General features: G+C 40.2%; 2 protein-coding genes across 2 annotated transcripts; one reads left to right on the forward strand and one right to left on the reverse strand.

Annotated features, from left to right (window-relative positions):
- Positions 1–10,038: 10,038 nt before the first annotated feature.
- On the reverse strand, positions 10,039–10,899 carry LOC134216959 (protein G12-like). Its single transcript, XM_062695718.1, has 3 exons — positions 10,513–10,899; positions 10,290–10,456; positions 10,039–10,228 (listed from the first exon to the last, which is right to left on the reverse strand). Exons 1-3 carry the CDS (start codon positions 10,859–10,861, stop codon positions 10,121–10,123), a joined length of 624 nt encoding a protein of 207 aa, XP_062551702.1. The 5' UTR covers positions 10,862–10,899; the 3' UTR covers positions 10,039–10,120.
- Positions 10,900–11,741: 842 nt separating this feature from the next.
- Positions 11,742–29,550, forward strand: LOC134209978 (uncharacterized). The gene is made up of 6 exons (XM_062685996.1): positions 11,742–12,127; positions 12,185–12,351; positions 12,412–12,507; positions 28,537–28,921; positions 28,979–29,145; positions 29,206–29,550. The coding sequence occupies exons 1-6, from the start codon at positions 11,779–11,781 to the stop codon at positions 29,305–29,307; spliced, it is 1,266 nt and encodes a 421-aa protein (XP_062541980.1). The 5' UTR covers positions 11,742–11,778; the 3' UTR covers positions 29,308–29,550.
- Positions 29,551–72,089: the final 42,539 nt, after the last annotated feature.

Raw genomic sequence — 72,089 nt, forward strand, 5'->3', positions numbered from 1 at the left:
CCATGCCAGACTGCTAATGTTAGAATAAAAAATAGACTATGAACAAACACCGTATTTTTCCCCTGATGAAACCACAATCCCCGTGTCAAAACGTCCGATAAATATACATTAGAGTGGCTCAAATTAGTATGGAAAAAACTTTTCTCATTTTTTTTGATGGACCGCCCTCTTATTCGGTTCTATTTGATGCCCTGATGCTCTGGACAAAATGGTCAACGTTGGAACTTGTTGGAAGTTTATATGGAAAAATGTATGCAGAAACATTCAAAAACAGTGATTTGCAGTTTAACGGCACAACTTACGATGAAGAACTATGATACTCATTCAGTTCTCATGGAATTTAATACAGAATGTTATGCAAAAAACCGCTTTTCCGGCTATGTTATTAGCATTTCTCTGAAGTGGGGTTTGAGCTAATTTCGTTTCTTTTACCTTTGAAAAGAAATAAAGTCACCCCTACAACATTCCAGTAAAATGCTAATATCTTTGGCTAATAAACTCTAATCTTCTCGCGCTAACTCTTAGCATAACATTCTGTATTTAATTCTACAAGAACTGAATGAGTATCATTGTTCCTGATCGTAAATTGTGCCTTCTATATAAACTTCCAACGAGGTTAGCACCGCCCAAACGTTGACCGATTTGGCTGAAATTTTGTCCAGAGCATCAGGGCATCAAATAGAACCGAATAAGCAGGCGGCCCATCAAAAAATTTGAAAAAGTGTTTTTTGAGCCACCCTAATATACATCTTGTTTCAATAATGCAAGACTGCGTAGCCGTCCTTAAAATCAAAATATACAGTCGATTTCTCAATAGTTCATTGCATATAACAGAACTAAATAAAAATTCATGAATACCTATTAGTGCTTTTAGGTCCCTGCTTAGCCGTGCGGTAAAACGCGCGGCTACAAAGCAAGACCATGCTGAGGGTGACTGGGTTCGATTCGCGGTGCCGGTTTAGGCAATTTTCGGTTTGGAAATTTGTCTAGATTTCCCTGGGCATACAAGTATCATCGTGTTAGCCTCATGATATACGAATACAAAATGTTAACTTGGCTAAGAAACCTTGCAGTTAATAACTGTGGAAGTGCTTAATGAACACTAAGCTGTGAGGCGGCTCTGTCCCAGTGGGGATGTAATGCCAATAAGAAGAAGAAGAAGAAGAACCTATTAGTGCTAGGACATAATTTCCATTTAAGTTCGAAAAACTTCGAAACCAAATCCACAATCAGCAGTAACTTACCAACTGAGGTCGCCGCTGAGATTTTAGCGTCAGCGTGCCGCCGTTTAAAATTTGTTGCGCCGCTGATGTACACAGAAGTTTTCGTGGAAATTCCGAAGATTCAATGGAGTTTCTGTAGAGTTTCCGATTGATATAACCACCACATCTTTTTTTTTTTTTGTACAAGGGAGAATGCATTTACACAATAACCCAGTACACGTGCATTGTAGTTGCCAAACTACCACACGGAAGTGTACTGGAGTGTCGGACTCGACCATACCGGTAATACCGACTAAACTCCCTTGGGCTCCACCATCGTTTCCCCCAGGAACTACCTCGCAGTACTAATTCTGGGGGGATGGCAGTACTAAGCGTACTCGCTCATTATCGCTCACACAGGCACTCGTCCCACGCAAGACTGACTTGGGTGCTCGCACACCATTCACTCCATTTGAGTCTTACTTGGATGCTCTCCCGGGCGCTCCGCTGCCATGCCTCGAGGTGTCAATAGCGATAACTGCCTGGGCCTACAGATATTACGCTACGACACTCCTGCCTCAGCACGAGCAGATCAATCACACCACTGCCGAAGCAGACCACACGCTACCCTGCCGAAGCAGGGACACTCCCCATTAGACTGGCCCAGGAAACAAAAAGTTGTGTAATTCCACGGGGCACCCCCCAGGATTGTGTCTTTGGGTGAGAAAATCAATCTCTGAAAATTTCAGCTCAATCGCTTGTTGCATTAGCTGGCGCATTTGATTTGAAGTTTGTATGGGGATTTCAGCCAAAATGTATAGGAAAATACACCTCCGTCACTCATTCGATCTGGAAATTGGTTCTGATTGCTCGATTGACCTCAGAATTGCAAAAACGGCAGTTGGTATGCTACAGAACAATTTCACAGAACATTGTATCATGATTAAATGAACTTCTATATAGGTTTCGGCTGATGCGAATCGATCAAAAAACCCAAAAATACACAAATCAGCTCCTAATAAATCAGCCGAAAATTATATAAAAGTTCATTTAATCATCATGCAATGTTCTGTGAAATTGTTCTGTAGCATACCAACTGCCGTTTTTGCAATTCTGAGGTCAATCGAGCAATCAGAACCAATTTCCAGATCGAATGAGTGACGGAGGTGTATTTTCCTATACATTTTGGTTGAAATCCCCATACAAACTTCAAATCAAATGCGCCAGCTTATGCAACAAGCGATTGAGCTGAAATTTTCAGAGATTGATTTTCTCACCCAAAGACACAATTCTGAGGGGTGCCCCGTGGAATTCGACAACATTTTTTTCTCCCCATAGTAATCTGGGCCAGTCTACTCCCCATGCACCACATGTGCACAACTGTAGGTGTGTGGGTACAACCCACTGCTACCCTGCCGCCGAAGCAGCTTCTCCAAAGACCATTCGCTCCATGTGACCCTTTTTCGGGTCCTTACTCTAACACTCCACTGCAATGCCTCGAGGTGTCGATGGGTACCTCGACTCCTACCTCAGCATGTGCAGTCCATACTCAGACTTCTGCTGCGCTTCGAGGTGACAATAGCGGCGACACGCTATGACACTCTTGCCTCAGCACAACCAGATCACTCACTCCCTGCCGAAGCAGCTCACGCGCTACCCTACCGAAGTAGGGACACTCCCCAACTCACTCTAACACTCCACTGCCATGCCTCGAGGTGTCGATAGCGGTATGTAGGGACAAATCAACGATACTACGCTACGACACTCCTACCTTAGCATGTGCATGCCATACTTAGACTTCTGCTGCGCTTCGAGGTGACAATAGCGGTGACGCGCTATGACACTCCTGCCTCAGCACAACAGATCACTCACTCCCTGCCGAAGCAGCTCACGCGCTACCCTACCGAAGTAGGGACACTCCTCATGCCAATTGGCACTCCCTGGGCTTGTGCTTTGAAGCGGCTCACAGTCGCTTTGATAGAGTCTGATTACGGGCACTTGTGGTTTTTGGGAGGGATTTTAGCAGAGCCCACTGCTAAATCCCACCACGCCCTAGGCAGTTCTCCCTGACTCGCAGACAGCTGGGGAGGGGTCGTCAAGCCTTTGGACATGGTCCATGCTGTCCCTGCTGTCCCTGCTGCCCCACCCACCACATCTTTGGATATACAACAGTAAACCACATGTGGCGAATGTGAAAATCAAGCATCCAAGGTTGGTTGGGATTCTGATTGCTTTTTCCGCAAAGTGGACCAGTAAGTGCTATACTTGTGCTATACTCCCTCCAAGACTCGTGGCTTCTTTTGAGCAAAATTAATATCAATTAGTCGATTTCGAAAACATGCGCGGTGCACCACGAGCCCGAAAGTTGTTTGAAGAAATATGTAATTTGGCCGAAGCACAATTGGCCGAAAATTTCATTTGGTCAGAAGGGACATACGGCCGAAAATGTCATTCAGCCGAACAGTTCCTTTGGCTGAAAAAGTCGGTTGGCTTATTTGGCCGAAATGGTCGTTTAGCCGGAAAGGTAACTTTGGCCGGAAATGCAATTTGGCCGACTGGTTGTTTGGCAGAAAAGACATTGTTACAATTCCGACTAAACTACTTTTTCTGCTCAACAACTTTTCTAGCCAAATTCCCTGTTTGGACGAATGTGCCCCTTCATGTGTATGTCGTTTTCGTGCCAAATGACATTTTTATCCAAATCAATAGCAACCTAATAAAAGTTTCGGGTAAATGGATTTCGGCTAGATGACTTTCGACATAATACCTTTCATACAGTGCTGAAACTGAAGTCGATTATATAGTATAAGTAAGCAAATGATTCTACGATTGCATCACTACTATATGCGTTATGGTTCTCTTAATTCGTGTTCTTGAAAACTGACTGAAAAAAGCACGAGGTTTCCAAGATGGCCGATTTGTGACTTTGTTATATAACCACCTTAACGTGCTATCGCCCTTGTGGCATTTGAACAAATGACTATCCGCCAAATGACTTTGGCGAAAGGGAACGAAGGAAAGAGACGTTTGGGCGGAGGCAACATGGTCGAAAAGTGTTTGGCCGAATTTATCAATCGGCCGCAATCTATCTGGTCGAATTTGCCGCTTAGCCGAAATGGACATACCAATCAAAGAAACGTACATGCTGCCGAACCAGCGGGCTGCAGGGGCTATGTCCCTCCCCAGGCCATCTCCGAGTTGTGGTGCCTGTCTAGGATGTGGTGGTTTTTGACAGTGGGCCCTGTTAAACTTCTATAAAAAGCTGCATGTATTCGCTAGTAGGCTCCGCCAAAGCGACCGTGTGCCGCTCAAAGCGCACAAGCCCAAGTCCTGGTGTTAGGTGGGATGCTAAACAGCCCTGACACGAGGGTCCGCGACGTTAGGCATAAGTACGTTAGGCATAAGGACGTTTGGCATAAGTACGTTAGGCATAATGGACGTTTGGCATAACGGACGTTAGGCATAATGTACGTTAGGCATAATGGACGTTTGGCATAATTTTGCCTTCTTTATGTCATAGGCTGTTCTTTGGGTCATTTTATGCCTAACGTCCATTATGCCTAACGTACATTATGCCTAACGGGGTATACCCCTGACACGACGGCCCTCCTACGAGACAGGAGGTTTGCGCAGGCCCAATAAGCAGCCTTTAAAAACAACCATTACAAGCAACATAGAAGATAATGCGACTCGATACAATCTGCAACGACCTAGGCGACGAATAAAGGATCACGATTGGAAGCTTGGAACATGGAACTGCAAGTCGCTAGGTTTCGCAGGTTGCGACAGGCTGATCTACGATGAATTACATACCCGCAACTTCGACGTCGTGGCGCTCCAGGAGATTTGCTGGACAGCACAGAAAGTGTGGAAAAGCGGGCATCGAGCGGCTACCTTCTACCAATGCTGTGTCACCACCAACGAGCTGGGAACCGGCTTCATAGTGCTGGGAAAGATGCGCCAACGCGTGATTGGGTGGCAGCCAATCAACGCAAGGATGTGCAAGCTGAGGATAAAAGGCCGATTCTTCAACTATAGCATCATCAACGTGCACATCCCACACGAAGGGAGACCCGACGACGAGAAAGAAGCGTTCTATGCACAGCTGGAGCAGACATACGGTGGGATGTCAAAATCGTCATCGGTGACATGAACGCTCAGGTAGGAAGGGAGGATATGTATAGACCGGTCATTGGACCGAATAGTCTACATACCGTATCAAACGACAACGGCCAACGATGCATAAACTTTGCAGCCTTTAGCGGAATGGTAGTCTGAGGCACTTTCTTCCCCCGCAATAATATCCACAAGGCCACATGTAAATCACCTACTCAAGTAACGGAAAACCAAATCGACCACGTTCTAATCGAGCGTAAATTCTTCTCCGACATCACGAACGTACGCACTTACCGCAGTGCGAATATTGGATCCGACCACTACCTCGTAGCAGTATGTCTGCGCTCAAAACTCTCGACGGTGTACAACACGCGTCGGAGTCGTCCGCCGCGGCTAAACATTGGGCGGCTACAAGACGGTAGACTAGTCCAAGACTACGCGCAGAAGCTGGAAGTGGCACTCCCAACGGAAGAGCAGCTAGGCGCAGTGTCTCTTGAAGATGGCTGGAGAGATATTCGATCATTAGCTGCACGCTGCACTAGGTACGGTGCCCCCGGATCAGAGAAAGGACTGGTATGACGGCGAATGTGAGCAGTTAGTTTAGGAGAAGAATGCAGCATGGGCGAGATTGCTGCAACACCGCACGAGGGCGAACGAAGCACGATACAAACGAACGCGGAACAGCCAAACTCGATTTTTTGGAGGAAAAAGCGCCGGCAGAAAAATCGAGACCGTGAAAAGACGGAGCAACTGTACCGCGCTAATAACGCACGAAAGTTCTATGAGAAGTTAAACCGTTCACGTAAGGGACACGTGCCACAGCCCGATATGTGTAAGGCCATAAACGGGATTCTTCTTGTGGCTGACAACGGTGGTGGTATGGAAAGCACGCGCGCAGGACATGCAACTTCCGGCTCCGAATCTCCAGGAAATCCATGAGGAGATCGGCCGGCTGAAAAACAACAAAGCCCCTGGAGTTGACCAACTACCAGGAGAGCTGTTTAAACACGGTGGTGAAGCACTGGCTAAAGCGCTGCACTGGATAATTACCAAGGTTTGGGAGGATGAGGTTTTGCCGCTGTGTGTGTGCTGCGGTGTGTTCCATCTACAAAAGAGCGGTATGCTGGATAGTAGCAAATACCACGCAATCACATTGCTGAACGCCGCCTACAAGGTACTCTTTCAAATTTTATGCCGTCGACTAACACCAATTGCAACAGGGTCCTTGGGGCAGTACCAGGCGGGATTTATGGGTGAACGCTCTACCACAGACCAGGTATTCGCCGTACGTCAGGTATTGCAGAAATGCCGCGAATACAACGTGCCCACAAATCATCTACTTCAAAGCCGTGTATGATACAATCGATCGGGACCAGCTATAGCAGCTAATGCACGAAAACGGATTACCGGATAAACTGATACGGTTGATCAAGGCGACGACGGATCGGGTAATGTGCGTAGTTCGAGTTTCAGGGGCATTATAGAGCCCCTTCGAAACGCGCAGTTGGTTACGGCAAGATGATGTTCTTTTGTGTCTGCTATTCAACATCGCTTTGGAGGGAGTAAGGATTGACACGAATGGTACGATTCGCACAAAGTCCTTCCAGTTATTTGGTTTCGTCAACGACATAGATATCATTGCACGTAACTTTGAGATGATGGAGGAAGTCTACATCAGACTGAAAAGCGAAGCTACACGGATTGGACTAGTCATCAACACGTCGAAGACGAAGTACATGATAGGAAGAGGCTCAAGAGACGTCAATATGAGCCACCTACAACGAGTTTCTATAGGTGGTGACGAAATCGACGTGGTTGAAGAATTCATGTACTTGGGCTCACTGGTGACCGTCGAAAACGATACCAGCAGAGAAATTCGGAGACGCATCATGGCAGGAAATCGTACGTACTTTGGACTCCGCAAAACGCTCCGATCGCTGCCGTACCAAACTGACAATCTACAAAACGCTTATTAGACCGGTAGTTATTTACGGAAACGAGACCTGGATGACGCTCGTGGAGGACCAACGCGCACTGGGAGTTTTCGAAAGGAAAGTGCTGCGTACCATTTATGGTGGGGTGCGATCCGACGGGAACAAGAAGGTGAGGTGGATCGATCAGATGGAGGACGATTTGCGGACCCTCCGCAGACTGCGTGATTGGCGAAGTGCAGCCTTGGACCGAGCTGTATGGAGAAAACTTTTATGCACAGGCCACTCCGGCCTTAGTCTGGTAAAAAATAAGTAAACATGCGGCCGAAAATATCGTTCGACCAAACTGGTCATTAGGTCGAAAAAGTCGTTTGGATAAATAGGAAACTTGACTGAAAGTACCGTTTGGCGTAATGTTTTTTTGACTTCTGTAGGTTATGACTAGGTTATTATTATTTTGTCTTTATTGAGGAGACTTGCAGCAGTCGGCTGGCTCGCTTCTGATCTGGCACAAAAGTTATTTGATCAAAAATGTAATTTAGCCAAACTGGTCGACATTTTTGCCCGGTGTTATGGTCATTCGGCCAAATGGCATTTTCCGCAAATGGCCATTTCTTTCAAACGACCATTTCAGTCGAACGGCATATTCGGCCAAACCATTTTAGATTCAATAACCGTTTCGCCCGAACTTTCATTTCGGCTCAACAACTTCCGGCTTAACGCATAATTCGGCCAAATGGCTTTCCCCCGAAAGATTTTCGGCCAAATGACCCTTCCTTCTATTTAATAATTTTCCGTGGAATTGCAAAATGATTTCTTGTGGACAATAAATGGTTCTTGTGGACCAGAATGGTTTCAAAAAACCATTGATTTGGAAAAAATATTAGGACAACTTTCTTGACTATTTTCCAAGGATCTCATAAATGTGTAAAATGTATCCGCAGTACAAATTGTCGGGGTTCAGCCAAAACGCACCAAGTGCCAACGAAAAATTATCGATTTTTTAGCTCAAACTTTCGTTTAGCAGATTTAATTGATCGTAAACCGTATCGGATATCCCTCAACCCCATAACTGAGGATATCCTTCTACAAATGTACGTTTAAATTGATATGAAATTATTTCCGTTGTCCTTTTACGAACAAAATATCACAAGTCAGTCGAAAAGCCGCTTGGTGCGGTTTGGCTGAACCCCGACCAAATAGCACGTGCTATCACAGCATTCTTCGCATCGTCACAATCCACCACGTGTCGGATGAATTTTCAAAAATATCAAAGTAGCTTTTATTTCTGGTGGTATGTTTTATATAGGCAACTATCTCGCGCTTATTTTTCGTTGCGACTAAAAATAAGCGGAGGAGTAGATTTTATTATGAGCGGTACAATACTTAGTATACAAGAAAGGCAAAAGAATTCTCAATTATGTTCAAACATACATTTTCATTGACTCCTTCCTACACATGCAAAAAGTCCCAATCGTTCCGTGATTTCAGCAAAAAATATGTGAAATCGAACGATAAAACATCTGTTGAATAAGTACCTCCCCCCTCCCATCCGATCATCGTTAGCAAATTTTCCTGTTCAAGAGAACTTTGCCACACCGAAATTGAAAAGCCATGCTCGCAAGCCCCAACCAAGAATCAAGACGCACGCAAGCTTTCGGAAACCGACAATCCGAAGGAGAGGAGAAACATATTTTTCCAAACTTGACACAAAGTCATAAATGGAATAATCTGTTTGCGATAAATTTGTCCTCTCTTATTCCGGATCGCTCGGTGCAGCAGATGTTGACCGAACCGGTGAAAGAGGCAGTTGACCCTGTCGAGGGGGGAAAAACTTTTCCTGCAATCATCTGCTTCGCCCCCCCCCTTTCCAGTTTTAGGCTCTTCCTAAAGGAGTGCAATGGAACGAGAGAAAATTGAAAATGAACTGCCCCGACTTGCGTTGCTCTGTGAATAAGGAATGTGAATCCCTGCTAAAAGCCAATTCGTTATCCTCCTAATGCTGGAGGAATTTTTACCGCATCCTCCTTGTTCGAAAGTTAAGTCTCGATTCGAATTGATCCGGATATCTTTTTCTTGTTGGGTAAGCATTATGTTCCAATCGTTTTCGGGGATGTGCTGGGTTTGCATATGGAGCGAGTGGCAATCGAGCCGTGCGAAAAGGTGTATTTAACATGTATGTCGGTAAATCTTTCTTGACTTTAGAATACCTTCGGGTTTCTTTGTTGGCCTAATGCGATGAACAATTGTCACTGGTGTGACTAGATGCTAAGTAAAGGAGTATGGAAATGAGTGTGAAAACATGGTTTTGTTGTTTGAGGATACACTAAGAGTGCATTAGTTTGATTGAAAAGTTTAAAACTAGTCATAAAAGGCCTAATATAATATATAATATTGTAATGCAATGATAAATACTTTAACTTTTTTTGTTTTGCTCTTCCAATTAGAATATTATTTTATAAACAATAACAACAAATACTAAACAATAACTCAAAATGGTCTCTTTATCATTTTGAAGCGATTTTTATTGCATATAGCTCACCTTACGTATCACTGGACGAAATCCTAATGATGTTGATATCATCCTCCTTTCTACACTAGTGACTTCTACTCGTTTTGATTCCTGCTAATGGTGTGGAAAATCCGATGACACGGGAAATATTTTGTGGTGCACGTGAATTTTCCTATGATGAAGCTTGTATCACTTGTTATATTGATCTGAGGTTCTTTCAAAATAGTGAAGCATATGAATTAAAATTCGTATTAATTTATTCTTATTTTGATTTGTTTATATACTGATTTTAATCACATTCTTAAGTATCAAACTACTTAAAAGCTGTATTTGATCTGGTAAAGCATATTTATCACAGTTTAATATCTTCCCCATCCGAAAAATCCGGCAACGAGATCAAAGAAACCATCAACATCGAGTCCGTAGTTTCGTAGCTTCTGCAAAAATGCCTGGAGTTCCTTGGAGTTCTGCGAATAAATATTCGGGTGAATAACTTTAACAATAAGAACCATAATATGATTAACTTACATTGTGCAGTTCTTCAAATTTGTGGTAATCGAGGTTGCGCAGCTTCTCGAAGAATGCTTTGAACTCAGGGCTAGTCTTCAATTTCTCTTCAAATAGAGCTTCGAACTTATCCAGAGGCAAGAGGCCAACAGCTTCGTTGAAGAATCCATTCAATCCTCCGGCTTTGACTAAGATTACATAAAATTAATTAATTTATAAATTTAAACCACATTGAACAACTTACAGCTCATGATGGCTGGGTTTACATGATTTAGGCCCAGGAAATCGGCAACGGTGTTTAATGCATCGTACACGGCCAGATCAGCATCCTCCAGGTAGTTCAACACATCCTTGACCTCCGCCAGAGCGAAGACCTGATCCCAAACGGCGGAGAATTCCTCTCCCTGGAGGTATCCGAAGAACTCCTTGAACTCCTTGTCGGTGGTGAGGTACTTCAAGGCCACGCTGAGCAGTCCATCGACCGGGACCAGATCTAAGAACTCCTGGAAGTCGTCCTTCAGGGCACGGCTATCCGGGATGGCTGAGGCGGTAGCGAAAGCTACCAAAGCAGCAAGAACAAAGATGGTCTTCATATTTTGTAGATTGGATGCTTCGGTTATTCAATTGAAGAGCAACTGATGTTTAGATTTGGAGTGATCAAATGCTTTTATACTCTGTAGTGCATTCTGGTTGATGTGAATGTATCAAGTGGTTGAGTCGGACACTTGAAAACGTTTCATTAGTAACGCAATTGTGGTAAATTTTCAAATTAAGTGCTTTTGATATATGTAGGCATTGTTTTCTAGTACAGCCAGGTTTCTTTAAGCGGTCGGAATCGATCAATCTCTCGATTAACCTTTCAGCTTTTCATAGCTTTTCAAACACCTGATTATTTATTAATTTTTGTGATTTTTTTTTCGTGGGTTAACTTATTGTTTTATTGACGCTATAAGTCTTAATTGACAAAGACCAAACCGTGTAAAAAACAGGCTCCGTAGGCTCCGAGCAGCACAAGTCAGATGAAAATGGTTGCAGCAACTTGATTGTGATTGTATCAAGTCATATATGAGTAGCAGTAACCTATTGGGAATATGTGTGCTACTAGGGGTGTATATTATAAGTATTATCATAGAATTTGTCTAGCCTTTAGACGCCGTGCTTTGCTAGTTATTTATAAATGACGAAGAAAAAGATTGAAGGTACTGATTCTTGTTGAATTGAAATCATATTTAATGTATAAGTTAAATATACACAAAATATCGGCCAGGAATAGTGGACAAAACTTGTATTCTTATCAGTCGACAATTTTAATGGTTCTTGTAAGTAAAATCCACAGAAGCACTTTTACTGATAAACCTCAAGTACTTGCTGATGACAACAAATTCATTTTTGAGTACTAGGATTAACCATTCTACACGACTGATGTCTACAAATCGAGTATAAAGCTGGTGACGAAACTCATTCCATCCATCAGTATCATTCCAGCTGAACAGGGACCAATCTATCAACAATGAAAACCATCTTCGTTCTTGCTGCTTTGGTGGCTATTGCTACCGCATCAGCCATCCCGGATAGCCGTGCCCTGAAGGACGATTTCCAGGAGTTCTTAGATTTGGTCCCAGTCGATGGACTGCTCGGTGTGGCCCTGAAGTACCTCACCACCGACAAGGAGTTCAAGGAGTTCTTCGGATACCTCCAGGGAGAGGAATTCTCCGCCGTTTGGGATCAGGTCTTCGCTCTGGCGGAGGTCAAGGATGTGTTGAACTACCTGGAGGATGCTGATCTGGCCGTGTACGATGCATTGAACACCGTTGCCGATTTCCTTGGACTGCATCATGTTAGCCCTGCTGTCATGAGCTGTGAGTAATATCAAAAAGTTTTTGATTAGTCAGTTCGTCAATTTGAATAATTTCCAGTGAAAGCCGGAGGACTGAATGGATTCTTCAACGAAGCTGTCGCTCTGTTGCCGTTGGAAAAATTCGAAGCTTTGTTCGAAGAAAAATTGAAGACCAGCCCCGAGTTCAAGGCATTCTTCGAAAAGCTGCGCAAACTCGATTACCTTAAGTTCGTAGAATTGCATGATGTGAGTAGGCAATGAATTGATTACTAGAATGGAAGTGTCTTGATTGAATTGTTATTTCAGAACTCCAAGGAACTTCAGGCGTTCCTGCAGAAACTGCGCAACTATGGGCTCGATGTTGATGGTTTCTTCGATCTAGTTGCTGGATTCTTCGGCTGGGAATAATTCGTTGAAATGCTAATCTTCATGCGTCAAACTAAAAATCTAAATTTTAAAACGACTATCGCGTACATAGTCGTTTAGTGGCGCTGCATTCAAGTTTAACTATGGAAACAAACATTACAAAGCTAAAGATGTTACGATGACAGCAGTCTAGTGTCGAGTGTGTACAAACCCAATAAGTTCGTCAAGTCCATAATAAAATTAATAAGAAAAATAACATTAATAACTTTGATTGAATGTCTTTTTTTTCGAACATACCCTTTTGACGTCTAGGTATTTATTTCATAAATGTCCTCCTCACTCTCTTTAGAGTTTAGATACACGTTGAATGGCGTTCTACAAAAAATCATCAATTACCGTGGACCCCCGATAATTTGAACGGTACCTCATTCAAATTAACGGGGTTCATTTTTCATTTGAACTTCTGGTTACACAGGGGAACAAAATTTAACCTTTTGCGGGTCCTCAGAACCAATTGATGTGTCTTCAGTAGATTTTGGCTCGCTGAATCCGAATCTGTCCTCAGATATGCTCTAACACGTCCAAATTTTGAGATATAGCTAGATGAATACCGCTAGTACGAAGAAATTGGCATTTTTCGAAAGACTGGCATGTAGTTTATAAACATAATTTTAGGTCAATCAATACCCGAAACGGTATAAGCACATATGATCTAATGAATTTTCATCAGATTTGCACGTTGCAATTGTTTTCTATTCGGTATTCCTTAAAATTAAGTTCAGTGAATTCAATTTTAAAATATTCCATGCAAGTCCATTTCAAAAACTTGCATGCAAACGCCATCACCACCAGTTTGAAGCCACCAAAAATTCAACAACATGCGGCCAGAGGAACTGGGATATGAAAATGTTGTATGGAGTATAGATACTAGTCAGTTTGTAAATATATGTTTCATTCAACTTTTAATAAAATATCCAATTTTTTTTTCATTCTATGTTGAGTTCTCCTCCTTTTTTTCGATCGATCAACTTCTAATAACCACACGTAATCTGTTATCATGTTCCAGGTTCAGTTAATAAATGTTACAAGATTTAACAGAATCAAAAATCGACAACATGCTTAATTTGTATTGACTGTAAAGGTAAGATCCATTCGATTAAAATGATTCAAAGCAGTGTTGACATCATCGTCAAGTATTCTAGTAACAACCCGTGACCCAAGTTATTAATTTAGATCACTTTGAAAAAGTGGCTTTTGACCGTCTTTCTGAAGATTGGTCCTACTGTGCGTACGGCTGTACCAGCTTTGTCTTTTCCTACCTGCTCAATTCGCGTTGAAGTAAACGGAAGAGAAATGAACGCGAACGTTGTACCACAGACAAACAGACATAACACATTGAACATTTACTCGTCAAGTTCATCGTCCTACAAACACTAGCTACATCTGTTGATTCCACTAAGTTGGGAAAACCGCGAACCAGGTGGCGGTAGTGAGCAAACGTCAAACTCGAGCGAATCCGATGCGCGCGCCACGAGTGATCGATTGGCCAACTAATGATTATTTAAATTGGCCAGTAAATCAGTGAACGATGAAAATTTCACAAGTGTTATGTATGTTTGTCTGTGGTTGTACCATGGTGGAATAGGGTGAGTGTAGGCTATCCAACCATGGTTTTAACCAAAATGAAGGCGTTTGGCGTGTCGTTGATTATAATTATGCATAGAAACATGTTTTTGCAGCGAACTTTACTCAACATGAAAGGTTAGTTCATAATCTTTCTTCTTTTTACTCTCTTATGATTAACCTCTCCAAAAAACCCTAATCATTATATAACTAAGTTCATGTATGGAATACTGTAAAAATCCACAAGTAACTTGAAACGTGTCAAAATGTGATCAAATTATTTCCGCCAGGTGCTTGCAATGCGGATTTGGTTGTAATAACAAGTTCAAACCAAGGTATTTTTTTTTTTAAACTAATTTTATTTGCTAATTATCTAATACATGCATTCATCTCTTAGACTAGGTGTTCCGTGTTTTCTTAACACTATCATCCTTATTTGCTATGTTATATTTTTAGTTATTATTAATACATTTCAATTGCCTCTGGCAGTTAGAATTTTCCTCTGGTTGAATTGAACCATGTAGGAATTACAATGTTTTCAACTTAAACTAAACTTAACCTATTTTATACTAATGGTACAAGGAGTTAATCGTTGCAATAGAAGATTGCAACGATTTTTGTCTAAAATTGGAAATTAGTTTGATGGACATTTGTTGCAATGTCTCAATATTAGAAATTCTATGAAGTTCATTGGTACTATACCACGGAGGCAACTTCAGAATCATTTTCAAAATTTTATTTTGAATCCTCTGGAGTGCCTTCTTTCTGGTATTGCAGCAACTAGCCCATATTGGCACAGCATACAACATGGCAGGTCTAACAATTTGTTTGTAAATCAAAAGTTTGTTCTTAAGACAAAGTTTTGATTTTCTGTTTATAAGTGGATATAGACACTTAATATATTTGTTACATTTGGCTTGAAGGCCTTCAATGTGATTTTTAAAAGTTAATTTTTGATCTAGCAGAAGTCCTAAATATTTAGCTTCGCTAGACCAATTAATTGGAACCCCATTCATAGTGACAATATGTCTGCTAGAAGGTTTCAAATAAGAAGCTCTCGGCTTATGTGGGAAAATTATAAGCTGAGTTTTGGAAGCATTCGGGGAAATTTTCCATTTTGCAAGTAAGTGGAGAAAATATCCAAACTTTTTGCAATCTACTACAAATGACACGAAGACTTCGCCCTTTGGCTGAGAGACCTGTGTCATCTGCAAACAAAGATTTTTGACACCCTGGTGGTAAATCAGGTAAGTCAGAAGTAAAAATGTTATACAAAATGGGCCCCAGTATGCTGCCTTGGGGAACACCAGCTGTTACAGGTAATCTATCAGATTTAGAATTCTGATAGTTTACCTGCAGTGAGCGATCTGATAAATAATTTTGGATCAGTTTAATAATGTACAGAGGAAAATTAAAATTCATCAATTTTACAATCAAACCTTCATGCCAAACACTGTCAAATGCTTTCTGTATATCAAGAAGAGCAACTCCAGTCGAATATCCTTCAGATTTGTTGAGCCGAATTAAATTCGTAACTCTTAATAACTGATGAGTGGTTGAATGCCCATGGCGAAAACCAAATTGCTTATGAGCAATAATAGAATGGACATTAATATGAACCATCATTCTATTTAAAATAATCTTTTCACACAGTTTGCTTATTGAAGAAAGCAAACTGATTAAGGATAACTAGAAGCCTCAGCTGGATTTTGTCCGGCTTCAAAATTGGAACAACTTTGGCGTTTTTCCATTTATCTGGGAAGTATGCCAATCGAAAACATTTGTTAAATAAATTAACCAAAAGGATAAAGAGCTCTCAGGAAGTTTTAGATAAGTATGTAGAAAATATCATCATCACCCGGTGCTTTCATATTTTTAAATTTTCTAGTAATAGATCTCACTTCATCCATATTAGTTCCCAACGAAGGGTCAAAAACATTCTCTTGATTGAGAATGTCTTCGAAGCTCCGTGTAACCTGATCCTCAATTGGACTAGTGAGACCTAGACTAAAATTATGGGCACTCTCGAACTGCTGAGCAAGTTTTTGAGCCTTTTTGCCATTTGTTAATAAAATTTTATTTCCCTCTTTAAGCGCTGGAATTGGCTTTTGAGGTTTTTTTTTAAAGAATTTTCGTTAATTTCCAAAAGGGTTTCGAACTGGGATCCAACTTCGAGACATTATTCTCAAAGTTGGTATTTCTCAGAATAGCGAAACGTTTTTTAATTTCATTTTGCAAATCTCGCCAAATAACTTTCAACGCGGGATCGCGAGTTATTTGATATTGCCTTCGCCTCACATTTTTAAAACGGATCAGTAGCTGAAGATCGTCGTCAATAATAATGGAGTTGAATTTAACTTCACATTTCGGAATTGCAATGCCTCTGGCTTCGACAATTAAATTTGTCAAAGATACGAGAGCATTATCAATATCACTTTTGGTATCGAGAGGAATATCAACATCAAAATTCCTATCGATATACGTTTTATGTAAATCCCAATCAGCTCTATGATAATTAAAAGTAGAGCTGATTGGATTATAAATGGCTTCTTGTGAGATTTCAAACGTCACAGGAAGGTGATCAGAGTCAAAGTCAGCATGAGTTACCAATTGGCCACAAAGCTGACTAGAATCCGTTAAAACTAAATCAATTGTAGAAGGATTTCGACTGGAAGAAAAACAAGTAGGGCCATTGGGATATTGAATAGTATAATATCCCGCAGAACAATCTTCAAATAAAATGTTGCCGTTGGAATTGCTTTGAGCATTATTCCATGAACGGTGTTTGGCATTGAAGTCACCAATTACGAAGAATTTTGATTTGTTGCGAGTCAGAATTTGAAGATCAGCTTTCAACAAATTCTTTTGCTGCCCATTGCATTGAAAAGGCAAATAGGCTGCAATGAAGGAAAATTGACCAAAATTTGTTTCAACAGAAACTCCCAAGGTTTCAAAAACTTTGGTTTCAAACGAAGAAAATAATTTATGTTTGATACGTCTATTAATGACAATGGCGACCCCACAACAGGCGCTGTCAAGACGATCATTTCTGTAGATAAAATAATTTGGATCTCTTTTAATGGAGAGTCCGGGCTTCAAATACGTTTCAGTTATAATGGCAATATGCACATTATGAACTGTTAAGAAGTTGAATAATTCATCTTCCTTACCCTTTAGAGAGCGGGCATTCCAATTTAGAACTTTCACACAATTATTTAGATCCATTAAAACGGAGTCCGATAACAATTTTTTGTGTGTACTTTATACCAACCTGAACAGCTTCAGGAATGGTATTTGCTTTGAACATTGCATCAATCATGTGATGCAATTGTTCAGTTAAAAATCAAAATCGGAAGCAGTCATGCTACCTGAATCGGCAACATGACCGTTATTTTCCGTTGGGACATGGGTATAAACCTCATTTTGAGAAGAGAAATTTTGTCTACCAGCAGCGATGTTTGCATACGTAGGTACATTGGAAAAATTGGAATTTACTGAAGTGCTTGCTACCCGTTGACGAGCGGCAAAATTTGTTTGTGAATTGTGGTGGGTATGAATTGCTCGACCGGTGACCGGTTTCGAAATTTGAGCGTTTGAAAAATTTCTACCCGTCGACTCTGGAATCCGCTTGGAATTTCCCGTCATCAATTTTGCTCCGGAATTCAAAACTTTTTTGCGTGAAGGGCATTCCCAGAAATTGGATTTATGAATTGCCCCCACAATTGACACATTTTAATTTATTGGAATCTTCTCTCACAGGATATGCGTCCTTGGCGTGAGAGGTTCCACCACAAATCATGCATTTAGCATCCATGTGACAATGTTTGGTTCCGTGACCCCACTTTTGGTACTTACGTCACTGTGTGGGGTTTTGGAAATTTCCCCCAGGCCTGCGGAAATGTTCCCATGTAACACGGACAAGGGACATAATACAGGCCTTTTCCAAACTTTTCATATTATTTAGTTCACTTTTGTTAAAATGAACTAAATAAAATTCTTGAGAAATGCCCCTCTGGGAAGTACCAGAGTGGGATTTCTTTTTCATCTTAATTACTTGGACTGGTGAAAATCCAAGTAATTGAGAATTTTCAATTTTAATCTCATCCAGTGATTTGTCATCACTGGGGAGACCTTTCAAGACGACTTTGAACAATCGCTCAGTTTTATCGTCGTATGTGAAGAATTTATGGCGCTTCTCAGTTAAATAGTGAAGAAGACGTTTGCGATCGTCAAACGATCCCGGCAAAACGCGGCAGTCACCCTTCCTAGCAATCTGAAATGAAACCTTGATCCCCTGAAGGTTACTCAAAATCTCATTCCGGAAGCCAGAAAACTCGGCAACAGATACCACAATTGGCGGAATCCTTTGTTTCTCCTCCCTTCTCCGGCCCTCCTTAGCCGTGCGGTAAGACGCGCGGCTACAAAGCAAGACCATGCTGAGGGTGGCTGGGTTCGATTCCCAGTACCGGTCTAGGCAATTTTCGGATTAGAAATTGTCTCGACTTCCTTGGGCATAAAAGTATCATCGTGCTAGCCTCATGATATACGAATGCAAAAATGGTAACCTGGCTTAGAAACCTCGCAGTTAATAACTGTGGAAGTGCTTAATGAACACTAAGCTGCGAGGCGGCTCTGTCCCAGTGTGGGAATGTAATGCCAATAAGAAGAAGATTTGTTTCTTCGCATGAATCGAATCACCTGGGCTAGAGGTATATTCGTTTTGCTCAATTTCATCATTAATCAAATCAAACTGATTGCTCAGTTCGATTGGAGAAGAATTATTTCCGATATTAGAGTTAGAAGGAATATCTGAAGTCTCCAGCTTCCTTCTATTTTTTCCGCGCTTTGGCAGGGCGGTCTTGAAACCTTGTTACTTAGAAGGAAGTGAAGAATTCAGAGATTCCCCCTTCCTCTTGTTTTTATTAATGCTCTTCACTGAGCGTGGAGATGTGACCTTCTAAAAGTTTTTTTTTTCCAGAACGGTATCCTTGCAGGATTACCTCCGCTTGTCGAAATTTTACTTCCGCAAACGGGTCCAACGTAAAAAGAATGCACGGGTCCAAGCAAAGATCGTGAAGGGATCATTAGGTACAAATAGCGCTGAGAAGCACTGTGGAAAATAAAATAGCTTCGGGTAGTATTAAAAACTTCCTTCCGCAAAGAGAGAAAGAACCGCACAGCACGAAATCACGATGCGGTCTCAAACCAAGGTATATTTTAGTTCAACCCAAGATCAGTTTTCTCCTTGCATAAATGTTACAATTTTTTTTAAATTTTTTTTTTGAAATTCATCACATGGCTTGATTGTATAATCACCTTAACACTAAGCGAAAAGAGAATTGATTGCCGATTGAGATGTTCCTGGGAGAACAGTACGCCAATACCGCTGCAGAAAAATGCAATCTATTTGCAGCCCATTTTATGGATGCCATTAACGTATGTCAAGCATCAGCGAGGCAAATTGAACGTGCTTGTCTATACGCTCCATGCATTATGTCTACCCTTAGACAGCTGCAGATAACTCCTTGTCAAGTTAGTTCAGCCATTTGTAAACTCAAATATTCCTCCTCAGCCAGTCCTGATGGCATTCCGTAATGCATTTTTAAAAGGTGTAGTGAGGCATTGATTTTACCGTTAACAATACTTTTCAACCATTCGCTAAGTCAGTGCAAGTTTCCCTCATCATGGAAATTTTCTGTGATGTTTCCAGTGCATAAGAAGAACGATAAGCAAAACGTTGAAAACTATCGAGGCATCACATCCCTATGCTCCTGTTCCAAAATTTTTGAAATCATCATGAACGACATACTATTTGCGGCGTGTAAAGCACATATATTTCCGGATAAGCATGGATTTTATCCTAAAAGGTCAACTGCAACTAATCTTACACAATTTATCACTATGCTTGCAAAATATGGATTCCGGTGCACAAGTCGATACAGTGTACACCGATTTCAAATCTGCATTCGATCGAGTTGATCATGGAATACTGCTTGCCCGGCTTGAGAAATTTGGCATAGGCCAAAATATCATCTGCTGGCTCAAATCATATTTGACGAACCGACAGCTTGTGGTGAAGATAGGAACGGGAACATCCAAAATTTTCACTAACCCATCTGGCGTGCCCCAAGGCAGCAACCTTGGTCCGCTTTTATTTCTGCTCTTCATCAACGAACTCTCCACAGTGCTTCCAGATGGATGCCGAATATTCTATGCTGATGACTTAAAGCTATATATGGCTGTGAAAAAATTGCAAGACTGCGAAAATCAGCTACAGCTACTTCTTGACTGCCTGTGTGAATGGTGCTCGAATAACTTTCTGATTTTGAGCGTACAGAAATGCTACGTCATATCCTTCCACCGTAGACAACAGCTCATTAGATACGATTATTCAATCACAAATCAGGCTCTCTCTCGTGTTTCGCAAGTTCGTGATTTGGGTGTTACACTTGATTCGGCACTCACATTTCGCATACACTATAACGACATGATCTCTAGAGCCAACCAGCAGCTCGGGTTTATTTGTCTTGTCTTGTCTTAGCACATGCACAGCCAGTATTGAAAAGCATCCTGGAAATGTCGGTTGTATTCCCGAGCATTTTCTTGTCTGCATTAATATTTGCTGCATATCATGAATATGACACAAGTATTAAAACGGCCAGGCCCACCGTGCAGGCTTCAATTTGGGAGAAAATCCAGAACTCCCCGGCAATCAGATTATTTAGTAATAAATAACATGATCAACGAAGAGTTTTGAATCTACGAAAGGAAGAAACGGGGACAGCCGTACCAACCGTTTCACATTCAGGGGGAAAGATGATTGACGAATCGTTGGGAGTGACTTTGCTAAGAAGGTTAATGTACACTCCTTGGGTCCTCGACGTCTTGGGATGGGACACAGTTTTTTGTCTAGTGCCCTGGCTTTCACACTGATGGGCAAAAGTTTACGCATAAATTCAGATAGATGACTATGAAAACATGACAAATACTCATGTACATTAGTGTATATATAGGCCTAGGTTTAAGCGCCATTACTCGCTCTCTGGAACGAGAAAAAGAAAAAGATTAAAGCGATGACAAACAAGCGTCAACTCTAGGGGAAACTGGACACACATGATCCCCACTTTTTGTTTCGGATGTTTCTCGATGCAAAATGCTTAAAATTATGCGATTCAAGATGGATTTGATGAGCAATTGAATTAGCTATTCAAAAACAACATTGGAAGCATTTATTTTTTTTGCATGAAAGTTATCAAAATATCGATATTGCCAAAAGATAGAAAATTAGACATTTTCAAAACTTGCGGGAAACTTGATTCCCTTATCGGGGGGAATTCATCCCATTATGAACTGACCATATTTAGGTTCGTTGAGGTCTAATGAAAGGATAAATTAATTAATTTTCAAATCCTAACAATTCCTTATAGTCCATCGTATTAAAAACATTGATATTAAGTAAGGCAAGTATTTTGATTCCCGAATAGAGTACCAGTGAGAATTATCAACAAAGTTGCCATGCTGATGATTATTCATGCAATCAATCCGCTCCACTGAAAGGCAGATGTCATATTACGACATGATGTTTTCAAGAGGATCTCTCTGTGTGGCTGATACAGTTATGATACCAAAAGTGGATAATCGATTCATAAATATTAAATATACCTTTGTTGTTTTTAAATCTTATTACCTATCCTGTTTCTAATTTTTAAAATTAGCCGCACTTCAAAACCCATACCCAGTGGTTTATATCGCAGGACGCTGAGTGACTATTTTGGAACCAACAAAAAAGGTGTGATGTATCGCGGTCGCCAGACTACTATCAATACCACGACCGTGATCATACCAGGCTGGTGACTCCATACATCAATGTGGTACTGTCGCGCATGCTAGAAACATTATATTTACGTGTATATTATTATTGTGTACTGGACTGGATTTCATTTAAAATACTGAATAGAAGCGGTAGGATTAGCCTATTGTTAAACGTTCTTTGAAAAGACAGACAGGAAGACTTGCGATAAAATACGATTATAACAGTGATTCTAAATAAACTTACCCCATTGGAAAGAAAAAGTAAAATTGAATAGTGGATCTAACAGTACTGATTTTATACCCGGTGAACCACCCCTTGAATATTTTCAAACCTTTATCTTAGATTGAACCTTATGTTGATTAATTTACTCGTATTTAATAAAACTAATCAAAGTTAAGTATGTTTAACTAACCTTTGTTCTAGGTAATAAGATTAGGCTATTGGCCAATTAAAAAAACACGTATGCTTGAATGATAAAATTGAAGGAAGTAAATAAAACTATTTAAACTTTTAAACCAGAAAATAATTTAAACAAATCAATAAGTTGCATGTAATACAATAATACGCAAATGCAATGGAATCCAACAAACGCCTAAATATATGCAATATCGGGATCAAGTGTGTCCAAACTGTGGGGGATCAAGTGTGTCCATGTTGAGTATTTGTCTTGGTTTATTTCTCCATTCAGTGTGAAATGAGCAATAATCAATTTAGTGAGCTTATTCAATTCTGCAATAATAAAACTACGTCCAGTAGAAATTTGACACGTTTTGGTTGGATATGTTCAAAATTATTAAACTTTTTATCTTTGCAGAAAAAAAGAATTGAGAACGCTAAAATAATAAAACCTTTCTAAAACCCATATACTCAAAGGAACTAACATCAAATGTTACTCAGATTCAATTAGCTGTCTAACGGATCTGTTTACACATATCAGTGGTATAAAAATGTTATTAGGTTTCGAGAAAACAGGGGGGGATCATGTGTCCCCGGGGATCACGTGTGTCCAGTTTCCCCTACTATGACGGTAAAGTTGTACCATATTTTTACTTACAACATATCCATATTTTCCGTGCTTGGAACTTTTTTTTTTAATTACTCCTGGCAAAACACAATTTATTGAAACTGCTTAAAAAAAAATCGCAAAAAGTGAGTTAGGAGCAAAAATGAAAAAAACGGAGAAAAAGTCATCAAAAAAGCCGATTTTTGTTTATCTCCCAGGTTTATTCTAGAGAGAATAGGAGTGAGTCAAAAATGTTTTTTACCACAAACTACGAGACCTACTCCATCGACCAGAAAATTTCATGACTTCGTCTCATCAAACGAAAAGTACGATCCCTGCCATTGAAATATATTTTTTGGGATATATCATTGTTCTCAAGACACCTTCACCATCTGAAGTGTCATCTTAATAAAAATGTATATAAAAGAACAAGCTTGGTCGCCGTTTAAAAACTTATCGGGAATTGGAAAAGAAAAGTTACCGGTAGATTTTAATAAGCTACACAACTCATTATTACAAATAGGCTTCAACATCTTCCAGACCAAACGATTCGTATTGCGATTATACTTGGCGATTATTTATTTATCATCAGACTAAGGCCGGAGTGGCCTGTGCTGCACATAAAAGACTTCTCCATTCAGCTCGGTCCATGGCTGCACTTCGCCAACCACGCAGTCTGCGGAGGGTCCGCAAGTCGTCCTCCACCTGATCGATCCACCTTGCCCGCTGTGCACCTCGCCTTCTTGTTCCCGTCGGATCGTTGTCGAGAACCATTTTCACCGGGTTACTGTCCGACATTCTGGCTACGTGCCCGGCCCACCGCAGTCGTCCGATTTTCGCGGTGTGAACGATGGATGGTTCTCCCAACAGCTGATGCAACTCGTGGTTCATTCGCCTCCTCCACGTACCGTCCGCCATCCGTACCCCACCATAGATGGTACGCAACACTTTCCTTTCGAAAACTCCAAGTGCGCGTTGGTCCTCCACGAGCATCGTCCAGGTCTCTTGTCCGTAGAGAACTACCGGTCTTATAAGCGTTTTGTAGATAGTCAGTTTGGTACGGCGGCGAACTCTATTCGATCGGAGCGTCTTGCGGAGTCCAAAGTACGTACGTCGTGCGTCTCCGAATTTCTCTGCTGGTATCGTTATCGGCGGTCACCAGTGAGCCCAAGTACACGAATTCTTCAACCACCTCGATTTCGTCACCACCGATAGAAACTCGTGGTGGGTGGCTTACATTGACCTCTCTTGAGCCTCTTCCTATCATGTACTTCGTCTTCGACGTGTTGATGACTAGTCCAATCCGTTTAGCTTCGCTTTTCAGTCTGATGTAGGCTTCCTCCATCCTCTCAAAATTACGTGCCATGATATCAATGTCGTCGGCGAAACCAAATAACTGGACGGACTTCGTGAAAATTGTACCACTCGTGTCAATCCCTGCCCTTCGTATTACTCCCTCCAAAGCGATGTTGAATAGCAGACACGAAAGACCATCACCTTGCCGTAACCCTCTACGGGTTTCGAAGGGACTCGAGATTGCCCCTGAAACTCGAACTACGCACATCACCCGATCCATCGTCGCCTTGATCAACCGTATCAGTTTATCCGGAAATCCGTTTTCGTGCATTAGCTGCCATAGCTGGTCCCGATCGATTGTATCATATGCGGCTGATGTTGTGTGCGGCTGATGATGTGTTGTATTCGCGGCATTTCTGCAATACCTGACGTATGGCGAACACCTGGTCTGTGGTAGAGCGTTCACCCATAAATCCCACCTGGTACTGCCCCACGAACTCTTTTGCAATTGGTGTTAGTCGACGACCAAGCTGAATGTGGGCGAGTACCTTGTAGGCGGCGTCCAGCAATGTGATTGCGCGGTAGTTGCTACAATCCAGCTTATCGCCCTTTTTGTAGATGGGACACACGACACCTTCCATCCACTCCTGCGGCAGAACCTCATCCTCCCAAACCTTGGTAATCACCCAGTGCAGCGCTCTAGCCAGTGCTTCACCACCGTGTTTAAACAGCTCTCCTGGTAGTTGGTCAACTCCAGGGGCTTTGTTGTTTTTCAGCCGGCCGATCTCCTCCTGGATTTCCTGGAGATTCGGACCCGGTAAGATTATGTCCTGCGCGCGTACTCCCAGGTCCATCACCATACCGCCATCTTCGTCTGCCACATCGCCATTCAGGTGTTCTTCGTAGTGCTTCCGCCACCTTTGGACCACCTCACGCTCGTTCGTAAGAAGGTTCCCGTTTATGTCCTTACACATATCAGGGTCCAATACTAGCATTTATTAATAAATATCAATGATTCTGTAAAATTTAATTCTAGGTTAAATAGAATCGATAAACATTCGAAAACGACTGAAAATTTAAAAAAAATCTGTATATTTTATCTTATAACTGCTGTATCTCAAAAACGGTAGCACTCAGAAAAAATACTGTATACCTTTTCCATTGGAAATTTAACGTACTTTCATAAAATTGGGTCGATAAAAAAGCAAAAAAAAAAACATATTTCCACCATTTTTGAAAAACAAACTAATTTAAAATAATTATAAATTTTTTGTCCATCATTTCTCCGTTATGACTCAAAGTGTAAAAAATACATATACCGTGGTGCATCGAAACCCGTACATTTAAGCACTTCAGTATATGTAAAAGTCTCTAGAAAATACAAATCGAATGCAAATAGAACGTTCGTCATTGATCTAACTGCACGAGGGCTTCTATTTTTTGTGTGCTCCACTGTATTGCATTGAAAGTAATGAAAAATATGATAAAATTACGAACAAAATCAACACCTCCTGAATTGAAATCCGTCCACCGTGGACGGACTTCGAATCATAGGAACATAATCCGTACAGCTATTTTCTAGCGAAATATTTAAATTAAAGCAGACCAATTGATCAAACTAACACAGTGAATAGCGTAATACGCACCATGAGAAGCGACCTCTTTGTTATTTATGCTGCTGATCTAACTCTATTGATTGCAATTTGCAATTTAAACACACGCACTTTCGGTACAATTGCGTCCAACACGCGAACAAAATGGCGCCTGAAACTTCGCGTTTGTGGGGTGCCGATTTGTTTTTAAATTATGTTATTTTAACTTCAGAGCCTACTTTCCATTTCAATGGCCAGAAAACTTTCTGTCAAGCATAAGATCAAGATAAGATAAATGATTCATAAATGAATTCCCTCAAACCCCCTTTATTTTATTGATATCTCACGAAGTGGACGGATTTCGGTGCTGTACGGATTTCGGTCCCCCACGATATTATCTGTTACAACATATCAAAAAATAAAAATATTGAGAAAATCGATTTTTAAGTTTTATTTTCAATATTTGAGCTATTTGTTTTCGCAGTGTATATTTTTTTCACATAGTCCCATTGATTACCTAAAACTTTGCCGAAGACATCTAAACGATCGGACAAGCCGTTTCCAAGTTAAATTGTTTTGAAAGTGTTCGAGGTGGTTTTGCTTAGGCCCCTGTCAAAAGTTAGGCTAGAGTCAAAATGGCAAATCAATGTTACAAATTATGCTTTTGAACACAAAGAATGTGTATGCAAAATTTCAGAGAAATCTCGCTTAACTTTTCAAAAGGACCTAAGTAACATTTTTTTCATGATTTAATTTGAGTACTGCAATCAAAAGCTTTCATGTTTTTCTGTTGATTGCGCTATTCAAATTAATTCATGAAAAAAATGTTACTTAGGACCTTTTGAAAAGTTAAGCGAGAAATCAAAAAACACAAAATTGAGATCTCGAAAAAAATCATGATTTCACAGAGAATTGCTCAATAGGAAACAATAGGGCACTATTGTGCGTCGAATGCAACTTGTTACGAGCAAATCGGTTAAGAATAAGTGCCCAAAAAATGAGTGACATTTTTTTTATGCGATGCGCACATACATATGCACACGCAAACACAGACATCACCTCAATTCGTCGATCTGAGTCGATTGGTATACAACAAACTCTCCCTTACTCGATGCTCTGTAAACCGATGTGTTCTCGATGTAAATCCTACTTTGATCAGTTTCTCCATACTAATTTCAAAAATTCACCTCTCTAACTCGATATCCTCCCTTTTTTTCCTTGTTGGATATTTCAATCACTGCGACCATTTATTAGATCTATTGTGATAAATATTCTCCCTTACTCCATGGTCCCTTCAATAGCGAGTAAGGGAGAGTTCACTGTATAACACTAGGGGTCTCAGGGCCTTCTATAAAGAGGTTGTTTTTGGAGCGAATATATAGCCTTTACTCGTACTTAGTGTACGAGAAAGGCAAAAAGAACTTGATGTTGAGTTTCATGATAGGGTGGAAGCACTATATTTCGCCACCCTAGACGTACGTTTATCTCAAATTGTCACAAAATGCAAAAAAAAATATGCCGTTTAATTAGCAAGTATTCTTATTCAATTTTCGCCACACCCGTGATCTAGTTTTCGCCACCCCTTTCTTGTCCTCTTGAAATGGTGATTTGAACGGATATTGAATCCACTAACGCCCGGAGATTAAATTATTGCGCGTATTGCACGCGCACAAAATCTGTAAAATCCAAATAAAAATAAGAAGAAGACAACCGATGTTGTTGATGATGGCGAAAATTAACTCAGAGGTAAATTTGAGAACTATAAATGGAATTTCGCCTGTGGCGATAATTGAAATCCCCAAATTTGATGTGCTAAATTTCGCCACCATATATTTAACTAAATTAAAATTAATATTAGCGGGGCTTAATCTTCACAGAAAAAAATTCCAACAAGTTCGCCCTAAATGTATGCAATGTACATAGCATTATGACACTTATTCGTATAAAAAGTGACATAATGCAGTACAAATTGCATACATTCAGGTGAAAATATCGTTTAAATTTACGCTCTTTTTGGCATTGCCTTTATGTGCATTACTTTCGTGTAAATTTCAACAACTTTTTCTATCTGTGTTTAGTAAAGCCTTTTGAAATCATTCCTCATCTAGATTATTTCCCCTGCATAGATGAATGAAAGTGAAGCTCATCGATCACTTCAAATTTGGTTGCTTTTTAATTGGGTTTTGCATCAATTAGTGGTCCGCAATTAAAGAAATACCAATTAAGGATATGTGGTGTTTCGAAAAATTTCTTTTCAGGTGATTCGAAACAAATTTTCACTAAATTTCGCATGACGAAATCTGTTTGCAGTGAAAGCCTACCGAGATCGGCTTCGTTATGCACTTTGACGTTTGAGCTCCAATTAACAAGTTATTTAGACTCTAACTTGGTAGTTTTTATATGTTGATTGGAATGAAGAAAATCCAGGAGTCTCACGGGACGCGATAAATAATCGATAGTCGTCATCGTGACGATGATTTTGATTGAGTTTTGTTCTAATAGAGACAGCTGTTCCTCTGTGCTAGTATTATTATCAGTCTACAATTTTAATGATTGTTGTAAGTGCAATCCACAGAAGCACTTTTATTGACGAACCTTAAGTACTTGCTGACGACAACAAGTTCATTTTTGAGTACTAGGATTAACCACTCTACTTGAAAACACTTTTTCCACTCTACATGACTTATTTCTACAATTCGAGTATAAAAGCTGGTGACAAAATCCATTCTATCCATCAGTATCATTCCAGCCAAACTGGGACCAATCTATCAACAATGAAAACCATCTTCGTTCTTGCTGCTTTGGTGGCTATTGCTACCGCATCGGCCATCCCGGATAGCCGTGCCCTGAAGGACGACTTCCAGGAGTTCTTAGATTTGGTCCCAGTCGATGGACTGCTCGGTGTGGCCCTGAAGTACCTCACCACCGACAAGGAGTTCAAGGAGTTCTTCGGATACCTCCAGGGAGAGGAATTCTCCGCCGTTTGGGATCAGGTCTTCGCTCTGGCGGAGGTCAAGGATGTGTTGAACTACCTGGAGGATGCTGATCTGGCCGTGTACGATGCATTGAACACCGTTGCCGATTTCCTTGGACTGCATCATGTTAGCCCTGCTGTCATGAGCTGTGAGTAATATCAAAAAGTTTTTGATTAGTCAGTTCGTCAATTTGAATAATTTCCAGTGAAAGCCGGAGGATTGAATGGATTCTTCAACGAAGCTGTCGCTCTGTTGCCGTTGGAAAAATTTGAAGCTTTGTTCGAAGAAAAATTGAAGACTAGCCCCGAGTTCAAGGCATTCTTCGAGAAGCTCCGCAGCCTCGACTATCACAAGTTCGTAGAATTGCATGATGTGAGTAGGCAATGAATTGATTCCTAGAATGGAAGTGTCTTGATTGAATTGTTATTTCAGAACTCCAAGGAACTTCAGGCGTTCCTGCAGAAACTGCGCAACTATGGGCTCGATGTTGATGGTTTCTTCGATCTAGTTGCTGGATTTTTCGGCTGGGAATAATTGTTATTCGTGAAAAACCTAATCGTCGAACACCATACTAAACATCAAAATTTCAAAACGGCTATCCTGCACAGAAACATTTGGTGCCCCTGCATTCAATTTTAATGCTGGAAACGAACATTGCAAAGCAAAATATGTCACGATGACAGTCTAGTGTTGAATAAGTAGACTGCGGCGTCGCAAGCTTTTGTGTATAAAACTAAATAGTTCGTCAAGGCCATAATAAAATTAATAAGAGAAATTACCACGATAATTATTTTGTTTGGTTGTCTTTTTTCGAACTTACTTTTTTGTCGTTTTACTGAGGTGTAACAAGGACTAGAAATTCTCAATTTCAGTGTGAAATGTCACGCGATGCTCCCCTCACTCTCTTAAGAAACACGTTGAAATGCATTCTACAAAAATTTCATCAATTTTAGTTCTATGACAGGGCATGGAAGTGTGCAATATATATCTGGCGTTCAGAAAAGCGTCAATGTTATTTGCTTTTTACATAGGTATCTTGTCTTGTCTTGTCTTAGCACATGCACAGCCAGTATATTATTTGCTTTTTACATAGGCATTAAAAAAATTGGGTTTGGGTCAGGATAGCATTTTGATTGAAATTGGATTGAATTTGGCTTGGGTTTGGATTCGATTTGGAATAGATATGGATTGGTATTACATTGTATTTGGATTGGAATTGAATGATTAGGATTGGATTTCGATTGAAATTGGTTTGGGTTTGGACATGATTTGGATTGGGTTTCGATTGGATTTGGATTTGATTTGTATTGGATTGGATTTAGATTGAATTTGGTTTAGATTGGATTTGTATTGTTTTCGGATGAGATTTGGATTTGGATTCGGTTGGGGTTTGAAGTGGATTGGATTTGGATTGATTTCGAATTAGATTTGAATTAGATTTTGTTTGGATTTTGATTGGAATTGGATGGAATTTGGATTGGGTTTGGATTGGTCTTGGATTGGATTTGAATTGGATTTGGATTGGACTTGAATTGGATTTGGATTGAATTTGGATTGGATTTGTATTGGATTTGGACTGGATTTGGATTGGATTTGGATTTTTTGGATTTGGATTGGATTGGTTTTGGATTTGGATTGGATTTGGTTTGGATTGGATTTGGATTTTTGATTTTGATTGGTTTCGAATTGGATTTGAATTAGTTTTGTTTGGAGTTTGATTTGTATTGGATGGAATATGGATTGGGTTTGGATTGGAATTAGATTGGATTTGGATTGGATTGGATTTGGTTTGAATTGGTTTTGTTTGGATTTTGATTGGAATTGGATGGAATTTGGATTGGGTTTGGATTGAGTTTGGATTGGATTTGGATTGGATTTGATTTGAATTGGATTGGATTTGATTTGGATTGAATTGGAATTGGATTTGGATTGAATTGGAATTGGTTGGATTGGTTTGTATTGGTTGGATTCGATTTGGACTGCATTTTGATTGGACTTGTGTTGGTTTGAATTTGGATTGGATTTGGTTTGGATTGGTTTGGTTTGGATTGGTTTGGTTTGGATTGATTTGGATTGGATTTGGTTTGGGTTGGATTTGGTTTGGATTGGTTTGGATTGGTTGGTTTGAATTGGATTTGGTTGGATTTTGATTGGTTTCGATTTGGATTTGAATTAGTTTTGTTTGGATTGGATTAGATTTGGAATGGATTTGGATTGGTTTGGATTGGGCTTGGATTTGATTGGGATTGGATTTTTGTTGGTTTTGATTGGTTGGATTGGTTTGGATTGGGTTTGGATTGGTTTGGATTGGTTTGGTTGGTTTGGTTTGGATTGGATCTGGATTGGTTTGATTGGTTTGGATTGGTTGGATTGGTTGGATTGGTTGGTTTGGATTGGATCTGGATTGGTTTGGATTGGATTTGGTTGGTTTGGATTGGTTGAATTGGTTTGGATTGGTTTGGATTGGATTGGATTGGTTTGATTTGGTTTTGATTGGTTTGGTTGGTTGGATTTGGTTTGGATTGAATTTGGATTGGTTTGGTTTGGTTGGTTTGGATTGGTTTGGATTGGGTTTGGTTGGTTTGGATTGGTTTGGATTGGGTTTGGATTGGTTTGGATCGGTTTGGTTTGGATTGGATTTGGTTGGATTGGTTTGGATTGGTTTGGTTGGATTTGGATTGGGTTTGGATTGGGTTTGGATTGGGCTTGGATTGGTTTGGATTGGTTTGGATCGGTTTGGATTGGTTTGGATTGGTTTGGATTGGTTTGGATTGGTTTGGATTGGTTTGGATTGGGTTTGAATTGGTTTGGATTGGTTTGGATTGGTTTGGATCGGTTTGGATCAGATTTGGATTGGTTGGATTGGTTTGGATCGGTTTGGATCAGATTTGGATTGGATTTTGATTTGGATTGGTTTTGATTTGGATTGGTTTTGATTTGGATTGGTTTGGATTGGTTTGGATTGGGTTTGGATTGGTTTGGATTGGTTTGGTTGGTTCGGATTGGTTTGGATTTGGATTGGTTGGTTGGATTGGTTGGTTTGATTTGGATTGGTTTGGATTGGTTTGGTTGAATTGGTTTGGTTGGTTTGGTTTGATTTGGTTTGGTTTGGATTGGTTTGGTTTGGATTGGTTTGGATTGGTTGGTTTGGATTGGTTTGGATTGGGTTTGGATTGGTTTGGATCGGTTTGGATCAGATTTGGATTGGTTGTATTGGTTTGGGCTGGTTTGGGCTGGATTTGGATTGGTTGGATTGGTTGGTTGGTTTGGATTGGTTTGGATTGGTTTGGATTGGTTTGGATTGGTTGGATTGGTTTGGATTGGTTTGGATTGGTTTGGATTGGTTTGGATTGGTTGGATTTGGTTGGATTGGTTTGATTGGTTTGGATCGGTTTGGATTGGTTTGGATTGGATTTGGGTTTGGATTGGGTTTGGATTGGTTTGGATTGGTTTGGATTGGGTTTGGATTGGTTTGGATTGGTTTGGATCGGTTTGGATTGGTTTGGATTGGATCTGGATTGGATCTGGATTGGGTTTGGATTGGTTTGGATCGGTTTGGATTGGTTGGATTGGTTTGGATTGGGTTTGGATTGGTTTGGATTGGTTTGGATTGGTTTGGATTGAATTTGGATTGGTTTGGATTGGTTTGGATGGGGTTTGGATTGGTTTGGATTGGTTTGGATTGGTTTGGATTGGTTTGGATTGGATTTGGATTGGTTTGGTTGGTTTGGATTGGTTTGGATTGGTTTGGATTGGTTTGGATTGGTTTGGATTGGATTGGATTGGTTGGATTGGTTTGGATTGGTTGGATTGGTTTAGATTGGTTGGATTGGATTTGGATTGGTTTGGTTGGTTTGGATTGGTTTGGATTGGTTTGGATTGGTTGGATTGGTTGGATGGGATTTGGATTGGTTTGATTTGGATTTGGATTGGTTTGGATTGGTTGGATTGGATTGGGATTGAATTTATCTTGAATTTGGATTGGTTGGACTGATTTGGATTGGTTGGGATATGATGTGGATTGGTTTGGATAGAATTTGGATAGAATTTGGATTGGTTTGGATTGGGTTTGATTGGTTTGAATTGGGTTTTGATTGGTTTGGATCGGTTGGATTGGTTTGGATTGGTTTGGATTGGTTGGTTTGGATTGGTTTGGATTGGTTTGGATCAGGTTGGATCAGATTTGGATTGGTTTGGTTTGGATTGGTTTGGATTGGATTTGGATTGGTTTGGTTGGTTTAGATTGGTTTGGATTGGTTTGGATTGGTTTGGATTGGTTGGTTGGATTGGTTTGGATTGGTTTGGATTGGTTTGGTTGGTTTGGATTGGTTTGGATTGGATTAGATTTGGATTGGTTTGGATTGGTTTGGTTTGAATTGGTTTGGATTGGTTTGGATTGGTTTGGTTGGATTGGGTTTGATTGGTTTTGATCGGTTTGGATTGGTTGGGCTGGTTTGGAATGGTTTGGATTGGTTTGGATTGGTTTGGATTGGTTTGGATTGGTTTGGATTGGTTTGGATTGGTTTGGATTGGTTTGGATTGGTTTGGATTGGGTTTGGTTTGGATTGGTTTGGTTGGTTTGGATTGGTTTGGATTGGTTTGGATTGGTTTGGTTCGATTTGGATTGGTTTGGATTGTGTTTGGATTGGGTTTGGATTGGTTTGGATTGGTTTGGATCGGTTTGGATTGGTTGGATTCGATTTGGATTGGATTCGGATTGGTTTGGATTGGGTTTGGATTGGGTTTGGATTGGTTTGGATTGGGTTTGGATTGGTTTGGATTGGTTTGGATCGGTTTGGATTGGTTTGGATTGGTTTGGATTGGTTTGGATTGGGTTTGGATTGGTTTGGATTGGTTTGGATTGGGTTTGGATTGGGTTTGGATTAGATTTGGATTGGTTTGGATCGGTTTGGATCAGTTTGGATTGGATTTTGATTTGGATTGGTTTTGATTTGGATTGGTTTGGATTGGGTTTGGATTGGTTTGGATTGGTTTGGATTGGATTGGTTTGGATTGGTTTGGTTTGGATTGGTTTGGTTTGGATTGGATTTGGTTGGATTGGTTTGTTTGGATTGGTTTTGATTGGTTTGATTTGGATTGGTTTGGTTGGTTTGGTTTAAATTGGTTTGGATTGGTTTGGATTGGGTTTGATTGGTTTGGATTGGGTTTTGATTGGTTTGGATCGGTTTGGATCAGATTTGGATTGGTTGTGTTGGTTTGGGCTGGTTGGATTGGTTGGATTGGTTGGATTGGTTTGGATTGGTTTGGATTGGTTTGGATTGGTTTGGATTGGTTTGGATTGGATTGGTTTGGATTGGATTGGTTTGGATTGGATTGGGTTTGGATTGGTTTGGATTGGGTTTGGATTGGTTTGGATTGGTTTGGATCGGTTTGGATTGGTTGTATTGGTTTGGGCTGGTTTGGATTGAATTTGGATTGGTTTGGATTGGTTTGGATTGGTTTGGATTGGATTGGATTTGGATTGCGTTGAATTTGGATTGGATTGGGTTTGGATTGGATTTGGATTGGGTTTTGATTGGATTTGGATCGGATTTGGATTGGATTTGGATTGGATTTTGATTGGATTTGGATTGGATTTGGATTGGGTTTGGATCGGATTTGGATCGGATTTGGATTGGATTTGGATTTGGATTAGATTTGGATTGGATTTGGATTGGGTTTGGATTGGATTGGATTTGAATTTGGATTTGGATTTGATCTAGATTGGTTTGGATTGGTTGTGTTGGTTGGATTGGTTTGGATTGGTTGGATTGAATTTGGATTGGTTTGGGTTGGTTTGGATTGGTTTGGATTGGTTTGGATTGGTTTGGATTGGATTTGATTTGGTTTGGATTGGTTTGGATTGGTTTGGATTGGATTGGGATTGATTTGTTTTGAATTTGGATTGGTTGGACTAGATTTGGATTGGATTGGGATATGATGTGGATTGGTTTGAATAGAATTTGGTTGGAATTTGGATTGGTTTGGATTGGATTTTGATTGGTTTGGATTGGTTTTGATTGGTTGGATCGGATTTGGATTGGTTTGGATTGGTTTGATTGGTTTGGTTTGGTTTGGATTGGTTTGGATTGGTTTGGATCGGAATTGGATCAGATTTGGTTGGATTTGGTTTGGATTGGTTTGGATTGGTTTGGATTGGTTTGGATTGGATTTGGATTGGTTTAGATTGGTTTGGATTGGTTTGGATTGGATTGGATTTGGATTGGATTAGATTTGGATTTGATTTGGTTTGGATTTGGTTTGGATTGGTTTGGATTGGATTTGGATTAAACTTGGATTGGATTGGGATTGGATTTGGATTTGGTTCAGCTTTGCGGATGAAAAGAAAGTAAAGCATTCAGTGCGTTCTACATTTGACGCAGAAAGATTGTGCGACCATCATGATGTTTGACACTGATTAATGCGGTCGATAAATCAATTAATCACAGACAAAGAGACGTAACTCTTAGGGAAAATCAGTTGAAAAATCTTCGTCATCGAAAACACTAGCGGCATCTGTTGCACATTTTACTCGAATTACTGACGCTCCACTTCTAAAGGCAACGCCTTGATTATCCACTTCTGCTGCATTACCAACTCGCTCATTTTTATGAGCAAAGTTCATAGCTGTTACTGCTGTGGTGATGCATTGTTGTTGATTGTTAGATTCCTAATAGCCATCAAAGGGTTCATAGCAATGAAGTGATAGAAAGGCGATTTATGTATATTTGCAGGATGAGAAAAATGTAAATGAATTAGTGAATACTGAGTCAGATTGCTAATGATAGTTCATCGCATGGATCCCTCTCACAATTTGGACATTACACTAAGCTTAGCTGCTCCGAATAGAACCAACCTATCTTTTGCGAAGTAAAGTTTAACCACGGACCCATCATCCCTGATTTAACTTATTACCTACATATTATAAGATCCAATTTCACCAATCAATGCTACTGCCTTCAAGGGCGTAACAATATAACTAATGCTCTTCCACTAATCCCTTACATTATTATATCATCTTTTAGTTTTGAAACACCACAGCTTGGGAGGGAGACCTTTTTTGTTACATGTTCATATGAACGGTCACATCACAAGTCAGACATATCATGAGTTGCAAACATTCTACGCAATGGTTCACACATATTACAATAAAATCTCTATATATAAAAACGAATTTGCATTTCCTTTGAGAAAATATAGCTCATAAACGGATGGACCAATTTTAAAGATTCCACCACCAGATTAATTATTCAGGTTTTTAATTCTGAATTAAGTTCATCACTAAAATTACTCGCAAGACTAACTATAAAAGTTTGTATTACTATAAGTGTGATTAAGTTGTTGTTGAGTACCTGGATTAACCATTGGCTACTCATTGAATGTAACAACTGCATTGATTGAATTATGAGCTATTAACGCTAGTAGTCAACACCAGTGCTGCCAGTGCGGTAATCATTGTTTTTTGTTCTAATCTAAATCCAATTGCAACCAATTTACCAAAAACTAAGCCATTCTTCGATTACCTACATGGTGAATAATTCTCTGCTGTTTGGGATCAGTCTTCTGCGCTGAAAGAAGTCAAGGACATGCTGAACTATTTGGAGAATGCTGAGTTGTATGTGTACGATGTATGTACTGAACACGGGTACTGATTTGCTTGGGCTGCACCATGTGATGTGCAGCCTGCCGTCAAGAGTCTTTCAGCACTGTATTGGTTGTAGATGTTTAAAAATTATTGTTATTTCCAATTTAATCCAAAGGAGTGAGTGGATTTCTGGATGAAGTTGACTGTCTATTAACTCTGGATACATTCGAAGCTCTGAAAAATTGAAGACCAGTCCTGAGTTAGAAGCTTTTTTCGAGATGCTACGTAATCCCGATTAAAATAACTTCGAGAAACTGCAGGCTGTGGGAGGGCGTTGAGCTGGTGTTTTTGATGCCTGACTATTAATAGAATTATTAGCGCTCCACACAAGTTCAGAGTTTCTTGGAGAAGCTGCGATACCATAAGTAGATGTTGATAGTATACACCATTTCGTCGGTTTGTTCGGTTGGTAAAAATCTCGGTATAGAACACAACTGGTGGAAATATTTTAGTATCCGTAAGCCGTAAAAAATATTTCATGAAAAATAAATTGAATGTGTTGAAGCTATCCTTACTTGCATAAAAACTAGAGTGTAACTTTCAACCTACCATTAAGAATATCTCGAAATGTAATTTTATAGCATTGCAACCTACACAGAACTCTTCTATATTCTGTGAAACAAAAGCCTCATTCATCACGGCAGCATCTGCCCACGTTGAATTTCTAACAATATTTAACTGAATCGCAGTAGCGCTTTCTCGCAAACACCTTTTTCCCATTAAACTCCATAATCCCCCAGGTGAATCCTTGTTTATACGAGTTTAAATATCACCTTGATCGCTTCCGTCGATATAATAAATATTGGCAAATCCTGCTTTACGATATGGAGGTTCAATCGTTTGTACATTCTATCGTTTATTGCTATATGGCAATGCTCCTCTCCCTGAATTTTAATTTCCCTTTAATTACATGCTTTTTGTTTCGTTTTGCCACACCAGCGACTAATCGTGCAACATTTTGGAGAGCGCTACTTTGTGGAGGTTCTGGCAAAAAAAAATTCCTCACCAGACACCTTTATATCAGATGGTAATCACTTCAAATCTTACAACCACCCGAGCAATTAGAGTAATTAGGATTCTGTTTCGCGACTCGAGAGGATGGGTCGCCTATTAAGATGTCCGACTGTGGTTTGATTTAATTAATATGGCCCAGCGATTTATTACAAACGGAAGCTAGTTCCGCTGATTACGGGACCGGCTATGTTCCTCCTATAGATAGGTGAGTGTTTGTTAGTTTATGCGGATCGCTGGCTTCCGACCAGGGAACAATTTGAATGCTAATGGGTGGCAATTACAGTGATAATGAATGTAATAAACTGTTTTCAATGGGAGCGGTATTATCAGTTTAAAGCAAGAAGTTACATGTTGGTTGCTAATGGAAGGAAATGTGAGCCTTTTGAACTAATTCATGAACGCATTTGTAGTTGTGTTTCTGGTCAAAAACCCACAAATCATCTATCCAGATGACTACAAACGTCAGAATATATTTCCGTCCACAAATATGTTTCGGCTCTCCTTCCTACTCCAATGGATAAGTTCAAAGATTTGTGGATTGCGTTGTGTTTCGCTTTCTTTCCGGTATGTAGGTACATAAAGCAGAGTGGAGTGCAAAATTTTCCTGAGCGCCTACACAATTCCACGTTGTTGTGTAATAGCGGCTTGTCGGTCTAGTCAAGTCTAGTCTTGTCGGCTTGTCGGTCTATTGAAAACTTCCGGAAATGCCGCCAGTATAGACGAAAGATGAAAATATCAAATCCATTTTTTCTTTATTTAATAATGGCTTTTCTGTGCAAACTTTTATGACAACTTTTTGCTTCCGAAACCCCTTTTTTACAAAACATTTTTAATATTCCATTTTTCAATATAACTAAAAAAACTGCCTCCTCCACCGCCCAGGCATTGAAGTCTCCTCCTACGACTACCGGTCCTCGGTCGATCAACTTGTCAGTTAACTGCTCCAGTATCTGGCTGAACTGCTCCACAGTCAACCTTGGAGATGCAAAGAAGCTGCCTTTAGAGACGCCTTTGGTTTTGGCAACCATGAAGCCATGGGGTCTCCAGTAGCCTTGCGAGCAAAGGCGTTGCCAATCTGGAGATGGCTTTGCTCGGGTATCCATTGTACTTGCCACACAAAATACATGCTCATGCAATGGCGAGCAAAGAAAAGCTTTCAATTAATAACTGAAAAAAATCTAATATAATCGAAGTTGAAAAGCAGGCCAAGTTCCAGTTGGAATGTAGAGCCATTTGCGAAGAAGAAGAAGAAGCCTTGCATTCCACTCTCCGGTAATTTTTAGGTAGAGAATTTGGCCATAACTTGTGTCGCAGCCATTCCCGTTACAATTATTGTGAAGTCTTGTACATCGTTTCTGTTGTTGGTTGCCGTAACAGTTACTATGCTGTGTCGCAATTATTCATATCTCTGCGTGCAGTCTCGCACCCATTATTGACTTGTCTGCCACATTATGGATCTGTCTGAGCCTTTGCACATAGCATCTGTACCTACGCTGATTGGTTCACTCGTAGGGTGGATTTCAATTTGCATTTTGACCATCCAAACGTCAATTTGAAGTACCATGTTACCAGCGGTTTTTAGCAGACAAATCATCGCTGTTTGTGTGCCTCCGGTACGCCATCCTTATCAAAATCACTATTTGCCCCTTATTTAGGTTACACTGCACTTTTAATGAACCCCTAAGCACCTTTTTCAACTTGTTCTCGTTCTAATCATTGCACAGAATCACCATCTCTGGAGTTAAGGCTTTGACTTCCGTTCCTGTGTCCAACGATTTCGCAATGCGCTTCTGCGTATCTGCTATGAACCGCAGGGCTCTTCTTAAACTCAAACAGCATCTGTCCGGCTTGTGTACGCCTGGTTATTGCGTTCTCGCTAAGGTCTCTCAGGTCCGAATCTCCTCTACCTTACTTGAGAAGCGTCAAAACGTCGTTGGCATTGACGAGCACAACTTCCCCCTACAGCATTTCTTACGAGGTGGAAGTTTTCTTCCCTGTTCTGCTCCATTTTGCTCTGCTCTTTTTGCCTCAGTTGCCCTTTCTTTTCTTCTTTTGACCTACCCTAGGCCACTGTGACTTGTGGGGTTTGACAGTGAGTTATATCAAACTGCTACAAAAAGCTGTATATATCCGCAAGGGGCTACACCAAAGCGATCGTGTGCAGCTCGAAGCACACTAACCTAAGCCCAAGGTGTTGGTTGGACACTAAACAGACCTGACCCAATAGCTCTCCGCCCGGTGAGACAGGAAGTTTGCGCAGGCCCAAAAAGCCGCATGTAAAACAAATCTCGCGTGATTTTTGAAACGTCGTAGGTTCAAAAGAGAGGCTCTCTTTGTTTACTGTCTCTTTCGACTATTACAAAGCCATACTAACATCTACATTGGATTTTCCAGCACCGATCTGAAGAAAATAGCTTTGTCTAGTGTGTTGAGGTGAAAATATTGCAACAAATTTTAAACTAGCCTAGATATTAGCAAAAGAGAGCGTAATGAAAGAGAGTCTCTCATTTGGACTTACGATGTTTTCAAAAATCACGCGGGAAATCATTACAAACAACATAAGAGTACTCGGTATAGCATACCGTATCGAATGACAACGGCCAACGAGGCATACACTTTGCAGCCTTTCTTGGAATGTGGTTCGAAGCACTTCTTCCTCCGTAGGAATATCCTCAAGGCCACATGGAGATCACTTAACCAAGAATCAAAAAACTAAAGAGACCACGATCTAATCAGCGGTAAATTCTTTTTCGACATCACGTATGCCCGCACCCACCACAGTGTAAATATTGAATCCGATCAATACCACGTTGCTGTATGCCTGCGTTTAAAATTCTCGAGGGTGTACAACACGCGTAAGAGTCGAATGTTCTTTGTTTGTTTGCTTTGTTCTCTCCGAGGCAGCTAAGTTGATTGCGACAAGACGGGCGCATGGAAAAAACAGAACTGTGCAATAAAACTCCTATTCGACTAGATGCTGATGTCATATTAGAAATTTAGAGACAGTACTCGTCGATAGAAAAACCCTTCCGCACGCGATGGCATATGAGCAAATCAAACCACCTTCCTTTTGCCAGTGGAGATATATTAGCTTCCACACTGATATTCTTCCCTTCCCCTTCATACGGGAGTTTGGCAGAAGGAAGGTCGTGCAATATGTGCCAAACAAAATTTTAATATTGCCCTCCGCTCGCTTTCAAATCGACTTCTATGAAAACATTCTTCATGCCTAACCCGCCTAAGCCGTTTCCTAACGGGAACTATCAATTCTATACGTTCGCCTCTGGCAAACATAAATTTTGACTATAGCATTTCCCTCATAACGGCTATGTGAATTCACATAGCACATATGTGGAGACACACATAACCCTCATCGGGGGCAGCAGGGACCATGTCCAAGGGCTTGACGACCCCTCCCCAGCTGTCTGTGAGTCAGGGAGAACTGCCTAGGGCGTGGTGGGATTTAGCAGTGGGCTCTGCTAAAATCCCTCCCAAAAAACCACAAGTGCCCGTAAGCAGACTCTATCAAAGCGACTGTGTGCCGCTTCAAAAGCACAAGCCCAGGGAGTGCCATTGGCACATCAGGATTGATCCCAGTAAGATCCTGATTATGGTATACTGGTTGCATGTTATTGGTCTTGTTTTGGATATTGAGATATTGTGAACGCGAGGGCTGGTAGTCTGGTTATTCTATTCTCTTAGTAAGGCCGGGTGACACCGACCTGAAACGGCGAATGGGTTAATGGCCAGGCTGTCTTCCGTCCCCTAAAACCGTGGCGGGCCTTGTAGCACGCGGTACAATCCTGTCGCTCAGCTGGCAGCTGAGTGGGAGTAGGCTCAGATGCTTTTCCCTGACTAGTGCTGATCTGGCTCTGAACACGAAAGTGTCAACCCTCGCATGGCCTCCCTGCATGCCGCAAGGTATGTATAGATAACCATGGGATCGCGAAGGCGACTACACCAGCAGGATTCGACAGCAGCCGCAAGGGGGACCCAACAGCGATGAATTCTAACAACACAAAACACAAAACATCGAGGGATGCAGGTGAGGCGAATGGTGGTAAGGAGAACCCTTTCACCAGATGTAGCGGCCTTGAAAGGTCTCCCCAAAGATCGCCGGGGGAAGGCGATGGAGAAGCCCGTGGAGGGTCTGAGGAGGTGCCGGTTGAAGTAAAGATGGACGGCCCCACCCTGACCCGCGTCATCAAATCTGTGATGGCGAACCACGAAGAACGCGGTGGTCACACGATGGAGGTAGTCACGGAGGTATCCGACGTGATTATGTCGTTCCTAGACAACCGGGTTAAGTACAGCAAGGATCTGAAACTTGCTGTGCAGGCACTCTGTGCCCTAGTAGTTGAGGCCAAATCGGAGTGGAGGTCCCTACTAGAGGCCAGCAAGAGTGCGGAGAGAGAGAGCTCCGCAAACTTGTCAAGGAGCGGAAGCAGGCGGATAAGGACAAAGAGGAGGCAGAATCGAAAATTCGTCTCCTGTCCGAGGGCAAACGACTGGCGGAGAGCCAGGTCGAGGAACTCCGCAAAAGGATGGCTGTAACAGGGGCGACCCCGAAGCTGAGTAAGGTTACGCAGGAGGCGAACCTGAAAGCAGCTGTCGAGAAGTCCGCAGCCCCGAAGCCAGAGAAAAGGAAGAAGGTCGAGCAGAAGGATGGCCTTCCCAAGCCGGTGAACCCAGTGCCTCCACCATCGAGGACCACTGAAGCTCGCCAGGAGGAAGATCTACCGTGGAGGGAGGTCGTGAATCCCAAGAAGGCGAGAAGGCAACGGCAGCAGGCGGCAGAGAAAGCGGCAGGCGGAGCGATACGCGCCACTGTTAAGAGGGGTAGAGCCCAGAAGGAGACGGGTGCGCCTTCCAATGTCAGTGGTAAGCGTAAAGACAGAGGCGAGGCGATTATCGTCAGTACTGACGACAAGAGCTACGCCGAAGTCTTGAAGGCCATGAGAGTTAATGACAAACTCGCTGGCCTAGGAGAGGATGTCAACTGCATCCGAAGGACGCGGAGAGGCGAGATGATTCTCGTCTTGAAGCGGGATGCTGCTCAGAAGAGTACTGAGTACAAAAAGTTGACGGAGGAAGTCCTGGGCGATGGGGTTCAAGTAAGAGCCCTATGTCCAGTTTCGAACATCCAGTGCAAGGGCCTGGATAAAGTAACCGAGGCTAGAGACCTGATCGACGCACTGAGAGATCAGTGCAATGTCGAGATCCAGGAATCTACGGTTCGGTTACGCAAAAGCTTCGCGGGAATGCAGGTTGCCTCATTCCAAGTACCTCAGGCTGAGGCCAAAAGGTAATGGATAAGGCTAAACTGAAAGTGGGTTGGTCGGTATGTCCGCTAAGTATAAGCCAACCGCTTCAGACCTGTTTCAGGTGTCTTGGTAACGGTCATAAGTCTTATGACTGTAGAGGACCTGATCGCAGTAAGCTATGCCGTAGGTGTGGAGCTGAAGGCCACCAAGCTCGCACCTGTCAGGCTGCACCAAGGTGTCTGATCTGTCCCCCGGGTACAGACAACAGACACCTCACCGGTGTCCAGGCTTGTCCGGCCTCCAGAAGGTTCCAGACACGCAGGTAACACAGCTGAATCTGAACCACTGCAAGGCGGCTCAATTGCTGCTACAACAGTCGGTTACTGAGTGTAAAGCTGATGTAGCTTTGCTGTCCGATCCATACCGCATCCCTGCCGGTAACGGTAGTTGGATTGCGGATAAGTCTCAGATGGTGGCCATCTGGACTTGCGGGCGATATCCCATCCAGGAGATAGTATCATCACCTGATGATGAGGGTTTCGTTATAGCAAAGGTAAACGGTGTTTACTTTTGTAGCTGCTACTGTCCTCCCAGGTGGAGTATAGTGCAGTTTACTAGGGTAGTGAATATTCTTGCAGCAAAACTAACTGGCTTAAAACCGTTAGTTGTAGCAGGCGACTTCAATGCGTGGGCAGTGGACTGGGGATCCCGGTACACAAACGCCAGAGGTCATACCCTGCTAGAGTCGCTAGCGGTATTGAACGTAGTCCTGCTGAATGAAGGCCAAGTGCCAACGTTCAGGGGACCGAACGGTGATTCATGCATCGATGTGACCTTCTGCAGCGCGGGATGGACGGTGGAGCCAGAATGGGAGGTTCATGAGGGGCATACCTCCAGCGATCATCAGGAAATTCGTTTTATGATCCGGTATACCCCGTAGCAACCACAAGGCGGATCGGCAAAGCCGATCTAGGATGGCCCACCTCGCAGTTCAACCCAGAACTCTTGGAGGAATCACTACGATGGGAGACGCGAACAACGGGATTAAGTGGCGACGAGTTAATCGATGTACTAACCCGTGCATGCGATGTGACGATGCCTAGGAGGACCAAACCTCCCGGAAACCGGCAACCTGTGTACTGGTGGACTGTCACAATTGCAGACCTTCGTAGAACCTGTCTTCGAGCAAAGAGAAGGCTGCGACGTGCCAGAACAGACGCTGATAAGGTCGAGAGACGCAGGGTGTTCCAGACAGCGAGCAGAGCTCTGAACTACGAGATCAAATGTAGTAAGAGAGCCTGCTTCGAGCGGCTGTGCAGGATGGCAAACGACAATCCATGGGGAGATGCATACAGGATGGTGATGGCTAGGACCAATACCACACCACCTGAGAAATCTCCGGGGATGTTGACCAAAATAGTCGACGGGTTGTTTCCGAGGCATGAATCATCGAACTGGCCCGCTACTCCGTACGAGTCAGTTGACGTGGTACCGCTAGTGACTAACGAAGAGCTTATCGTAGCCGCAAGAAAACTTAAGCTCAATAAGGCGCCAGGCCCGGATGGTATTCCAAACCTGGCCCTTAAACACTCCATTCTTGCCAATCCAGATATGTTCAGGAGCTGCCTCCAGAGATGCATGGACGAAGGAAACTTCCCAGATCGATGGAAACGGCAGAAATTGGTGCTATTACCGAAGCCTGGCAAACAGCCGGGGGATCCTTCGGCATACAGACCAATTTGCCTACTCGACACAGCTGGAAAGCTGCTAGAGAGGGTCATTCTGAATAGATTGTCGGCTTATACAGAGTGTGCTGGTGGCTTATCTAGCAACCAGTATGGCTTCCGTAAGGGCCGTTCTACCATCGAAGCAATTCGAGCGGTAACGGATACGGCCAAGATAGCGAGAGGTTTAAACAGAAGAGGTATTAGGTACTGCGCGTTGATTACACTTGATGTAAAAAACGCGTTTAACAATGCTAGCTGGGCAGCAATTGCTGACTCCCTGCACCGATTGAGAGTTCCGGATTACCTGTGCAGGATACTGAAAAGCTATTTTCAGAATAGGGTGCTGTTATACGACACTGATACTGGTCAAAAGTCGATCGTAGTGTCCGCGGGTGTTCCACACGTATCGATCCTCGGACCGGTTCTGTGGAATATTATGTACGATGGAGTATTACGCCTAAGTCTCCCGGCCGGTGTGAAAATAGAAGGCTTCGCGGATGACGTAATGCTGGAGGTAACAGGAGACACTCTCGACGAAGTCGAACTGAAGACTTCATACGCGATTGGCAGAGTGGAGGAATGGCTCAACTCGAGGCGGTTGTCCCTTGCACATCACAAGACGGAAGTCGTGGTAGTGCATAACCGTCATGGGCTGCAACAGGCGAGGATAAGAGTAGGGACCTGCACAGTTAACTCTGTGAGGTCTCTCAAGCATCTGGGCGTGATGATCGATGATAAGCTCAATTTTACGAGCCACGTCGATTATGCATGTCAGCGGGCTTCATTGGCGATAAAATCTTTATCACGAATGATGTCCAACAGATCGGCGGTGCATAGTCAAGTGCGTAGGCTGATAGCTGGCGTAGCATTGTCTATCATCCGTTATGGCGTGCCGGCATGGGCCGTAGCACTAAAAGCCGAGTACAATGTAAAGAAATTGATCAGAGTACACCGGCTGATGTGTTTACGTGTCGCGAGCGCATATCGCACCATATCATATGAGGCGGTGTGCGTTATAGCTGGAATGATGCCGATCGACATACTCTTAGAGGAGGATGTGGAGTGCTACAACGAAAGGGACTCGGTGCAAGTGCGACGTGTCAAGAGAGCAGCTTCGTTGCTTAAATGGCAAAGAGCATGGTCGTTGGACCCACAGACTGATTCCAGATGTGTCCAACTGGGTTGATAGGAAGCATGGTCAAGTCAACTTCCACCTAACACAGGTGTTGTCTGAACATGGCTGCTTTAAGAAATTCCTACACAGGTTTGGCTTCGCAGATTCTGCGGAGTGTCCTGAATGTGTAGGTGAGGTAGAATCGGCAGAGCATGTGATGTTCGCATGCCCGCGATTCGAGATAGAACGCAATGCCATGCTGCTTATTAGTGGTATGGATACCACCCCGGACAACCTCGTCGAGAGGATGTGCCGGGAGGAAGCTATATGGAATGCGGTGAACACAGCATCTCAACAGATTATGTTGAAACTGCAGCGGTGGTGGCGTCTTGAACAAAACCAACGTGTGCAGTAAGGGCACCTGTGATGCAGTGAACACTTTGCTCACCACGACAACCAACATGTCGCGGGTGGGCTGCGGGGACCTCAGTATGTAGATATAGAGGTCATTGCGGTTCACGCGCGGTGGTTGTTGTCGGGGTGCTCGTCTCCAACGTGAGATTATGATACGGACCGTTAGGTTACTATCATAGCTTGCGATTGACGGGTGGTGAGGTAGCCACCCTTGAAGTCGATGTTGTGTGTATTGACGTCAAGTGCGTTAGCATAGGCGTGAGCGTTCTCAATAGTCCCCCCCTGATGTATTGCTTAATTGCGGGCCGGGGGTACGGACTGGCGAAAGGGTTTTGGTTTTAGTGGGTCGGGTAAGAGTTACATGACATACCCATCCCCACACTACCTGAGTACCTCCTCAGGTGTCTGGTTGCAGATTTCCGTTTACCCTTGCTCAAGAAAAAAAAAAAAAAAACACATAACCCTCATTAACTAGTAAACTTTATGTGGATTCTCCTATAGCGGGTGGTTATTAACGCACACATAACATTTATTTGTAAATTTCTTTAGATTTTTGCCAATAAAAATGTGTGGATTTTTATTAGTATAGTCCACAACGCGCATTTTCGCCTACAATGTCTGCCGAGGTCGATTAGTTAAAACATATTTTTTGGGTTACTGTGATGGTTTATTCAAACACCTTCCAAGGGATTTTCTGTTTAACATCTCGATATTCCCATGAGTCGATCGGCCTTTGAACATCGACTATTGGAGGTTTGACTGCAGATTATATTGCCCGGGTTTGTATTTATTAAACTACAACGCTTGGTTCTCAGATACATATTTCATTATTTAACTTATAGGAGATTGCGACTGGTAAAATGGATGTTTTGACGTTGGCTTTTTCTGTCTAAATAATTAAGACGGCTAATTTAGACTTAGAAAGCCAACGTCAAAAATCAAAAATTTCAATTTTTGTGCAAATTCCTTTGTTGACAGATAAATAAACAAATCAATAGATATCGTTGGTAACGGGGAAAATCACCGTCTGCTAAGACGAAAATTTCAGTTCAGTGTTTGGAAACAGTTCTTGTCCCACTATTCATAGCATAGGCCGGGTACATTTAGCAGAAGTTAGTATGTTTGAAAGAAATGCTTAGCCCAATATCTGAACGACGCGAAATTTAGAAGAATACACCAAATTTGTATTGATAATCAAATTTGTTGTTATTCAGTTATCAGTTATCGTGATTAATAACTAAATAACTAAATGATATTAAGGATAACTAATCGTGTTATCAGTTCGATATTTTTTTCAGTTATCTGCCTTTGCTCGGGTATATTATACAATATTTGCATAAGAACTATAAAAGAAATGTTATCTTTCCACCGCCAGCCCATCCGAATCGTCTACATGTAAAGCATCCGAGTTCAGCGGTGATTATTTATAGGCGACGCACTGGGATTTCTCTTGTGTCTTACGTTGGCCTTCAACCATATCTCTCATAAGTAAGTTAATTGGAATCGGTGGTTAGCGTATGTGTGCGCTGTGTGGCTGCTCTAATCAAGTCTAGGTTCGAATCCAGGTCAGATCTAAATACATTTTTTGTTAAAAACATAACATATTGTGGTACAGGATATAATTTAAAATAAATTTACTGCGTGATAAAATACAATAATGCACGTGTATAGGGGAACTGGGGGTAGGACGCCCACGTTAAGGAAAATGCCATTTTTATCAATGAAAACCACCATTTCAGCCAGTTTTCATCAGCGCATACTGAAGAACAGCATATCTGCGACTGACTACCGATAACAGATATCTAATTGTCCATTTTATTGCACAGAAATTTGATTTTTAAAAAGCACCCGAAAAAAAATGATTTTGAAACCATGCGGGGTGAGATGCGCCAGTGGATGGGTTAAAACGCGCATGTGCTTATCGTACTGATTTTCATTTTAATTGCCTACATTAAGGCAATTAACCGAATGTTTCAGCTGTTTCGGTCATACGAAATGAGCATGGGCGTAATGCCCCACACCATTTTTGACGACGATTTCGTGTGGAACATAAAGAACACGAGTAAGCAGCATGGCTCATGGCTCAATTATTAATTTATCAATGTATAACAGCGAGAGAAAGACTAAATTCCACCGAGCTAGAATTGCATCAAAACACGCAAAAATCGTTTTTTCGAGTTTTTCATGTATAACTAGAGAAAAATCATGAAATATATGTATCCAATGGCAATATTTTTCATTGCTTTATCGTATAGACTATTGAAAATAATCAAAATGGGGATATTTAACCTTATTCAGGGGTGGCGCGTTTTAACCCCTATGGGCGTGCTACCCTCACTTCCCCTACTGTAGATACTCCTTTCGGATTCTCCAAAGCGATACAATACAGGGTACTTTCTGAAAAATAATAAAGTTGTATGGGTTATCAACCATATTTGAATAAATATCTACCAATTTTGTATGTGCTAATACAGATTTGGCATGGTTCTTGTACAGAATTGTAGGACAATGTGGCTCACGCGCGCCGTTTGAAAAAAAAGCCGGAGCGACATGCACTGAGTAACATATTTTTTATGAGGCATCATTGTTTGACCCCACTATACTATATGCGATTTATAATGGAAACGATGGGAAGGAAAACCTTATTGTTACGAGGGCTGCGTTTCCCTTGTGGGGGTGTATCTCGAAAACCGGAACCGGAAAATGCCGGCGGCAAGCGGTAACTACTGTCAATGGCTGGCAACAGCAATGAGTAACTGGATAAGGGTGAGCAAACAATGTTACACCTCGCCGAGCTAAATGAACTTCAGCTCAAGGGGGGCTAAATTAAATTGAGAATTATTACCAAATGAGATCAAGCGTCTACCCAATGAAAGGCGTTGAATGTGGAGTGTCGTTTCAGATACGCGAAGGGTGTGCTACTGTTTCCCCAATGCAATTAAAGTCACCAGACATGAGTGATGGAGAAAACCTGTTAGCGTTAGATACAATATAATAGAACCCCAGAAAAGAAATCTCAAGAAATATGGATATGCCAAATTCCATCAAAAGTTTCACACCTCTCGTAGAAATCCCATCTAATGCCACACATCATAAATCATTCCCTTGCATACCTGTTCAGCACCCCCTTGCTAGGAATCGAGTTTTATTGGCATCCGCTGAGGAGAACCCTTCCGGTGTGTGCTATGGCCATAAAACCCAGATTTAACAGCAAAAAAAAAATCTGGCTCGGGATCAAAATTTGACTGGGTACCGCTACCGCAATCCAGGCGTTATGAATAATTTATTCCCGGATTGATTGATTGAAACTTTGATCCACCACGTCTTCATCGTCAATCCGGCTCGACGAATCAGGCAGCATATGGAACGTTGAGGCTCCGGGTGGTGCCTGGAATTCAACCGCCCGTCTCCCCCTCAACAACTCAGCGAATCGTGTACATGCCACTAAAAGATTGTATGCATGATGGAGTGGAAAAGATTGTGCTAAAAGAGCGTCAATCATTCTCACCTACCGGGTCACACTTTCACAGGCCACCCCGATTACCCCATGAACCGTGTTCGGCGACGACGGTCTACGATCCGAGTGGAGAAAGGATACACTCGTAGGCGTATATATGAACGTGTATCTACATATCAACCGTAAACGGGAAGGAGCCCATAATCGACGTCATTTAGGCGGAAAGTGCTCCCCGTGCCTCCTCGTACCGAACGGTAGTAAGGCTATTGCGTTGCCTTGCCACTTCCTGGTAGCGAAAGGACTTTACCTTCACTTTGCCTTGGCTTTTTCGATGACAGGTGGAGGAAGGACGAGGTGAAAATGTGGTTATAATATTCCCGAAAATCCTTTTCGCCAAAACATTATGCCAATGATATTGCGGTACAGGATTGGGAGGAGAAACAACGGAACGGTAACGATGTCCAATAGAATAAAGGATCAAGTTAGGTTTTTTAAACAGAATGCATTATATGAGAGCACTATTTTTGAAGTCAATCGAGATTCGTCATAGTGCAGCTAATCAGGTGATAAACGTGTCTTTTCATCACATCTCAGAATATGCAACTTTGATTAGCAATCAGTGCCAAGGTTAATTACTTAACCAACAGTGAAGTCCTGCTTCTCCATAAACATGGGGAATCTGTCACTAGGGATTGATTAAAAATCAATTTCGTACGATCCATTATTAATGTTTATTATTAGGTTATTTGGAAGGAAATGTTTAAAACTATTATTTATTCAAACATAACACAGATTAAGATACAACTTACAAATGGATCTTTTAAATCTTAGGTGCAAATTCTGAAAATGATCAAACATCAGAAATAGTGTTCGATATTTAATTTAAGATCATTCCGACCTACTCATCTGCTAACTATTTACAAACGAATGTCATTTTTGATCACCGTTTAATCATAGCTCTCTAATCTTTATCACAAACATACCCGAAGAGCCAGGGGTATCACGTTCATTAACACCAATTTATAAATCACTCGAAACAATAATACAAAACTCTTCGCCACCTGCTCCCGCGTGTGATGGGACGTGGAAGGGTCCTTAAAGCGTGACGAATTGAGCTGAGGCTCCAATGGTTCGCGTGTCAAACCCAGCTCCTGTCATCCGTCATCAGCGGTGTTGCTGCTGCTGTTGGTGCGCCGGCACCGTGTCTGGGTTTGATTAATGAAGAAATAAAAAAAGGAAACACGAAATAACATTCATAAAGAAGCCGCCCCCGAACTGAACTGTCTGCGGACTGGATTGGGCAATCGGATGGAGTTTGAATGAAAAGAAGACGATTTCTTACGCGCGAGTCTTTGTAAAGCGATATCCTTCCATTTACGACCGACGACGGTCGTTCGTTGTCGTTGCCATGCCAGTCGCACGATTTTTTCCTGCGATTGATGCTTCCCATTGCTGCACGGGGTGCGTGGTTTTTGTTAATGTATTCATTTACGGTTCAAAATTGGATAATTCTAAACGGACACATGAATGGGCTGGCAGGGAAGATGTGAACTGTGGACTCCATCCGACGACAGCGAGGTGGTTCGTGAATCGTTTAGAAGAACGGCATGAGTTTCTGCTTTGGATTTGTATAGTTTATGATTACCTTAAAAAAAGCGGGTTGAAGTTTTTGAAAGTGTGTTTTGAATGTTTCATTTTTGTTGAAGAATTCGTTAAGAATAAAGGCAATTAGGCATTCAAAAGGCGTAAACCAGTTTGTGTTCACGTGATTAACAGATTTTAAATGGTAAGAGAAGAATTGTATAAATAAGATGTGCCTCTGAAAACTCGTGGAGTGTGTTTACTGAAATATTCTGTGCTGTAGGAACTGTTATGCGGAAGCAGACGAATTAAATTGTTTAAACTGTGATCCAAATAAATGAAAATATTCAAGTAATGCACACAGTCTCGTATCAATGTAACAATACTGCAAAGTAAAAAAAGTGGAAAGTGATGATCTTCCCTCATCCACCTCGAAACATCTGGTCGTTCCACTACTGATCCCCTACGGTACCCGGGCAAAGTAGAATAACACGTTGGATATCACCTTGATAAATGATTTTGTTAACTAGAACTCATTATGATTTCCTTGTTATCAAATTAAATTGTTATGTGGTAACTAATTAAGTTCTCAGTTGTTATCCTCAGAAATAAGTCAAGATAAAATAAACAGTGTTCATTTTATAATTTATTTTATGAAATACGCACATGACTGATCCTTACAATTCTAATTAATTTTCGTATTTGGCTTGCATGCTGAAATGTATTGGACACAACTATTGCCTTTTAAAACAGAAATGCTAACACACGGCCGAATTTGCTGCTGGATTAACTTAAGATGGAGCTCAGTGCTATTTTTATACGAATGCATGTTATTGAAAATTTCGGTTGTGTACAATTTTTTCCCAATTATATAGTATTTATCATTCCGATCTACTAGTACATTTTCAATATTGAAAAATTCAGTCCCAATTTTTATGAAAGAATCATCGTAAGCCAATTGTTTACAACTCTTCCAAGAGCAATACTGAACTCCTTCATAAATTAATTTGCCATGCTAACTAAACTCTCGTTCTGAAATTGTTTCATCGATATGTAGTGTAGGTATCAGGCAATTCAAAAACACATTCTGGATTGAATTTGAAACGTCGGCTAGATCTACTGCTCCAAAGTTGAGAATGCCACGCTTTAATCAATTCGTTCTCAAAAAAAGATTGGTTGTGGCAAATACGATTCAAAATAAATTTGTTCGTTATTTGCACAACTGGATGGTTATTTCCTGTTCTGAATCCCAAAATCATCCCGTTCCCATTCTCATATGGAAAAAGTGATGAGTTCCACAAGGCTCCAAAGTATTTTGCACAGTCTGCTAAATGAGTCAACACGTGAACATTGAAGTACATGTTCTCCTCTCCGTATAGTTTTTGGAATATTCGAACGAAATCCTGTAACTGTTTTTTAAGTTTTGCGATCATGTTTTCTGTTAAGTTAGTTTCGAGAAGCTGGAAAATACTTGAGGATAGCAGCATAAAGTGGTCCAAATACTTTTTTGGCAAGATCCCGACGAAACATGGATAAAAGTAATGGAACAACATGTTCTCCCAATCGCTTGCCTTGCCTCGATTTTTCCGGGATACCGTGGAAATAAACTAGGTGTCCTGATGTTCATCATTCTTTTCTCGACTACCGACATCTCGTGCCCGATGTAGTATGGTTTGGTGTGGTTTGACGATGCCGTAAATAGTTCCCATAATTGTTTGACAACGCCCAATAAAACTGAATGCATATAATCCGGCGGAAAACCTTTGGACAAAATAAAAATTTAGTACAATCAAATGCATAATGATAAAGAAATATACCTTTTACTATATCGAAATGAGGAACGCTTAAGAATACAGAAAGGCCTTTGATTCCTTTAATGGGTGTCCCAGTGTTGTGTGCTTCTATCATCAGAAGACGAGTTTCAGCATGATTTCTGTTGTCGCTCGCTTTGGATGGATAACGTATCTGGTTGCCCTTAACAAGCTTACCCTCGTGATAGCAAACCGAACATCCAAACTTACCATTAAATTGAGTAGAGTTTTGAAGTTTTGGTCTTGCAACAGAATCCAAGCAATTCTGGACGAGCACTACGTTATATACATCAGATTCGATGGAGAAGTTCTTGCTCAGTTTTATAGTTTCCTCGCAGAACTCTTTAAAGAAAAGAGGTATATTCGGTTCACCCTTACTTAACCAGATGCCGGCCATCAACAAGTTATTCTTATCGAAACGAATACGGGGTGGCAAATTATTAACGACGACAAATATAGGATAACAAGGCTTATTTATACTCCAGCGATATGCAGCCGCGCCATCAGTGTTAACTGACAAAGTTATAACATTCCCTTGGATTTTAGCCCGAATTTCTTTTGCCACTTCTCCTTGGTTGATGTCGCTGATATTTTCACTTCTGACATATTTTTCGTAGTCTGCTATTTCCTTACAATATTTAATCATTGTCTCTCTCAACTGTTGCTCGATAGGAAGGGTTATGAAAAAATCAAATTTGTTACCACCGCATTCAGCGATCGGACAAACATCATGTTTGGTTGGCGTAGATTTTCCAAGTCTACATTGGCATTCTGTACAGTAGTATTCCCTCGAATAGTTGTACGGGTCAGGAAAAGATGCATTGAATGCTTCGAAGCATTCTGGAAATAATTTCGATCCTGCCATTACATTGAACATTTTTAGGAGATCTACCAAAGCTTTTTGCGTGAGACGATGCTTGATGAAATAATTGAGAATCATATAACGGACTTCAGCTGCGGTCAAATCGGAATTGAATTTCATCGATGCGCTTCCGTCAACAAATCCCTAAAAATAAGAATCAATTTGAAAAATAACCAATTACATTGAACATTGAAACTAAAAATATGTTGCACCGCCTTAGGTGTCGAAATTGTTGTAACATAGAACAGTTTTAATCAAAAGTAAAGACATAGGATTGTCAATGAAGATTAATAGTTTGATTATCTGTCCGGTCTAGGATATTTTCTGGAGAGAATCATTCTCGATTCCCATTGTGAATCCATTGTTCCTGCCACACATGATAAAACTCATGCAATGGCAGGCATAGAAAAACTTTATAAACTCACTTGTATTAAAACTGTCTTATAATAAAAGAATGTCACTAAAAGCTCAAAATAATGTTCTAATTTTTATTAACTAATAACACACTAAGTTGAAAATTAATTTAAGTTCCCATTTGGAATGTAAAGCCATTGAAAAAAGAGACTTTCGCATAATTTTTATAGAAGAGCATAATTATTTCAACATACGACATTTACCGGTTATCTATAAATATTTATTTGGAAAGCATACCTCATTGAGTATGAATCGTTCACTGAGATTTATTTCTGGGCAATCAGCTTCGTTTGCTTCCGTCCCGTTTTCATCACCTGATGACTCTGTTCCTTCCTGATATAAGTCTTCATCGGCATTGGAGTCACTATTCGCACTTTGAATTCCAATCAAAGATATTTCATCCTGCTTACAAGACTTTTCAGCTACACAGTCCGGTACCATTTTCGCACATGCTTTGGGAGTCACTATTTCAAGCTGACTGAAATTTTCCAGCTCAGGTTGTAAATAAAAATTTGCTTTGGGCTTCTTCCTCTGAAATATATATTCAAAATTATTTATTCTTAAACAAACTTGATCGTTATTATTTGTAAAGAAACAAACCTTCTGTATATATTTCTTGTTGTCATACTCGTTTGATAAAAAGTAATGCCGTTTATTACGCCGTTCACTCATTCTAAAACGTTTACTCTTTGAGAGATACGCTTTATCAGATGTAAAATTAATAGAACTTAATTAACTGAATAACTAAATTTGAGGGTAGAATTTAATAAAAATGAATAAAACCGTTGCTGGTAGAAGCTGATGTCACGGTATATGGAGAACAAGGCAATCCACATACTTATGTAAACATAATATGACGTCACCAATATCGGCGTTTGAATAAACCGAGATAGACTTATGCAGGGGTTCATCAAATTCACTCACCTGACGGATTTTGACATTTGAGCGGGTCGTCCACTCGAACAAAAGTTCATTTTGCGTTCATTATGCTCAAACGTCATAATTTTTTTGGGGGAGTTCATTTTGCGTTAGTCTATAATGCATGCGGTTGTTTATGGATTTCTTTTGCATTCAGTCGTGTGACGTCACTGTTGTAATGTCATTTCTAGTAGGAGCATACCCTGTATTGTACATACGTATTGAATGTCATTCTTGTTGTAGAAGGTTGTAGGGATGTCCATATTTTTTGCAAATCGATATGAGAAAAATCGATTTTGCATTTTATTTTTAATCAGGATTATATGTCGCACTTCGTTAGCCCTTTCAAAAGATATTTTAGTTACTAGATAAAGATTGTCGCTTCGGTTCCCTTTGTTCTGCTGTCCGAAACATGTGTGGTACACACCTGTCAAATCGTATGGATTTTCCTTCTTTGACATTTAGCTCCCCTATCCTCGCCAGCAAAAGATGTTCCGGACAGCGACGACAGCGACAATCTTTATCTAGTAACTAAAATATCTTTTGCACTTTCGTTCTAAAGCAGGCTACTGTCATGTTATTGTTTAGCCCATCGCCAAATCGTAGCCAGATCGTAATTCAGCTACATGTAAATTCTTCGAAAATAATAACGCATTGAGAGTAACATCATCAAGATCTTCATTGAACGTATTGCAATTGCTATTTTCATATAATCATTTTAAAATTTTCCTAAATTGGGTCTCGAACTGCTGACATTTGATCATCCGCCGGTAACGTTGCCATCCGCGCCATCCTTGATTTGTAAGTTATGGCTTACCCAATGCAAAACATAAATAATCGTATGGCTGAATATAAATCATAATTGGACTCTTAATCAACAAGTCAATCTGTCAAACTACAGTTTGTTAGTAACTGTACAAGATTTTTATTTCAACCATTGTTCAGCCAGTCATAACGATTTAACACTGGGAGAAAATATAAGAAAATAATGTCAAAACGATAAAATAAAATTCGTCTCCAATGATGGGGTTTATGAAAATTTAATGAATTTATGTTCGACCTTGCTAGTCATCAATTGTGTCATCAATACCACACGTGCAGCGCGTAAATAACTACACATATCGATATTTATTTACATATAGAAAAACAGCTAGGGGAACGGTTCGCCACTTCATCTCATAGCTCCTATTTCCATCCCATCAAAAACAGAGAAATGGAAAGGAATTTGGTTTGTTTATTATTTTTGTGATTTTTTTCAGCAGTGAGCACGCATGTTGACAAAAAGAAGCGACGAATTTGGTGCCGTATTTCTTTGTTTAGCGATGAGATGGATATACGTACAGTGAGATTGAGATCGGAGCAGTTCCCCTAGTACATAGGAAATCTGTAACAGACATCCAATATGGTCGATTTTTTATGAATTTGTTTGTGTTCGTTTCCCCACAACTTTACAACAACTGCGTGAATTTTCTTCATTGCAGGAAAAATACAACTGGACCCGGTGAAAGTAAAGTGGATAAAACGTATGTAGATTAGCTTTTGGTTTTATTGTAATCTAGTAATATTATTATTTTATGTTTATAGGACGTCTATACGAGCGCCGTATTTTCCTACGCGATGATGCTGTAGCAGCTAACGTGTGCTACAAAGACGCAGGCCGCCTGATGACAAGGGTCATTGCAAACGCTTCGCGGTAATTCAATTTTATTTCTTCTTAAGGATTCCATGGAATCAGCGATAATTTTAACATGTCGTGAAGTTGATTTTATTTTAATCAGATTAACGTTGATGTAGTCAAAAAATTGTACTTTTTTTATTTTGAGGAAAATAATAAGATGTTTGGTAAGCGTTCTAAACTCAAAAATATCTGTATCATCCGGAATATAGAATCAATAAATTTGTTATAATTTATTTTTCGTGATATTTTCATTATTTTCGACGCATCATATCACAAAAATAGGAGAAAAAGCATCCTAATTAGTGGTAGCTACAAATATCATGTTGATAACAGAACTTGTTATCAAATCTCCGTAAAATTCCCGTTATCACTGTTTGACAAGAAAATCTGCCTGATAACATAATGTGATGTTGAATAAATAAATTAATATAACAAGTTTACTTATCAAGTTGTTCATAACGATAACAATGTGAGCTATTAAAATATTTTCAGAGCATCAATTTATTGTTATTAATTGTGTTATGTTGGCTGTTTATTCGACCACAATGAGAACAAACTAAGTTTTCGCAAAATTGATAACCGGGTATCAAAAGGTGTTATCAGTTTGTTTGCAAACTTTGCTCGGGTAGCCAACACTCTTGAAGAGTACTTTACCCGACTAGCATCGGTAAACGACTACCGGATGGTTGAACCTACTTTAATGACTCACTTGTACTTTCCTCCAAGGGAGCGATCAATGTAGTCAAGTGCGACCCAATTGAACTCCTGCAGAACTCGTACTCCTGGGCTGTTGTACTTTAACAGCCTCTGATTGGGAAGCAATACTCACAGCGTCGGACGTTCTAACGGAAGGACAGTTGAACTGGATAGTTCACACGTTGCTCCTTGATGCCTTGACTCCCACGTCGACCGTTGGGGAAAAACTAAGCGACCCCAGTACGCCTAACGGGAATGGCTTGACTCTTTCGGAATCCTCCGCAGAAGCAGCGGCTTGATACCTTGCCCTTAACAATTTGGTTGAAGGGGGAACAGGCGTCCCTCTTTCGACTATCCTCGTGCACTGGGGGATGTTCCTTAGTTTCTAAAAGGTAGACCTGGCTGGACAAGCTCTTCTTGTTTGGTATTTCTTCGTACCCGGCACTCAGCGGACCGGTCGACCCGATCGTTCCGGTGGGGCTATGATTTCCGGTCCCCGGCGCCCCGTGGATTATAGCTTCCGGTGCCTCGACTGTCCGCTCAGTTAACACATGATCGTATACGATGCTTTATGGAGGCGAGTGTAGGAGAAGTGGAGGCGATATAGGTTCTTCCCCACACAATATGTACGCATGACGCCTCCACTTTAGCATCTTAAGTTTCATCATATATTATGTTGTGTTGACTGAGATGATCAGACAGCGGTTGAGATGTTGCAGTAGTGAGGGTTGTTTTTGGCACGTTGGAGGCTTTAGCATTTGGGGTGTTTGGGTGGAGAAGTGGTTAGTTTTGTAAGTGGTCCTCCTCCCTTTTTGTTAATTAAACGCTGGGGATGTGTAGTACGGCTTTGCTTAGGGGTACTGGAAACCCTAAGACCAAATCCGACATTGGAGGGAGTGTTTTTAGCCGTAGTTATTAGGCCTTTGTTCGAAGTCTCGGTTCTGGTGAATAAAAGACAACCTGACCCGAGGAAATCTTGAACGTATTTGCGTTGTCATTTTTCGAAGTTTTGGGAGAAACGACGGTGGTAGGAGAATCGCTGTTAAAAGCCACATCAGATGGAGAAATGATGGTTGATTGCTTAGACGTTTGAATAGGAGTAGGTATCGAAGTAGTTTTGAGTAATCGTGGATCAGGGGGAAAGTGGCTTTGCTGTCCCGTTGCTTTTTTAATTCCTCGTTCTCAATCCTGTTTGTTTGTATCTCGAGGCGGAGAGTTTGCAGTTCCTTTCCATTCCCTTGGAAATTTCTCCAATACCTTCTTCATCCGGAATTTCCATCAAGAAATCCTAACGGAACTCCTTAAGGTACTTCCGACATTCTTAAATTTCTTCAAGAATATATTTGTACATTCCTCCAAGAACTCTTTCGGAATTTCTTCTATGGATTTCCCCAGAAAATCCTCTGAAAATAACTTCGGAGATATATCCAGAAAGTCCTTTGGAAACTTAAAGAAAGAATTCCAAGAAAATTTCTTCGGAAAATACGGCGTCTTCCTTCAGATATTTTTTTAGACATTCCTTTGGAAATTCCTTTAAGAATTCCTTTAAAATTTCTTTGAAAATTTCTTCGGAAACACCAAGGGACATTCTTCGCATATTCCTTTATATATCAAATATCAACAAAAATTGTTTTAGGAATACCATCGAAAATTTCTTTAGGAGAAATCCTTCGTAAATTTGTTCAGCAGTTTTTTTTTTGAAATAGGAAATTATTCGAAATATGTTTTAGGAAATCTTTCAGAAATTCTTTTGAGAACACCTCCAGGAATAATAAAGAAAATTACACCAGGAATTCCTTTTGACATTCGTCCAGGAATTCCTTCTAAAAATTCTCTGGAAAGGCCTTTGTAAATTTCTCCAGAAATTTATTAGAAACTTCCTCCAGGAAATCCTTTTGGTGAAGCCACACATAATTTCTTTCCTGCAGTGATCATTCAGAAAATTTAAAAAAATAATGCAGTAGGAAATAATAAAAGAATTATGAAAAAGTTCTAACGGAAATTTCAAAGGAATTTCCAGATTAAATTTCCAAAAGAACCCAATTATTCAATCTCCTCGTGCGTCGCACTCGCTAAGCAGTGGACGTGGATAGCCAACTTGCACTGTCCAAAACATTCAACAGAAGAACTCTCGCTAACAATAGGCAGAGCGCACTTAGCACACTGCTGGTAGCTGGCTACAGTCGTTTCAGCATCCATCTCTTCTTTATCTATTTCCACGGGCATCGTGCCCGAGCCAAAGCAAAGTGAGCAGAATAATAGGCTTCAGATTTTTAAAGGAGTATTTTTGTTCAGTAGATTTCGCTAGTTTATAGAAAACACTTAACTAGTACGTTAATTATAACAGTCGATGATCACTTGTCACATAAACAAAAGTTGGGTTTAAACAACACAGTTTAACACACGTAAAACATTAATTTTTTTGAGCACTTCAAATAAATGAACTGATCACATCGATCACATCATTGTATACTCCTGGAATATCCGAAGGTTTGAGACTATTAATTAAATTTCCGAAGGAATGCTCGAAAGAAATTCCTAAAAAATCGAAATAATTCCTGGATGATGTTCTAACAAAATTTTGAAGGCATTTTTTAATGAATTACTTGAAGAAATTCTTTGAGAAATTCCTCAAGAAATTGTTTAAGGCATTTCTTAAAAAAGTTCGAGGGATTTCCTAAACCAATTTTCTCAGGAATTTCTAGATTTCCTGGAAGAATTTCTGGATTTCAGAAATTTTGCCGGAGGAAGTTTTCAGAAAAATTCTAGAAAATTTTCCGAAGAAATTTTTGAAAGCATTTCTAAAGGAATTTCTAGAGATATTTCTATACTTATTCGTGAGGGTTTTTAAAGAGACCCCGTGAGGAATTTAGTAATGAACCACTGGAGGTATCTCCGATGTATTACTTAGAGAAATTTACGATGGAATTCCTTGAGGATCTTTTGTAGGTATGCCTGAAGGAACTTTTGAATGGCTAACCGAATTAATTCCTGGAGGTATTTTTTACGAAAAAATGTGTGGAGGACCTTGAGAACGACTTTTGGATAAATTCATGAAATATCGCTTAGATGAATACTGGAATAAAACATTTTCAAAGTAACTCCTGCAGTAAACTTCTAAGAAATTTTTAAGAATATCCGAATAAGTATGATGATGGATCGACTGCAATCCCGATATTTTTGGATTTATCTTTTTGGCATGAAGTCTTAATTCTAGATTCAAAACAGTGTTTTATCTTACTGCTGTCGCAATTTTCAAAAGAATTCCCGAATAAATTCCTAGAAGAATACCCGAAGGGATTTCTTCATATATTCCTGAAGAAATTTTTGCAGGAACTTCTGAAATATTTTTTTTTCGAGAACTCCTCTATGAATTAGTTATACAATTTTCCCAGTAGCTCATTTGAATACTCATCCAGGATTTTTTTTTTTCATAAAACCTCCCAAAAGGGCTTTGTAAATTTCTTCAGAAATTCCTGTAATGAAACAATGTAATAACGGGCTTGGTGGTCCTATGGCTACCACTTCTGCCTCATAGGCAAGAGGTCGTGGGTTCAATCCCAGGCCTTCTCATGTGTATCTTTCCATTTTTCCCTAGTTTGTTTATTTGGTACGCTCAGGGTTGTAGAACACTTTACGGAGTCATGGTTATTTGTGACATATACAATCAATATAATTTTATTACGTGGCTAAGGATTTGGGACCAGGGAATATTAACTTCTCATCCGGGCATTTGACGTCAGAGACGATGTGGTCTGTCGCCGTTGCTCGAGGAATGGTTCGACTGGGAGCATCTTCCGGATGGCCAGAGCTACGGATCTCTACGGAGCAGAAAAGCAGGGACTAAAAAAAACTTTGAAGGAAGAAAAAAAAGTAAAGTATCAAATTTAATTGTCAGCAGAACAAAGAAAAATATATATGGCCTGTATATAGACAATATCATTATCTCCCAAAATACCTCGATCTTCCCTGGAGGGTTGTTTACCTCGGGCCACAAGGGTATCCAATAATTGTTCTCTGGAGGCCTCATTTTCCGTGCAGAACCAAACTAACGGGTGGTCACTAAAAAACGGGAATTTGAATACTTCAATACTTTTTTATGAGAACATTAATGCTTTCAGAGAAATATTTCTTTATGTGAATGAATCCTTGGAATATTCAGAAAATTTCGCCCTTACACTTTTACTCCAACATGTTCAGTTGTTTTAAACATGCCGTCAAAACAGGAGGGATGCGTGCCGCATTGTACATTTCAAGCGAACAAAGATCGTGGGAAAAGTACACGGTGGACAATTTTGAACGTAAAAATGTTACGAAAACTGATAAAGAATTTTAAGTAGACCGAGCTCCATTGTATTCGAAGGTGATTGGAAGGCCAGAGACACGAAACAACTCATCAATAGGATCAGACGCATCATCCGGAAATGGCCGCCGTCAAAAGGTCATGTGATACCTGCAAGATTAAACTATGTCGCAAGGCGGACCACGGACCTATTATTCATGAATTAAATTCATTAAAGTTTAAAGACTAAGGCCAACTCTTTATATAAGGTATATAAGATTGAACTGTACTTCTTTGTAGTTCTCTTCCAGAGCCATTCTTTTCATTCCCGTTATTTGGTGGCCACCCGTTACGTACCTACATAAGTTGCTATCGATAAGGTTTATTCTATAGATAGTAGAATCCTGAGGTAGAATCTATAGATGAGCGAAAGCATGGCTGAGTCGATTTTTTTGCCCGTGCACACGCGCATATGACGTCACAGCCCTTAACGTTTTCATTGAAATCGTGACGTCATGCTCGTTTGGAGACACGTTTGACAGTTCGTTTGGAGACAGAGGATTTATCTTCGCTCATCTATACATTCCACTATCTATACTCTCTCTCAGGTAGAATCTATTCCACTATCTATAGTTTATTCTGTACATATGTGCGTTTAGTGAATAGTGATTGGACATAAGTCTCGATATCACGCGAATGAAGCCTCGACTACGACCTCTGAATTACGCTCGCGCTTCGTTGTGTGTCCAATTTCTTTACCAACTCTGAAGAGTACTTTGATGAACTAATAGGAAAATTGTATCTTTCCATATATTTCTCATGTGGTAGCGGTAGTGCAGTAGCGATTGTTCTGGCCAATCACGGAGTAGCAACTACAAAATGCACGGTCATCATGCTCATGCTCATGCTCATTAAAACAATGTAATATTCCTTTCAAAATTCCTGCAGGAATTATTCCGGAAATTTTGTTGAAATAGTTCTTATGAAAAAAAATATTGAAGAATAAAAAAAGGAATTTCCGGAGGAGTTTTTAAAGAAAATTTAAAAGGATTTCCTGAAGGAATTTCGTATAAAATTTCTCAAGATTTCTCGAAGGAATTCTCAAAAAGATTTCTGAAAGAATTCTTGAAGAATTTTCTGAATGAATTTCCGAAAGAATGCTCAAGGGGAATTTTCAAAGAAATTTCAATAGGAATCTCAGGTCTAAAGTTATTCCTGGAAGATTTGCTAAAAAATCTGGATGAATGAACGAAGGAATTCCTATGAGAATTTTCGAAAGAATTCCTGAGGGAAATTTCGAAGCAACTCCGAGATATTCTTCCTAGAGATTCCGAAGGGATTTCTTTAAGAAAGTACTGGCAGAATGTATTTCGAAAAGAATTCATAAAGGAGTAATTCTCGCTGAAACCGGGCCACTATTTGCACGAGGTTCTTAAAAATGCCTAAATTTATATTCTATGGAAAGCTTTCGCCGAGTACATTAAGGATCCAAGTTAAATTCTTCAGAAAGATGAACCCCTCGTTAGTTATACCCGAAATCATTTCAATGGACCCCTCGATTTTTGTCAATTCTTGACTCACCAAAACTGTCATAACATAAACATTTCTCAACCGATCATAGAGATCAGCATATCGTTGGAAAGATGAAGAGTGTATCCTCAATTTGCAATAATAAAAATTAAAGCAGCCATATTAAATTTGATCGCCATCTTTTATTTCTTTTTGAAAACTATTCTTCCGCCTGGTTCGCAATAACCGATTTTGTATATTAATACATCGATGGAAAGCTTAGCTTATATTGTGCATTGTGTCCGAAAATCTTAGGTGTATAATTTTTCTATCAAAAGTTATGTACGATTTACCAAAATATATTTTGAAGGGCCATCTGACCAACGAACATTATTTTTTATGGTTAATATGGTACTACGACGTCAGTTGCTTGATTTCATACACTATTCTAAGCCAAATATGTCTCAAACATGGAAAGCATATCTGCAACAGTATTTTATTTGAAGGGCTCAAAAGTTTTGAGCATAACAGAGCCGTATTCAAGTTATTGTATTAAATAATTCAAGAATTTTGGTATTGGTAAATCGTACATAACTTTTGATAGAAAAAACATACACCTGAGATTTTTGGACACAATACACAACATAAGCTAAGCTTTCCATCGATGTATTAATATTCTAAATTGGTGGTTGCAAACCTGGCGGAAAAATAGTTTTCAAAAAGAAATAAAAGATGGCGATCAAATTTAATATGGCTGCTTTAATTTTTATTATTGCAAATTGAGGATACACTGTTCATCTTTCCAACGATATGCTGATCTCTATGATCGGTTGAGAAATGTTTATGTTATGACAGTTTTGGTGAGTCAAGAATTGACAAAAATCGAGGGGGCCATTGAAATGATTTCGTGTATAACTAACGAGAGGTCCGTCTTTCTGAAGAATTTAACTCGGATCCTTAATATACTCGCCGAAAGCTTTCGAAAGAATATAAATTTAGGCATTTTTAAGAACCTCGTGCAAATAGTGGCCCGGTTTCAGCGAGAATTACTCAAAGGAATTTGGGAATGAGTTTCAAAATTTTACTATAATTCCAATCTTTGAATTTTCGAAGGAATATTATAATGAATATCCAAAGGAATAGTCCAATTTAAATCAAGAACTCCATTATTTTCAATTTGTCTTCGGAAATACCTTTCGAAATATCCTTGAGAATTCCTTCCGAAATTCCTTAGTTTTTTTTTTTTGGATTCCTTCGAGAATTCAATTACAAATTCTTTTAGGAATTTCTTCGGCAATTCTTTTGTAAATTCCATTAGAAATTTGTATGAAATTCCAACCTTTCATTCCTTTTATGATTTGTTTTTGAATTCCTTTGAAAATTGGCTTAGGAATTTTTGCGGAAAATGAATTAGGAATTCTTTTAATTTTTTTTAGGGAATAACATCAGCAAATATTTCAGGTTCTTGTAAACAAAATTCTTCTCCTAAATCCTCGAGAAATCTCTTCCAAATCTTTAGGAAGAAATTCTCGGAATTCCTTTGAAATTTCACTTAGGAAGTTATTCAGAACTTCATCCAGGTATTTTTTCAAAACATCATTTAGGAATACCTTTGGACAAATATTCATCAATAAAATCTATTACGAATCATTCAAACATTACTTCAAGAGTTCCTCGAAATTCATCTGGAAATACCTCTAATATTTCCGTCAAAAATCCTTACGAAAATTTCTTCAGGATTGCAAATTCCATTTATTTATACTGCCGCTAACCGCAAGTCGAGCACATCTGTATATGCACGCCATATACAGATGCGCTCGACTTGCGGTTAGCGGTAGTATAAGTTTCAGCAAAATTTCAACAAAATAATCCCTGTATGGATTTTGTATAGTTCGAAAGGAATTTCTGGAATAATTAACAAAAGCTTTTCCACAGGATTTTCCGAAGAAGCCGGGGAGAAAACTCAAAAGTAATCAATGGAGAAATATTTTAAATTATTCCTGGAGTGGAAAACAATTCTGAAGGATATTTAGAAGAAAGTTTGGAAGAAATTCATGGAGAAATTTCAGAATGAAAGCTCGAAAAATTTCCAAAGGAAAGCCTGGAAGATTTTCGGATAGATTTGGCAAATGAATTCTTACAGGAGTTTACGATGGAATTTTCAATAGAATTTCCGGAGAAATACCGATTGGATTTTGTTAAGATATTCCTAGAATTTCTACTAAAATTATATAACTTCAATAACTTCAATAACGAAAATAGCTTCAATAATTACTTTGGTAGTTTCCTTCGGAAGGATTAATCAAAATTCTAAGAAAATCAGTTGTTTTTCTCAGGACAAATTTGGCGTATATAATTAAATCTCTTAAAAAATAACGATTTGGTGGGTCGCGTGCCCCATCGTACCCTTAGATTAACTCCGCCAGTATAAGTTAGTCGTAATTGAAGTTGTGAATAATGAATGATATGAATTATGCCTAGGATATTTATGCCTATAACGTCGCGAACTCATTTCCTCTCCGCTGTATTAATCGGTATCCCATAGGTTGATCATTACTCATTACTCATAGGGACACGGCAGGTATTTTCGTCCATGACCGTAGGTGCTTAAGCCAACGAAAGCATTTGCTAGACCTCCACTATACTGCCGTAATCTGAAAAAATGACGTATGCGCCATTTTACAACATACATGTTTTCCATTTTTCTGTTAAAAAGTTCGATGAGGGCTACTCGTTAACATCATTTTTGGAACATGACGTATACGTCACTTTGCCAGATTACGGCAGTATAGCAGAACGTTTACCCTGGTCTACGATTTGGTTCGGATGAGTTTGGCAAAAAAGAGTTTCTTTCATTTGTTTTCGAGACTATGGCAAAAATGAAAACACAGACGAAAGTACCTGCCTTATAACCCTATAATTATTTTATTTTTCTTTGTCATGTTTTAATTATCACCTTAGGAGTTAATTAGCTCAAACCCATTTAATATTCGTGTAACTCTATCGCTGCAACAAGATCTGCTGTTTCATGTGCATAATTGAGTTTTCCAGCGCAAAATGCACGATGTTTCTTCATTCAATTTGAATCCGGTATCTATCAAAAACCGATTTATGCGTTCCAATATGGTGCATTCGATGGAGATATTATGATGTTTTACAGATTCACGTGAATAGAATTATACACGTAATTCAAACAAGAAATGGAAATGCTGTAACACTGAATCTCATTTGCGCTGATTTTCGTATGCATGATCTAATTTCCTGATGCTTCCCGTACGTACATGTGGTCATATTCCACACAAAACGGGCAAAAACCTTCCATTGATAGCGAAATTGCCTTGTTCTCAATGTGGTATAGCTCGCCGGCTCGGTGATGCACATGTTCTGACGTTGGAGAATTGAGATGCTTCAAAACACCAGTTACACGAAACCATAAGGACTTGAAACGGCGGGCTTTCCCCCACATATGGTTTTAGTTACCCGGCAATGGTCGGCGTCAGCAGCACCTACACATACAACCAACAAGAGTTGGTCAAAAACATGATGAATGCTATCGAATGAGATGATGGATATGCCGACCATGTTTCTTTTGTTTCACTTTACATTCAAGCCAGGCTGTGTATTCAGTCTTTTGTTCACAGTAACACTAATGGTCATTATTCGGACTAAATGTGTCCGCACGCCGGAGGTGTGTGTGTATGTATGGGTGCATCCGGCCGGAAAACCATCTCCCATTGAAGCTGAAAAGGAAGCTCTTCAAAATGGTAAGCTTCCCATCATCCAAAGGAATGAAATTAATAGATTAAATCCGGCATCGTAGTGGAACAAAGATTTCACACACCATTATGCTCGTTGGGGATTGAGAGAAGGGGTGGAATTCTTTGCACAACATTATGTAGTAAATTGTTGGAGCAGTTTTCAAAAGAGCGATATTGATAATAAATTTGAATTTCTTAAAAGCCATTTCGTTGCTTTAATTGATGTGGCTAGCAGATAGAATTGATTATGAATAGTTTAATTTTTAGTAAAAACATTACCTTCTAGAAATTTAAAGTCAAAACTAATGCCGTCCTGTTGAACACTCTTCCAAGATAGCTACATGCTTCTAAAGCTGGCAGAACGTACAGAATAACAATCTGGAGCCATCGTCTTGAACTATAGTATCCATAAATCATCGCATATGTGGCACCCGGTCGTCACACACCAAGAAGTAGTGTCAATCAATCAGATGAGACTGGGGGTGGGCTGGGCTGGTCGGTTCTGGAAAGCTGGGAGGACATGTTGTTGTCGATGGTATTTGATTTACTATCACGGGCCATTGAGTTGAGACGTGTGCTGATGACCATTGTCCAGGGTATGCAGAACTTCAAAGGATAAAAAAATGTACGTGGGGCATAGGAGTAGGAGGGATGTTTTGTTCTTCATCGAACAATGATTGCATTTGTAAAATTAAATGTATTCTACCCTGGACAACTGACAAAGAAATTTAACCTGAATGATTATTTACAATGATTACCCACGACCGCATTGACTTGCTAATAATAGGTCGTGTTTTTGTAAGGGTTTATTTTTTTCTTCTAGAAATGGATTGTTTTTGTTGAATTTTATTTGCAATAGCTTACAAGATAAGTAGAAAGGAGCCAATATGCCCTAGTTAAAGACTACCTTAAACCTCGGGAAAAATTTTGGGATTTCGATTTTCCGTACCCAAATCCCGAAAACATCGCATTTGTAAAAATACATGGGGAAAATCCGCGGACAGCAGATTGTACTGTTTCAAAATAAGGTTTTGATTCAAACGTATCCGTAGAATAACTGTGATGTACAATCAATTATTTTTAATCTTCCTTGGGCGTCGTAGGCCATCCAAACTTTTCTTGAGTTCAAGACATGAAATATGCAGCTGCAAAAAAACTGTTTTTCGTTACTCAAAGCTTATTTCAGTGTTCGACCGTGTTTATTACATCTTATAGAAGGTGAGAAGAATACCGCAAGGTATTACACCTCCTGGGAGGTCAACGGATATCGTAGGATAGTTTGAGATATTCTGGGTAATCGTTTTCAGCACTCAAAGCTGCATATTGAAGCTTTAGTTATACCCATTACACCTCCTGGAATATTAACAAATATCGTATGATCGTTCTGGGATATTCTTGGTAATCCAAACTGTCCTTGACTTCAGGAATTGAGATCTACAGATGCAAAAAATCTTGTTTCACTACTCACAGCTTCAATATGCGTTCAATAATATCCATTACGCCTCTTGGAAGGTCAACAGATATCGTATTGCGATATTCTTGATAATCCAAATGGTCCTTGATTTCGAGACTTGCGTTTTGGATGACACAGGATTTGTCAAAACCATCTTGATCTTCTATGGATATGCTATGGATATGGCTGACTTCATATCCAAGTTTCTAGTGACGAAAAAAGCTAAGGTCGTGACTGTGGGTTTCATGATGTATGAATAGGAGTGGTTCCTTCATTTGTGCTGCCCAAAATCTCAAGAAAAAGTTGAAATATGGATATAACATTAAATTCCCTAGTAGTGGAATTTGAAACTTGCTGCCATAAGACGAGGAAATTTCTAACATGTTTAATTCGCATAGTATCTAATAACATATTCTGCATCTCCCCTGATTGCTACATATACAAAACACTCAAATATACGACTCTTTTCGCTGATATCAACATATGAAAGTCTGACCGTACTTGCCTTATAGTAGACTGATGGCACTTCAAATTTGGATACACTGATTTTTTAAATGTAGTTTACGTCGTGGGGTCTACACTACCCTTCTATTTTTTCAGCAGTATGCACGCATATTAGAAAAAAGAAGCAATGAGATTGGTTCAGTATTTTTTTGTTTTACGATAAGATGAATATATGTTCAGTGAGATGAAAAACTACAACTCAACAATAAAAATGATGGATACAACATCCTAATAGCTGCAACCAAGAGCTGCGCTAAAACCTCAACGGGTTGAAGGGCCGAAAGGCGAAGCACAATGTATAAAAATGTATATCACAAAAATGAGTAGTACATAAACAGGGGTTAAACAAAAAAGGTTGAGATAAGCAACATTTTGTCAAATTTTAAATCAGCATAACTCTGCGTAGAATAATTCGATTTTGAGAAAACCGGGACAATCCGACGTAGAAGCTCTGTCCTCATCCACAATCTTAGCTTGGCCTTTAGCCACCGAAGATGTTCCGGGTTTTCCAAAGGTATGTTAAAAATGCATTTTTTCTTCTGATTGTCATTTTATGTGACGTTTTCTTTCATATTATTTTATGCCTTCCCCAGAAACTAGAACTAATATGCCGATCAATCCTGACAGCAGATCGAAAATCCGTCAAGGTCACACAGAAATATGACCATTACAGTGAAAACTTAAAATGTATCTTTAATATAGATTCTATATTCATCGTCTTGGAATGAAATTTGACACCCATATAGGTTCCAGATGGTTCCAAAATCTGGAACTAGGTTCGAAGGGCCCTGGAACCTGCTATAAGGGTGGCAGTGGACACTATTATCCTGGAAATGTTTATTTAACCATCATCTCGCAAAACCATGTTGTTAGATACCCATATTCGCATTATTCCAATCTATTCAATCCTAGAATAATCCAGTTCTTGAATAAATTTCTTTTGTAGTCCCTGAAGAAGTTTCTTCGGAATACAAAACTCCACAAGCATTCCATTCGGAATCCCAGCGGGTTTACGTTTGAAGTATTCCAATTGGAAGCCCAGAAGTATTCCGTTTATAATCCCAAAAGGATTTCACACCAATTCTTTGATAATTACCTTCAGATTTCCCTAATTTTCTTGGGAATCCCTGGAGTTCGATCAAACAACACTTTCGACCGTATGTCCATGTTGGCTAAATGACATTATCGACCAAATGAAATTTTGGACCATATGACGACATTTTCATCTAAATTACCCCTTCGGCTGAAAGAAACGGACTTGGTGGTCATACTGCCACCGCTTCGGCTTCATACGCAGAAGGTTGTGGGTTCAATTCCAGGCCCGTTCCATTCTTCTACTTTGTATCTTTTACTATACTACTTATCATGTTCTAGCAATCACTAGAACTAGAAATAAAGTCCATACCGTTCCCATCTTCTAGTATAGACGAATTTCGCGCCAACTCGACCAGCGGTTGGCAGCACCATCTAATAATCGAATGAAACTTGGTGGGCATAAATATATGATATTTCTAGAGTGGCTTAGAAATATCATATATTTATGCCCACCATACTTAGTTTTTCAAAAATTGTCAAGAGTAACATTTGATGAGGGCCTAATTTTAATTTTTTATTTTTTTAAAAACCGATGTGCCTCTAAAATGACAAACTTACAAAAAAGTGTTGTATGGCGGACTGTCGTGAAATTCCCAGAAGTTTTTTTTGAAAAATAAAAAACCGATTTCTACACTGAAAAAATTAGTTTAAAAAAATTTAAATCAATATTACAAAAAAACTTTATCTCAGAAATCGATGAATTTTTTTCTGCAGATAGATTATCTGCAGATTATCTAACTTTTCTGGGAATAATGTTCCTGTGACATATTTAAGGAAAAAAAGATTTTCCAACAAAAACTTTTCACATGTCCATATTGAGTGAAAATTTATCAGCGTGTTTTATGCCTACAGCGCCAAATATAGGTTCAGCGGCCTATCATCAACCAACGACACATTTTGGAAGTATAAAAATTTGTTTAGGAAGCAATTTAGCATAATCTAACATTAATGTGAGCCAACATTTGAAAAGGGCATATGTTTTCCTAGATTTCTTATATCAATGTTACACTCAAATGACCAGAGTTACAAAATTAAAAACAGATAAACATTTTGATTCCAAACGATGAAGCTCAGTAGATAATTTTATTAAGGGGGTTTCAGATAAACCCACATTAAAAGAATAATAACTTTTTCGCATTATTTTTGGTTTTTACCATTGGTGTAACTACAGGGGGCTAGGGGGGGCTATAGTCCCACAATCGTAATCCTACTTCAAGAATTAGCCCCCCCTAGAACTTTTCGTTAGTTACGCCAATGGTTTTTACTTCAATTTTATTTGTTCTTCTTGTTCTTATAAGTTATAGTTATGTGGCTTAAGAATGCAGTGAGAATCAACTATATTCCATCATCATAGAGACAAGTAAAAGTTATCTTTACACCAAAAGTAGGAAAGCGAGATAAGACGCATCCTAAATCATTCAGGCTTATTAGTCTTTCATCAGTTCTTTCGAAAACTATCGAAAAGGCGTGGAGTGATTATATCAACTTAAATTACACGATCAAACATCCACTGTCTAAGTTCCAGTTTGCAAGCACTTATTGGGGGAAGAGGGGCCCTCCTTAGCCAAGTAAGACGCGCGGCTACAAAGCAAGACCATGCTGAGGGTGGCTGGGTTCGATTCCCGGTGCCGGTCTAGGCAATTTTCGGATTGGAAATTGTCTCGACTTCCCTGGGCATAAAAGTATCATCGTGCTAGCCTCATGATATACGAATGCAAAAATGGTAACCTGGCTAAGAAACCTCGCAGTTAAAAACTGTGGAAGTGCTTAATGAACACTAAGCTGCGAGGCGGCTCTGTCCCAGTGTGGGGATGTAATGCCAATAAGAAGAAGAAGAAGAAGAAGGGTCTGTCATTTTTATACGCTCCATATAAATAAAAAAATATTTGTATGGGATAAATCTTACATGGGGGGAGGAGGGATTTGAAAAACCCAGAAAAATTGCTTACGTAATTAGTGTACGGCCCCTAAGTCAACAATTACGGAACAGTGGTAAGTGGAAAAAGATCTATCGGCAAGCAGGCCCTACCAAAGCGACCGTGTGCCGCTCAAAGCGCACTGGCCTAGTCCTGGTGTTGGGTGGGACTTTAAACAAATTTGACCCGACTGATCGAGCGTCT

Source organism: Armigeres subalbatus, chromosome 2 (assembly GCF_024139115.2).
Source record: "Armigeres subalbatus isolate Guangzhou_Male chromosome 2, GZ_Asu_2, whole genome shotgun sequence".
Taxonomy (NCBI): domain Eukaryota; kingdom Metazoa; phylum Arthropoda; class Insecta; order Diptera; family Culicidae; genus Armigeres; species Armigeres subalbatus.

What these genes read in the sequence shown, in the direction of transcription:
- LOC134216959 (XM_062695718.1), bottom strand. Translation starts at nt 10,861, where the DNA reads ATGAAGACCATCTTTGTTCTTGCTGCTTTGGTAGCTTTCGCTACCGCC. An exon ending in AAACCCAGCCATCATGAGCT is followed by an intron (nt 10,457 to 10,512) that starts GTAAGTTGTTCA and finishes ATGTAATCTTAG; the next exon opens with TCAAAGCCGGAGGATTGAAT. An exon ending in AATTTGAAGAACTGCACAAT is followed by an intron (nt 10,229 to 10,289) that starts GTAAGTTAATCA and finishes ATTTATTCGCAG; the next exon opens with AACTCCAAGGAACTCCAGGC.
- LOC134209978 (XM_062685996.1), top strand. Translation starts at nt 11,779, where the DNA reads ATGAAAACCATCTTCGTTCTTGCTGCTTTGGTGGCTATTGCTACCGCA. An exon ending in TTGCTGGATTCTTCGGCTGG is followed by an intron (nt 12,508 to 28,536) that starts GAATAATTCGTT and finishes TCTATCCATCAG; the next exon opens with TATCATTCCAGCCAAACTGG. An exon ending in TAGCCCTGCTGTCATGAGCT is followed by an intron (nt 28,922 to 28,978) that starts GTGAGTAATATC and finishes AATAATTTCCAG; the next exon opens with TGAAAGCCGGAGGATTGAAT.